The 72,089-nt window shown below is 26.4% G+C and overlaps 4 protein-coding genes across 10 annotated transcripts; 2 read left to right on the forward strand and 2 right to left on the reverse strand.

Annotated features, from left to right (window-relative positions):
- Positions 1 to 864: 864 nt before the first annotated feature.
- Positions 865 to 8,657, forward strand: LOC132917018 (uncharacterized). 4 transcript variants are annotated; one of them, XM_060977524.1, is made up of 4 exons: positions 865 to 999; positions 1,065 to 1,169; positions 7,092 to 7,230; positions 7,319 to 8,657. In XM_060977524.1, the coding sequence occupies exons 3-4, from the start codon at positions 7,171 to 7,173 to the stop codon at positions 7,556 to 7,558; spliced, it is 300 nt and encodes a 99-aa protein (XP_060833507.1). In that variant the 5' UTR covers positions 865 to 999; positions 1,065 to 1,169; positions 7,092 to 7,170; the 3' UTR covers positions 7,559 to 8,657. The 4 variants fall into 4 exon arrangements, with proteins under 4 accessions (XP_060833507.1, XP_060833508.1, XP_060833505.1 ...); XM_060977525.1 differs by having other exon boundaries at positions 884 to 999; positions 1,068 to 1,169; XM_060977522.1 differs by having other exon boundaries at positions 894 to 1,169.
- Positions 8,658 to 11,730: 3,073 nt separating this feature from the next.
- LOC132917017 (transcription initiation factor TFIID subunit 9-like) lies at positions 11,731 to 16,500 on the reverse strand. The gene is made up of 6 exons (XM_060977521.1): positions 16,363 to 16,500; positions 16,074 to 16,301; positions 15,867 to 16,003; positions 15,532 to 15,660; positions 14,128 to 14,230; positions 11,731 to 12,457 (listed from the first exon to the last, which is right to left on the reverse strand). The coding sequence occupies exons 2-6, from the start codon at positions 16,195 to 16,197 to the stop codon at positions 12,270 to 12,272; spliced, it is 681 nt and encodes a 226-aa protein (XP_060833504.1). The 5' UTR covers positions 16,198 to 16,301; positions 16,363 to 16,500; the 3' UTR covers positions 11,731 to 12,269.
- Positions 16,501 to 16,777: 277 nt separating this feature from the next.
- On the forward strand, positions 16,778 to 23,223 carry LOC132930997 (U6 small nuclear RNA (adenine-(43)-N(6))-methyltransferase). Of its 4 annotated transcripts, none has more exons than XR_009662315.1 (8): positions 16,778 to 17,255; positions 17,342 to 17,558; positions 19,570 to 19,710; positions 19,773 to 19,998; positions 21,203 to 21,497; positions 21,561 to 21,909; positions 22,339 to 22,471; positions 22,804 to 23,223. XR_009662315.1 is itself a non-coding variant. In XM_060997163.1 (7 exons), exons 1-6 carry the CDS (start codon positions 17,151 to 17,153, stop codon positions 21,906 to 21,908), a joined length of 1,332 nt encoding a protein of 443 aa, XP_060853146.1. In that variant the 5' UTR covers positions 16,778 to 17,150; the 3' UTR covers position 21,909; positions 22,339 to 22,676. The 4 variants fall into 4 exon arrangements, 1 of the variants encoding a protein (XP_060853146.1); XR_009662317.1 differs by having other exon boundaries at positions 22,942 to 23,223; XR_009662314.1 differs by having other exon boundaries at positions 22,963 to 23,223.
- Positions 21,900 to 34,049, reverse strand: LOC132930990 (TNF receptor-associated factor 4). Its single transcript, XM_060997150.1, has 7 exons — positions 33,596 to 34,049; positions 24,079 to 24,180; positions 23,692 to 23,946; positions 23,402 to 23,629; positions 23,190 to 23,334; positions 22,844 to 23,118; positions 21,900 to 22,455 (listed from the first exon to the last, which is right to left on the reverse strand). Exons 1-7 carry the CDS (start codon positions 33,767 to 33,769, stop codon positions 22,255 to 22,257), a joined length of 1,380 nt encoding a protein of 459 aa, XP_060853133.1. The 5' UTR covers positions 33,770 to 34,049; the 3' UTR covers positions 21,900 to 22,254.
- Between the last annotated feature and the right edge of the window lie 38,040 nt (positions 34,050 to 72,089).

The following is a 72,089-nucleotide window of genomic DNA, read 5'->3' on the forward strand; positions in this document are numbered from 1 at the left end:
TATATTTTTATGCTATATATACCTAACCTAACCTATGCATTGGCTAAAAACTTATTTTTTACTTTTTATTTATTTAAGACATTTAAATCTATTTACACAAAATTTATAATACACATTAAGTATTTAAGTTAACAATTAACGTATTATAGATGATTTTGCATAATGTTAGGAAATTCATCGAATTAACTAGGTACCAATAAACTAGTAAAAACTTTTTATATCTGCTATTAATTTTTTATTATTAATATTTTATAGTTAAAACGGTTTTACTTTTTTTATAAGTACCTATTAATAGAAACTTCTAAATTATATTTTAATTAAAATTATTGTACCTGCGTATCGTCAATTATTTGAAAAAAATGGTATCAGTAAATTAATACAGATTGTATTATTATAGGTATATTATTATTGTTATTATTGTATATAATATATATATATATATATTTGCAAATCGAAATTAATTGTTCGCATGGGACACGGATTCAAAGTTTTTAGGTTATAAAATTGTTTTGCACGGTCAGATTCTATAATCTTAGAAGCGATATACAAGTTCCGACGGTATAACTTCAAATTTGATCGTAATATATTATATATATTATATTGACAGGCGAGAGCGTCGCCACCGTCGGATGTAGACTGCAGTATAGACACGCGCGCGAGCGTGGCGAATAATAATATTAATTGTCCGACGTCCGTCTTAAGACCCGACAAATATATATATATCATAATTGTTATTGACTACCGCAATGTCTAGGTGTTTACAACTGTGTGTAGATATTTTTTAGTTAGTCCGATACGTGCGCCAAGCAGTATAAGAGAGAGGGAATACAGTTAGTGGAGACGATATACAACGAATGGACTGCTAGAAACTGCAGATACCTGTTGTAGGTATACGTAGGTAACTAAGTAAGTAGGTATAGCTGGCGCATGTGACTGCGTCTAGAAACGGATCAAGAAATGTGTTCGCGTTTAGTCGTGATCGAGCTTAACTATTAAGAAGTACTAATCGTTACCTATATTACTACATGCCTAATGATACTCATTATTTTTTTTTATCTTCTCAGCAGAATCTCGTATCCGAGTTAACACGAATAATATTTAATTTCACAGTGCGGTCGTATTTCTGTATATTTTTGTCTATAATAAGCGTATAAGTACATAGTTACCAGGTGAGTGATAAACACATGTTTTTATTAAAATGTAATTGTTGTAATTTAAATTTCTATGTACCTATCTTTAGTTTAACGCATTTTAAATATTCGTATTAAAATGATCAATTATTTATTTTATTATTTAACGAATTTTAATTTCTTTTAATTAGATTATTTTAACAAGCACAATTATTATTAATGTTGTTGAATAACGGAAATGTATAATATTCATTGTATACGACATTTTTAAAGTCAACATATGATAAGTGAATGTATAAATTTGTTTAAAAGTTGTAAAATTCAAGATATAAACACAGAATATAATAATATAAATAAGACAAGATTAGGAATATAAACTTGTTTTTAATATCTGTAGCATGTAATTAGATCAATCAGTATTCAGAATGAAAATACACATAGATCTTTTTATCATACAAAACAGTCCGTTTGAAATCCCTTCAAATGTTAATTTTTGTCCTAAATCCTAATACCACACAGATGGAAAATGTCTTAATCTTATAGCAATAGGTCGAGTGATAATTTATTGAATACCACAGGCTTGTATTTTTTTTTTATTTAAACTGAAAACTTCACACTTTCGCAGATCACCTCTAAAACGTGACTCGGGCTTAACACATAGTTTAACTAGTTTAAGCTCCTTGAATATACCCGGGGATATTTTAAATATTCAATATAGCATATTATAGAGTTAATTATTATTATTATTATTGTAATAAAAATTGATTTTATTATATACATTTAATATTTTAATTTATAATTTATTATTATAAGTAGGTACTTATAGTTATAACATAAAACAACATTAATAGTATTACTGCTTTAATTTTTTTTTAATTTAAAATATGTTATTAATTATTATCTTATCAGTACACTATAGTTTCTCCCCTATTATTGTTTCAACAGCCTATACATCTATAGTAATTCATGCCTGATTGACTGTTAAGTCGTATAGTTCTGAGATTAAAGTGGGAGGTAAAAATAATATTTTTCAATAATTAATAATCAAAATTTATTTTGTCTTTGATTAAAAAATATATACATGCCATATAATCAATAAGAAGACCAACTAAAAAAAATATTTTGAAGGAGAAAAATCTTCCCACCAATCACTATTTATAGCTTTTGAACCTTTAATAATTATAGATAAATTAGTACCTACTACAAACATTATTTTACTATTTCTAATACAAATAATAAATATAGTTATATAGTAATTAATATATTAATAAGTTTTAACATGTACCTCGGTATTCGATATTATAATAAGATGTCTTCTAGTATGAATGGAGGTCGTGTAGGGTGAGCTACAGTATTTATATTAGAGAAGGATTGTTTTCACTGTGTTTTAAAAAGCTATTTTTGTTTTAGTCTGTTATTACTTGTTAAATCATTGATCAATCTGTACAATTGTACAATGTCTATGTATAATATAGTTATACTTCAACAAGACAACTACTTATATGGTATAATGAAGGCTATTGAAAATAATATTTATCAGTTTTTCGTGGTTTGTTTTTGTTTATAAAATATAACTGATATAAATCTATGAGTATTTAAACGGACAATTCACAATTGAAATAATCATTAAATTGTAGGCGTATTAATATTATCATGTTTATCGCTTGTAGCCTTGTAAAAAATTGATGCCCCAAATGGTCTAAATTATTAAAATATAAATTATTTTATAAACGTATTTTATTTAATTAAAAAAATGTCTTAATTTCTATAGTATATCTAGTACTCAGTATTAATTCGAAAATTTAATCGTTGCAACAAATACGTGTAATCTATACATTCATAAAGTTATTTAATAATTTTAGTAAAAATACTTAAAGAAAGTGACTTTTACTTTTAATTAATGATTTTAACTTAAAATATGAAATAATACTATTAGAATTAGAATTCCGTTGACTTCAAAGTTCAGAGAAAAAACTTGAACTCCTGCGAGATTTTAAGTTATATAAAAGTTATTTGGTAAGTACTAAATAGGAAAATCATACCTACTCTAATTAATATCTGACAAATGCAAAATATAAATTTCTCTGCAAAAGATATAAAATATTAAATTTGAACGCATAATAGGTGCAATACTGTAATGGAACCTATAAATGTAAAAAGCTTTATTTGTAATTCTTTCAATATGACTGATATAACATAATTATAGAAACAAAAGTAATTTCTAAGTCTTTACATGATTTCACTTACCATTGAAACATTGTTAAGCTTACAATCATAACAAATACTAGCAAGAACGAGAAGAAATCCTCTCCTCTACTCACCTTCAAGGCTTCAAATAATCCTCAGCACAACTCACCGCTACAATCGAACTATTAAAAGTTATCAAAACAGTCCATATATACTAAGAAATAAAAATCAATAATTATTTATCTACTATTTTAATTTTAAGAATATTTCTATACATTTCCTATGATCTCCAATAGACTTGACTATCAAGGATGCATATTTATTTAAAAAAAAAAAATACCATATTAAATTTTAAAATTTTGTATTTTCTGATATTAAGACAACCCATTTAAATAGCTCCAATCATCAAACTTATTTACATTTTCCTGTAAAATAATACTAATATAATCACAAAATTACTATATTTTTTTTATTAATTAAAAACTACCTGCTTAAAATTAAATATGCTATCTGCAATCCGCATCAGTATAATATAGTATATACAATCACAATGTACTAAACTTACCTACTTAGTACTTATATAGATAGTAGATACGCGGACATTCGGTGACATACCTATTACCTACTACATATTATATTATAATATATGGATAGATAGATCGATAAACAATACAAATAAAAATAAAATATAATATATATATATATTATTACTTATTAGTTATTGATTCTGAATGCGATAAATGTAATTTTTCGTGTAAGTATTTTGTATTATATTAACATTTCTTAATTATCACCTAAACTGAATAATATTACAGCATTCGTAAAATACTGACAATTTCGTCGTTTTCAAATACAATCATCACCGTTGTATTGTTTTGAGGGAAATCGATTTGTCAATATTACATTGTTTTCGAAAAATTAATCGTTATTGAAAAAAAAGCGTGTTATAATATGTATTATTTACGATTTGAATCGATGTTTATAGGATCCGGTATGACGCGCCCATCGGCTATTAGTTATTATAGCGGGCTGCATCGAAGTATCGTACGATACAGAAACAGAACGTCATTTCATCGTTATCCGAACATCCTATTGCTATTATTGTGGTGAGAAAACTCTGTATAGGTACTCCGAAAAGAAACTCTGTCTAACACTTATATACATAGACAATTACTATGATCATCAATAATACACGATAGTTTGTGTACAATATACTATAATGGGCATAGGCGCTTTCAGAGGTCCCCAATAATTTATTGGCTGTAAACATATACATCATGTACGCCTTGCTCATCGGCATTGCACGAATGTCGACTGCAGCGATGACCATTGTTCGTCGTGGTGTTTGATTAATGAATGACTGTCGCCGCGCGATGTACAATATTATTATAATACTACATTGTTCTGTAGATAATAGATCATCGATGAGACGGCGGCGAACGCATCATTTAAATAAACCGAAACCTGTAAAAGATCGTTGGACTATGGGGGTGCCAAGAAAATCATATTACTACTTAATATTTATAATATAATATGATGTGATGCAGTTGCATTGTATATTGTCTTGAAAATATAATAAATTATTGTACACGGAGCGTATCTATATTAAATAATATTGGACATCTACTGCTTCATAAATTATAATAATATATACAGAGTGATTCGCCGAGTATGCTCGCCCCCTTTTTTCATCAATTATGTTGTTACTCAACATTATTTAACCATATTTCCTAATGGAATTTTTATATAAGCTTAAAGACCCTATTTTCAAATTCTTGTGAGTTTTTGTATTACTTAAAACCATTTGTGGAAATACAAATAAATATTTTTCAAACGAGAACCTCCACTTCCTACTGTAAATTATTTAGCGAATTTTCCTACAAAAATACAAAAAAATTACAAAATTCAAATTGAAACAGTTTTTAAGTTATTCAACTTTGTGTTTTGTATACTCGCACTAAGGATAATATTATAGGCCCATGATAAAAGGTTTGGAAGATATGGGGGCTATGATTTGTACATTTTTATAATTAATATTAATCTATTAACATTTATAATTTATAAAAATTGTCCAACTGTCTAAGTATAATAAATTCTAGAAACAATATTACGTACATAAGTTAATATAATTGTAAGGACTACATTTTGTCATTATACTATAAATATAAACATTTTAGTTTCCAAGAAACTACGCATTCAAATTTTCTAAATTTTTAATAGGAACATCAAAATAAATCTTACCACTAAATAATTTACAGTAAGAAAGTTGAAACTCATACGAAAATAATAATCTGTATCTATCATCACAAGACTTTCTTTAAGTAATTCAAAAATATCTTCAAAATTTGAAAAAACAATTTTTAAATATATTTAAAAATTCAAAAAAATCGAAATTTGAAGACATTTAATATTAAAAGAAAAAATGGGGGCGAGCAAGTTTGGTGAATCACTCTGTATAATATATTGTATTTATATACACACATGGTATATGTACCTAATATAATAAAATGTCGTTAGAAAGTCAAGGACGCGGCGTTTGTAGAATCTGGACTATCGGAGACCAGTTTTAGGCGGTTCCGTTACTTTATTTTCCACTTTCTTACGTCCATCGTCTGGGTACCGAATAATACCTACCGACAAACGATAGTTAATACCTATAATATATTAAACACAATACAATTAATACTTAAAAAATAATTACAAACATGTTTTCTATTAAACAAATAATAATAACAATATCTATCGTTGTATGCGTTATGTTTATGAAAAAATATAATGATTTCTCAAGATTTTACAATCGAATTTAAGACGATGAACTGATCATTGTTGTCCCTATACCTACATAAAGTCTAAAATCGCTATGTGTAGTTCTCGATCTATAGTTATGCGTTAATAACAGGGAAATAATAATTCTAAAATATATTCGGTTTCATCTACAGATCCGCACACAAAATACGACCATAATGCTGTGTAACGTCTGGGACGATACAGCTGTAATATACCTAAATATAGGTAGGTGCTATACTATACTAACTACAGTAAATATAGGTACTATAAAATAAGTTTTAAAAATGTTGAAAATGTAATTATCGTTTAGACTTTACAGCAAATTGCCGCTTCATGCATGGTTGCAACCCCATTATAAATACTTACCTACTCTCTTTATATGAAGGTATATAAGAAATAAAATAAACCCCTCCCTCCTTACATAAATAATTATTAAATTACTAGAGTAGACTGAAAATAATCTACTTAAAAATGTTAACAATCTAGATTAACATATCTTGACTATAATCATACATTCATTATTCATACATCATACATAATACTATGATAAATACAAAAAGGTAATAATAGTCAATATATATATAGGTCTACACACATGTAGTACTTAAGTTTAGGTATTGGATATAGGTATAGTGACTATGTATTAACTACCTACTTTCTAATTTATCCATATGATTAACATAGGCACCTATTTTTAAAATTCGAAAATTCAGCTTTTAGTGCATTTGTGATGTTGATAATATATATATGAATATAAATATACGCAGATGCTTTCCCCTTTCGTAATTCATACGTAGGCGAAATTTGAGTTTTAAATTTGGGGGGGGGCTATTATAATTTGTATATATTTACTGTGTGTATGCTCCCTGAGATATATAAAGGTGGAAAGGGATATATACAAACTATTTTGGGGGACTATGATTGATTTTGAGGGGGCTTAGCCCCCCCTCAAATTGCGCTTATGAATTCATATATAGTATCGTATAGTTTTCAGGCGTGAAGTGATGTGAAATACCAAGAGATATTATTACTGTCAAATCAATACCTATTCCGCCGGAGCGTAATAATGACACTGCGACGTCACTTGACGTTAGCCCTATGTCTAGCTCTATTTTGTATGATAGAAGTGAGTATACCTGTTGTTGGCATAGTAAATAACGGAATAAATAGATCAATTGCCTACTGTGAACTTTTGTTTGTGTGCAATTTTTTAGTGGACGAGTGGATCAAAGTTGAGGAAACAGCGTGAGACAACAATTATGAAGTTTGTCAAGTTACTATTCTATAGGCTGATTTACGGTTTCGCCAATATGATCGGTATGGGAGAAGTTGCTGAAGAATTCGGCGACGGAGTGCTAGCTCCCCCGGACAGCGATTATCGACAAGAAGACGCAGAGGACGATTATTACAACGACAATAAGAACGACGATTATTACAATTATGAAGAATATTGATATCAAGACCGAACGAACCCTGCTTAGAATATTTATAAATTATTAATTAGTGTAATTAATATTAATATTACTACCTATACTATATTCAAGTTGAGTTTACTCACTTTTGCGCATTCCTAATGAGTCTACAACGATACAAATTATGTGATGAAGGATATTACACTTCATTATACTTTGTAGCGTGTTGCTTACAGCGTTAACTTGAATAGAGTACCACAGCTAGTCGCTATACCTAAAAATTTATTCTGTTTCACTATAATGTAAAGTGATAAATGTTTATTTGTATATTTTTACTATGTCTTATTAATTTTACATATTCACGAGGTAAACATTTTTAGAGTGAACGTTAAATTTGCAATTTTATAATACATGCGAGTATGGTATCTTCTTAGTGCTTTGCAATTTTTGTTCAGAAAATTTCTTACCAATAATTATTTGTATTGTTGTAAATTGTAATACATATAGGGTTAGGTAATATTATTATTAACTATAAATTATTATAATATATTTATTTTATAAAATATATTTATATGTATAATTATTTGTATATGTGTGTGTATCAGTATACCTAGTACTTTCTTTATATTTCATAATTTATATTTATATACATGATACAATATACGACTTCATAATATCTTGGCAAGTTATCTATAGTTTTAGTACCTTCAGCATTTTAGATTTAATTGTTTAGAATTTTCAGATGATTATTATATAGTGAAATAGACATAATATATTTATTATTTTGTCAATTCTTTCTACTTTCAACAGATACACTAGCAACTGCAGCATTTAAAAGTCAGGCGTATAAAAATAAATTTAACGATGAATGCATCTAGTTTCATATTAAATAAATCTCAATTTTTAATTTAACATTTATTGACTGCAGTGATTCTATATTTGTATGCGTCCGTCCTATGTTTATTTTATAATAAGCCTTTCAAAGAAATGTGACTGAGTATAATGAAAATAATGTATTTACAAATTTATAGTAGATACCTATTGACTGATTTATATTTACTACTTTGAGTCCTAAAACATAACGTGATACACTATTATGTATTATCTATATTAAATAATATAATTTATTATACTATACCTATCTATATATGTAATTTATTTTTATAACAACACAATTTAAATTAAAAAAAAAAAATAAACTGTATTCAGACATTGACTGAACGATCCTCGATTAAGTATAGAAACCTTCCATGCATGGTCTCCCGGAGGGGGGCAAAACGGGGCATTCCCCCCCCTAGAATTCAAATAGAATGTTGAACATTTTAACTTTTATTTTGATTTATAAACATTTCATCGATATTTTTACTTTAGTTTGTGGGGTTGGTATTTATTTTGATTTCATATAATTCTAACACATTTTGTACTTTACAAGGAATAAACTTTTTTTAATGTATTTTTTGGTGTTTGATTTCATTATGAGTCTCCTCTTTGTAATTTTTAAATTATTATTTTAATCTTCTGGTCTTTGACTTTAAATCAATAATCAATTATGTTGTTATTTTTATTCTATTGTATTTCTGTTTATTTTATAAAATGTTTTTCACTGTCTAAATTTTTTTTAATTACTCTCTATCTCTAACTCAAGCATTGCTTATAAGAGATGGATAATCATTTTAATTCTGTATGTAAAAATGTAAACTTGTACTTATATTATGATTCAATAAAAAAAAAATATGCCCCTCCCTGATAAATTTCCAGCGGGTGCCCAATGCTTCCATGTATAGAGAAGCTAAATAGGTATAGCTAAATATAGCCAAATAGGTATTATATACAAAGATAGGTTCCTACTATATTCTGTACAAAATAAACTGGACCAGTGACGAAATATGCATCATCTATTCCGATCACCTTCGACTGCCCACAATAGTGATCTCAGTATGAAAAAGCGTCCATTCCTGAACAGCCGGCTGCAGTCATCAGACAAAGTTTCCGACTTCCTGTTTGGCCCCTTGGGATGGAAGAAAAAACACCTGAGATACATGAATCCTTCATCAGAGCCAAGACCAAATTCACCGCCTTGGTGGATGAGATCCTGACGCTGAAGGAAGAGAACAAAAAGGTGAGGCAGAACATAGATAGCAATAATTGAGGACGAGGAACGTGGTAGTAGGCAACTGTCATCGTAACCCCATCGGAGATACTTTATATTATATCACTCATAGGGAGGGTAGACAGTCACAGCATCGAAAAGGCATTTAAAAATTCAGGACGGCGATCTTCAGTCGGCCCGTCAACCAAAATGTCTGTAAATCAAACATTGTGAGAGCGTAAAGCAGGGCATGCCCGATGTAACCCATTTGGCTATTGTATAATTAACTAGGTATCAGAAATCGTTGTTTATCAATAAACAATGGTGACGTTGCAATAGTAATGCAAAAGCACTTCCCTCGGCGTCGTCGGTTACAAAACTAAAAAAAATAAAAAAATGTTTCTTTACTATATATTAAATTATTAACTACCCATCTTAAATCATCTTCTGAATTTTCTTTCGCTATATAATTTTTAATCATAAACATATAAATAATATCCTTTGAACTACATATCAGGCTATGTACTTATTTATAAATATATCATATAGGTATGTATATATTATATATATACTTACTATTTAGAGATACATATTCGCCTCTCGTTTTTATTTGACTCAACACCGATCAATTATAAAAAATTTTGGTTTATTTAATAATAATTTTTAAATCTGAAATTACCCATTTTGTGAACATATTATACCTACATATTTTATACAGCGATTTTTGGTTATTTAGTTATTTATCAAAATTTTACTTATTTATAACTCATAAAATAAACTTGTCCGACATTTTTTGGCTGGGATATCAGCAATAAAATTAAGAATATTATACACATTTTTGGGGGACTATTATTAATTATCTAATTTATTCAAACACTAAAAAATTATTTCATACACCCTCCTCAAGAAAATCCTATATACGTCCCTGGTTGACACCGGCAATGAGTTCCCGTTTTCAGTAGTTTATAATAATTTATTTTTTATTTTAAAATAATTTTTAATAATACATTTATATAACCATAAGTTATAAATCTGAATTGAATCATAAGAAAATTATGATACTTTTAAAATATTTAAAACAAAAAAAAATCAAAACATATTTTTTACTTTGAAATTATACATTTTGTATAATAATAACACTGTTTATATAGAATAAGAACAAAACTTTAAAAATGTTTTAAAAACAAAAATAATTTATAAATAATAAGTTTTTTTTTTTAACATTATTTAAAAACTGTAAAATAATTTATAATAAGCATATGAGCGCAACAAGGTAGATATTCAAGCAAATGCTTGAGGCGAGTAGTTACTCAGCAGTGGCATGTAAATAATAAGTAATAACCAATTTTTAATTGTGACAATAATTTCTCATTCCCAGTACACAATATTTTGAGAAAGTATTTAAAATAAAGGAATTTTTTTTTTCATCAATAATGGTTAAACGGCAACAACCGGGTACTTGCCCATTGGGTTGCTTTTCAAATCAGATAGGGATCCGCTGTACTCACCCTCAAATGATGTAATTTACGACAGCCTATAATGTAGACCAAAAGCTACTTTAAAATCAAGAATTGAGCAAATACATACTTCTAGTGACCTAGCCTCCACCAATGATGCTTGATAGTATACTTACTTTGTTAATAATAAATAAGTTTAAATTAATAAATATTTTTCCCAATTTAGGTAATAAATAATTAATATTAAAAGTTATTATTTTTTATGATGTTAAAATGTGCATGTTAATAATAATGTAGCTGGAATAAATTTGATTGGCCCTCTCTACACGACCTCTAAAAGCATTTAGACATAATGCATTTCCATTTGTTTTAACACATATGCAGTATAATAACAATTGAACTATCGTAGAGGTGAGGAACTCAAAATAAGATTAATATGCACAGGTGACTGATGCAGACTGAGTGTAATGAGACTCATCTCAGTTTTTAAAATGATATCCCAGTGTTCGATAAAGTGTGTCAGGACGGCTAGTTGTCCTGAGATCTAACTTTAATAAGTTGTATTAACATTATGTCTTTTAATTAACATTTAAAGTAAAAAAAAAAATATTGTTTTAATAAAATAATCAAGTTGAGTTGATTGATGGAATCATAAAATAATAAACCAATTCTTAATCTTATAATGTCCTATATATTTAATATTTATAAATCTTCAAATGCACTTATATACCAAATAAAGAATACAACAAAACTTATTTAGTATAGTATTCTTGTTTATAGCTTATAAAAACAGTAATAACTGTAAAGTAAAAAATTCTTCAACTAAGTGTTTACATATTTAACTAAACTTCTAAATATTATTAATCATGTGATAATTTTTTCAAGTAAAATAAATACATAAGAACTAAAAAAAACTTAATAGTATCTAAATACTATAATTTAATTATACTTATACTTTAATTTTAAATTGGTAAAAGTATAAAAAAAAATAACTAATAAGTATATTATAATCAATTAAATTTAAATTAAATTAATTTATTGCCAAATTATAAATTTATAAGACATAACTTATAATTGATTAATTTATTGTTAATTTTAATAGGCTTTTAATAGTAGACTATGCCTTATAGTAAAATGTAAAATATAATGTTGAATAAAAGAGAATGATATTATTTTGAATTTTTATAATATTTTAAGTCATAATAAATTACATATCACTGAGTTGTTTTTCAACAGCATCATCAAGTGCAATATCAGAATATGAACGGTTTTGATATGCCTGAGCATCCATAAGTTCATCTTTATCATTTTCTCCAATGCTTTCTTGACTACTCTGACGGTTTTCCATCATTTCTTGCAAATCAAACTCCATTGAATTGTTCATCATTTGACTGGCTATTGAAAAATATGCAAATTATTATTAATTAAAATTGATATTAATACATTTATGGTTACAATTAAGAATTACTTGCTATGTTAAAAATCAATCTATCTAAATTGCACGTGACTATATATTATTAAGTAAACATTTTGATATTTGTGAAGTTTAAGCTGGTATTTATTTGTTATTTTATAAATACAATGAAATCTCTAACAGACTCGTAAAGAATTATGAGAACATTTAAAAAATAAATTGGTGTTAAATTTAATTTAAATTTTAGATAATAATTTAACCTATAGATAGTATTTTAATACTAACATTAGAATTAGTATATATCGTGTATTAATAATTAAAATTATCCATGAACAAGTAAATAATATATAATAGTCCATATTATATCTGATTTATATTTTTTCCTTTGAGGGTTTAAATAGCTTTTGATATTTTTGCAGATATGATCTGATAAAATACTCAAACCCAAAGTCATCAGTCATTACTGTTTTGATAAAATATATAAAGTTCATTAATGGTCATTAATCAATTTAAAACTGATTTTTTGACAGATAATTCAATAATTGTAAATCTTGTTTTATGTTCTTTATGTCTTTCATTTTATTGATCAAGCCTTAATTTATTTGTTGTGATAGCTGTAATGTCTGTAATAAGGGTTGTTCACTTACAGAGATTTCACCATATATATTCACTATTCACATGTCTAACAGTAACTTTTATCATACTATGAAGCTATACATCTTTTTAAAGAATATACTAAAGAAAAGAATTTAAATTAATTATTATTGGTGGTTTAAAGTTCCATTTTTTTATTGAAAACATATGTCAAGTAGAATATTGAGATAATTCACTTTTATAGTATTTTATTATCATTTAAGTTTAATATTAAATAAAACAATGAATGTGAAATTAATTTTTATTACATAAATCAGATGGATTATTAATATAAAACCAAAATGGCAACAAAAAAATAACAATTTTAAGTTAAATTAAATCAATAAGATCTGGATTGTAAACCCAAGATTCATCAAAAAGAAAATAGTGATATAAACTTGTAGATCAGATAAAATGATAAGTTCAACTTGCTCCTTCCTGAATAAAATGATGACCAATTAAACACCCTTTTCCTGTTTTTTTTTGCGGTGTGAACTATTATATTTTTATTTTGAAGCATGTATATTAAATAGCTAATAGAAGTATTTACATTTTGTCTATTATAATATACTGCTAATATTTATAGGCATAGTTAATCATTACATCAGTGTTAAACAATTTCAGTAAAATTTAATTAAAATGAATTTAGAAAAATAAACAAATTATATAGTTACTTTTTTGATATAATCAAATTAAAATATTCAAACAAACAAATAATCTTGCTAAATGTTATAAATGTATATTTTATTCTATTCACAGTACCAAAACTTTTAATTTTACTGGACAGATTAATTTACTATTAATAGATAAAACATTTTATTTTTTAGATATATAATAGATATTTACTAAGATGCTATTTTAAATTCATCAATGAAGATCAATAATTAAAAAGGTAAAAGCTATTATTATAACTTTTCAACTAATTTAGTTGTACCATTTATATAATGTGACATATATCTTTAATATATGACATGCAATTTAGAAGCATCAATAAATATAATTAGATAAATTTAATTACATGATGGATAGGCATTGTCTTCAATTTCTATTTTTCTAGATGCCTCCAACATTTCTGCAGCTGTTGTTTTAGTGTCTGCTTTACGCATATTTCCTCCAGAGTACTAAACATAAAAATATTAAAAATATTCATTAAAAAAAATATAATATTGAATTTGTAAATTCTGGACTCATAGTAGAATTAAAATTAATAAATAACTGCTCTATAATTATGTAGTATGTAGTATTTTCTTCAGAAACTGAATAATAGAATGAATTAGGTATATGATGCTAAATATCAATGAATCAGCAATGATGCAAACATATTATCTTTAGCAATCATTTTCAAATAAATATAATACAAAAATATTACAAATTTTTAATTAAAAAAAATAAAGAAAAATTCTAAATTAGAGTCAATTTATATGTTTAAGGTAACATAAACAGGGAATCATCTCATTGTAATCATCACAAATTCACAAAAGATAAAACTGTAAGATAAATTATAAAATAGATATAGAGAATATAAAATGTATACAGATCAAAGTAATAAAACAGAGAAAATGTTATTATACTAGAACAATTCTATTTCCCTAAAAAAGTTAATAATTATGAAAAAATCTAGTACAAAACACAATAAAATTAAGGTTAAATCAGGATAATAATATTAAGATAAATACTGGATTAATACAGAGGTTATCTTATTCTGGTGATATAATCAAAGACTAAAGTAAATAATAATATTTTATCGTACTAAAAATAGGAAAAAATGTTAATATAGTATTATTATAGTAGACTATAAATACTAATATAGTTGCCTATAAAGATAACTGTCAGAGGGACAATCAAAGGGGCCAGGGTTATCCCCTTCCATTTAAATATTACTATAAATAATAAATTGTATTCGGTATTTATACAAGTTCTATTAACATTTATCAATAATATATAGGTATAAAATTCAAATATATATTTTGTACCCAATAAGAAAATTCTATTATCACTACTAGTTTCTGAAGTCAAACATATAAATAGTATACAAGATAACACATTAAATATTAATTAATTATCACCGCCAACCGGTACTACAATATTATAGTGCAGAACTACAGAACCAAATAACACACGAGAAGCCTAATTTATTTCTGAATACTCCTAATTTCCTAAAAGATAGTCCAATAGTACTACAAAATACAAATGTATACTATTATCTTACAACCTAAAAATATTAACTGATATCCTAATGAAAACAATTTGTTAAGACTGAGAAATCATTAAGTCGAAACCACAACACTTTTTACTAGTCAACTAAGATATGTGATGTAAAGTAAATTATAACTTAATAAATAAAATATACCACTAACAACTTACTAATATAAGAAATTGACAAAAATAATATAAATAAAGTTTTTTTAAGATAAACTATTACCAAATCATTCCTAAGCCTGTAGTTTGTTTGCAAGAAATTTGAACGATCATGAGGAATTCGCAGTCCACTGGCAGGCTTCACTGGAGGTAATGGTATTTTGTTTACTTCACGACTTGCAGTCATTAATACCTAAAAAATAAAACAGTATATAGTAATAAAACTCTTACTTCTTAGTCCTATATGTAGTTGTAATTCAAATTAACACATTTATTACATTACATAAAGTCCATTAATTCGTGATTAGCAAAAATATTTTATTAAATGTTTAAATCTAATAAATTAACACATGATTTTAAAAAATGGCAAAAGGTTGATTTATTTCAAAAAGATCTTACATCACGCGGAGGAGGTCGACAAAATATTCCGTCTTGAGCCAATTGTATTGCAACTTTTACATCGTCAGCATCAACATTCTTTTTTTTTGCAAAGTTTGAAAATGTCTTAGCATCGTCCAGAAGTAGTGTTGTATATCCTAACAATAAAAATAAAAATAATTCATTACAGTGAAAAATGATAACTTTTAATTTCACTGTATTAATTACTGTAATTAAACTCCAAAAGATGATTTAAAACTTGTTGATCATAATCAGTTATTCCCAAATCTTTCATAATCGACACAATAATTTGTGTGTCTTTGGGCATATGTTTTCCTTGAGAAGACGCCATTTTATGAAGTCAAATTATTATAATAACAGTATGAAAATGTTAATTCGATGTTATGTGTATGAACTAAGGACTTAGCTTAGATTTTAGTACGGAGCTGTATCAAACTAAAAAAAAAAAAACATATAATAAGTACAGTCTACACTTTAATTATTCAGATGAACAAACCAATAAACTTTGTATATAGAATGATACTACTATGCCGCTAAATATTCTGTAATGTACTAATGTATGAAATCTATAATCATGGGCGGCTCTCCGATCTTGGGTTATAGTTACTTGCCCCATAGACCATAAATACCAATATTGGTAACACAGAAACGATTATCTCTACAACACGTGTATAACAGATACATTGATTTAATTAATAATAATATACTATAATAAAAATTTAATAATAGATTGAAAAAAATGTAAATATTTAACCATACATTATAACAATATAATATTATTAAATAATTTTCAAAATTTAATTTATATAATAGTCAGTGAGGTTGTTTTTGAAAATTTTATTCCGACTTGTAATGCCTTTGGAATCGTACAATTTTACTTTATAACACATAAACGTAAATATTTATTATTTAGTATTAGTATTTACTTTTTTTATTTACACACCAGCCCGCGCGAGCGAATTTATGATTTTTACTTTTTAGTATCATATATTTAGATTTTGGGCGTCTAGTGTATAACTAATGAGTGATGATTGATGTCTAGTGTTAACGTTAAATTTTAATATCGGATTTGACCGTTTTGAGACAACCCGTGATTTTGTATTTTTTAATTATTATCATATGTAGATAGTGGAAAGTAAAAGTAATTATTATTTATTATTTAATATCTATCGTGACCACATTGTGAAAAGACGTTCGTTGATCGATAATAATATTTTGTAAATTGGCTTAAAATTAATCCGAACTTCGCGTTCCCTCTTAAACCCGTTTTATCGTGTATCGACAATGCCGAATAACCAGTTCATGCACCCGAGAAATATATACCGTACACCTCCCGCTTTCAAAGAGTTGTCGGTTAAATATCCAGAGTTCAATAAATATGCGTCAACTGTACGTACCCAGTTGTTTTTTTTTAATAAATTCTAATGATTTTTGTTTCCTTAATATTTGGTATTGTCTAACAATTAATTTTACAGGGTTTAAATGGAAAAATTGTTTTCGATTTTAAAAATCAGGAAGGTCTTAGATTATTGACTACTATACTATTGAAGAAAGACTTTGATTTAGATGTTGATTTGCCAGTAGGTAGATTAATACCTACCATTCCATTACGACTAAACTATTTATTGTGGATTGAAGATCTGTTTAACTTGAACTACGACAATACAAAAAAAATCAAAGGAATAGATATAGGTAATAAACTAAACTAAGTCTATTTTACTTAATAATGTAATAATAGTTAATACTATAGTAAGCGCTTATGGATTAATAAATAAATACAAAACAAATATAAATGTCTGTTTATATTATTAAATTTAATTTTAAATTTTGGTAAATTAGGATTTATCAATTAATTATTAATCATTAATTTAAAACCCCCCAAGTCTAAGAAAATAGGTAGATATTCACCAAGACCAATGTTGTAATAAAATACTTTTGTATTCATATTTTACATTTACGTTAAAAAAAAAATTAAAAATACAGTACACATTCTTCATATTTCAAATAATATACTAAAATTAAAATATTAAAAAATATTTCCTAGTTTCTTATTGCTTATTGCCATTTACGTTGTTAATTGGATATATGGATATATGGCCGATAGAATAGATTATAGAACGGGTTTGAGATCCTGTATCGCCTACCGTAGTGTTTTTGTTATTATAACTACATTTAGTTATATTATAATTAAAATTATCGTATATTATCATTAATAATTGTTTTGTATGATCACGACGGCTATAATATAAGCTCATAAATCACATTAACAAATCAATAAAAAAAAGTTAAGCCACCACTATTTTAAGAAATTTAAATTGAACTTTTACATGAAAATATTTTAAATATGAAAAAAAATATATCTTTTGTCTATAAGACTTAAATCATTATTTATAGCATTATCATCATTATTCTCTAAAACTAAATAATTAAAAAAATCATCTTCAGAATTCTATTTATACATGGTCTAATTCAATTAAGTTTTCATTGAGTGTTTTACATTCTACAGGCCCGGCGCAAGGCTAAATGACGCCCCAGGTCAAAATGCCAACTAGCGCCTTTTTCATATCATAATCAGGGCTCGAGACTTAAAGCATTTGCTTATTTTTATGAATTGATTTAAAATGTAGCAGAGTGCTACATATTTTTGCTTAATTTTAAGTTTTTTAAATGCTTATTTTGAATGCTTATAATGATATTTTAAGCACTTTTTTATTGATCTTAAGTGCTATAAGTCTCGAGCCCTGATCACAATACTCTGAAAAAAATATTGTTCATGGACAGAAATACGGAAAAATGAAATATTATGCTTAACTTGTACATAATTTGTTATATCGTTTAATTAGAAAAAAAATAACATATTATGACGAAATATAATGTTTGTATAATATTATATTATACAGTTAATTCCCGTTATAATGAATATCATAGAAGTCCCCTGCCGAAAACCAGGGCTTATAAAAAGCTTATTCGAATTTTCGTTACAACAAAATTTCCGTTATAACGAAAAAAAAGTCAGTCCGCTGGAGTTTGTTGTTACGGGATTTTACTGTATTTATAGAGCAACATATACAATAAATATTCTACATTAGTACGCTTATGCTCTCATATTATTTTAATATATGGCTAAACAAAATAACCATAATAATAATTATCAATATTTTAGTACAAAGTTTTAGGTAGATATTTTATATTTAAAAAAAAATATTACTGACAAAAGTCTGAAAATTATAAAAAGCAATTTCGACACCCCCCTGAAAATAGTGCCCTAGACGATTGCATGAGTCGCCCTACCCTCACGCTGGCCCTGACATTCTACAACAGTTATAATTGTATCTTAAATACTTTATTGAGAAAAACTTTATTTCATATCTAAGATACAGATATAGATTAATTAAAACAGATATAAAATACAAAAAAGTAATCTAGATTCTAGATACATTACAATACAGGGCAAGACAAAATGGTCTCCCATATTCTCGTGTAGAAACTCATCTTGTATTTTAGTATTATTATTGTTGTTTAACAATTTTTATTTTGTTTTAATTTTCTTGTTGATTATAATGACGCATAATATGTAAACTGTTAATATAAAATAAAAACTTAGGTACTTAATTTTTCGTATTAGATAGCTTTGTATATTTTTTAGCTTTTGTGTTATTGATTATTAATATCTAACAGTTTGAAAATTATTTAATTTTTTTAGGTACAGGCTCATCATGCATTTATCCATTATTAGCAGCTAAACAATTTCAGTGGTCCATGGTTGGTACTGATATCAATAAAGAAGCTGTTAAAAATGCTATTAAAAATGTGGAAAAAAATAATTTACAAAATTTAATTCAAGGTAATTACTTAACAAGAATGTAGTACAATGAAGTTTTTTAATTATATTTTTCTATTTTTCAGTTCTTGAAGTATCAGAATGGGAAAGATTATTGCCAGTAGCAGTAGATGAACATTATGACTTCTGTATGTGTAACCCACCTTTTCATAGTTATTCAAATTTAAATTCAGATGATGATGAAGCCGATAGTTCAGTAGGAATTACTTCTGAAATGTATACAATAGGAGGAGAAGTTGATTTTGTAAAAAAAATGATCAAGGAAAGTGAAATATTACAAAATTCAATAAGGTAACAATAACTTAGTATTGTTTACGATTATTTATATATAATTAAATCAGTTTTATTTGGAAATCTGTTTGATGTAAAAATATTCTTACTAACTATTAATTACTATCACAAATATCCGTGTATTTGTTTAATTTTATCCAAGAATAGAACATATTTTGATATAATTCTAGTTTAATGCAAAAGCAAATAATACATTTCATGTAGTATTTGATGAAAAAAATTGTGGCATGTACATTCAATGTCCGTCGTTGTACTCAGTTTCTTTACAAAGTATACATATTTGTTGGTACCGTTTTAAATACATTTTATTTCCTACTCTTAATTAATGTAATTTCTGGTGCGCTTGGTTTAATAAATTGAAATTCATTGTTTATAAATTTAATTAGGTTTGATTCAGTAATTTTTTTTATTTTATTACCTGCTTGAATTGGTGTTACCTAACAAGTTGAGGGATATTTTCCATTAAAATGTCTTGAATGATTGATTCATATCAGTCCTTAGGTGTGCTAAAAATGTATTCTGTTACTCAATGCTGCATTGTGTGAATATGGCATTAACACAATCAGATAAATATGATGTGTTTAGTGTTCATAATATTAAAATTTATATTATTTTTCAATAAAAATACATTGTTTCCTTTGTTTTTGAAATAATTTATATTTTGAGAAATAATATTATTGAGATATTTTAAACATGGTTTAAACCTATATAGGTATGTTTATCTTGTTTTTAAATTCCTCTAAAAATAGCAATAAAACATATATTTTGGAGAAACTTTTACTAAGTTTGCAAACTAAACTAGATGATAAACAGGAATGTCAGCTAAATTTTAATTTTTGTTTTGTCATTCAAAAATATAAATTGAATAATGTATAATGTGTACTAATTAAACTGCTCAATATCTCTTTTTTATTCTAAGTCTAGAGAACATCTCATAATATGTAATATGATGTGGTTAATATGCCTACCTATTTGTTAAGTTATGGTGATATAGTATATTCTAATTATACAAATATACACAATTAATATTATGTATTATAGAAACTATTTGTATTACATAAAAATATATAAGATATTTTTCTTTTGATAAAAACATTTTGTTATCTAGTGTAATATTGATATAAAAATATTTTATCCTCAACAATTTCCATAGTTTAAAAAAAATATATTACATTTATATTATAACTTTATTTATTTTTATTAGTATTTATACAACAATGGTTGGTTATAAAGCATCATTAGACCCTCTAAAAAATGAACTGAAAGCTATTGGAGCATGTACAGTTGCAGAAGCTGGTTTCTATCAAGGTCGGAATGCTCGTTGGGGAATTGCTTGGACATTTCAGTCTGATATAAAATTAAAGGATTTTTTGCCTAATAAAGAGTTTCAAAAGGAAAAGTTAAAACAACTTAGACCTCCCGTGTCTTTTAAAATTCCAGAAACATATGACTCTACAACTGCTCTAACCAAACTATCAGAACTTCTAGCTAGTCTTAAGGTAATTCATTATTAATAATATTTATAATTTTAATTTCATACATACTATTTTATTTCTATTTAGTTATCCATAGCGACATTAAAATCAAAAAGTGATGAAAATGTCTTATACCAAGCTGACATTCAAGCATATAAAAATACATGGACTCATCAAAGACGAAAGAGACGTATGGAAAAAAGATTAGCTGATATTAAACGTCAAAAAACAAATGATAATTGCTTACACATTGAATTGGATGATGAAAAAGCTGATCAGCATTTAGAGACTACAGTAAATGCAAAGCCATTATTTTCAGCTACTGTAGTTCTAAGAAAAACAGACAATTCAATTTGTATAGATATGTTGCACATGTATGGCAATAGAGACAATTCATATCAAGTTTTTCAGTTCTTTAAGAATAGATTTATATAATGTAAGTTTTTTATAATTTATTTAAAAACACTTAATTACAAAATACTTAAAATTAAATAGGTTTAATGTGAATAACAAAATAGTATAGTGTATAATATAATAATTATGAAATAATTATATAAAATTAATTTGGTATAGCATTCCTTTAATAAAAGAAAAAAAAATAAGAAATAAAGTTAATCAGTTGATTTAACTGATGTAAGAATTAACACAAACAAGTCATATTTTATACATTATCAATTGTGATAAAATACTACCAAAAAAAAAAAAAAATTAAATTAAATATGAACACTTATTTTTTATATACATTTTACGAGATCATACTAAATATAAACTAAAAATACTTTTAAACTGCTACTATTTTGCTAGGATCTACTTTGATGCGTAGAAATATTGTATCATCTTTAATGAATTGTCTTTTTTTTAATAGGGTTTCGTGTGACACAAATTTAGGAAAACCAAATCCAAGGCTATCTGGCTGCGTGCTTGGTCGTTGAAAATTCTCCCAAGATGGATCAGGCACAAAACTTTCAACTATGTTACATGGCTATAAAATGACAAAGGTAGTTGAAATATTAGTAATTTATATATATTTTACATTTGTACATAACCACTAGAATAATATATTTGCACATTACAATGCAAATACAAGTTGCTTATCAATGTTTTTTTTTTTTAATTTATATTATATAGTATTTTAAAAGTTATTGTTTATATTGACTGAAAATTATATTTATATTAATTATAGAAAAGTGTTATCAAAATTGATATTGGGTGTATTTTGATTATATTTGATGTTCTATTTTTAACTATTATTTTAGTTATCTCTATTATATTTATGCTATTTGTCCTTAGTACATCCAACTCTAATGTGCAAATATATATTTCATGGCAGGTTAGTTTCATAAATGTATACAATATTTTTCAATACACACCTTCTCACTTTGGTCAAATAATGTGAAAGACACAGAATGTGAAAATGACCATTTCAGTAAAGCATCAAATTCACCTGGCAGTATTTTTATATAAACAGATACATGTGTGTTTTCACCAGATCCGTTGCCATTCAAAAACACCGATGCTTGCAACTTATACCCAAATTGGCTGGTATAGAACGGCGAACTAATGAGTTCTAGACCATCACCACATAATTTGTGCCGACCCTCTTCAAGTTTTTCCAGTACATCGCTGATTTTCCAAATTAGCGTACCTTTAAGTAATAAAATATTTATAAGCAATTGATATTTAAATTTAATGTATTGTTTAAAAAATGTTATGTACCAGACTGATTAACAGCTAAGTTATTTATCACTTTTTTCATGGATACAATTTGTTGTTGTTGTTTAGTGACCATTGAACACATTAATGTTAAATGTTGTTGGCTTGCTTCTTCCATGTGAGTGTCCATTTGCTTACCTCTTAAACTCTAGTTCAAAATATGAAAGTTAGTTAAAACTTTAAAAGGTACTCAAATTATATCTTTAACATTTTACCTTGAATCGACAACCGACATCTTTGAAGCTACAAGATGTTAACATCGAATGACATGCATGTTTAATGTGATGTTCTAAATCTTCACGTGCTACAGTGACAATTTCACATCGATTGGGACAAGTTAAAGGGAAACGTGGGCATGATGTTGTATGTGAGTTAATAGTGTCAGCTACAAATTGCCGTCCACAATGACGGCAGGGTACTAATCTTTTTGAACATTCGGTGACCTGAGTAAAATTTTGTATTTATAATTAACCATTTAAAATGTTGTAATTCTAAAATTGTATACCTTATGTTTGGCTAACATTCGTCTTGGAATTTTAACACCACATTTAGCTTCACAATGAATTGGCTCTACTGGACATGTTCTACTATGTTCTTCGCCAGCTGCTTCTCCTTTCATTTCACCATTACAGTATTCACACTTGATAACACGTTCAATACATGTGTATCTCACATGGTCATCCATTAGAATTCTGGCAATTTGAGCTCCACAGTGGTTTGTGCAAGGTAACGCATCATATTTACATGTTTGCAAATGTCCCTGTTAACATAATGTTAATATTTTGATTAATTAAAATAATATTTTTACAAAGAAATTCAATATTTTTTTATTAATTTAATTTTTCTAATTATTATACCTCAGTAATAACAATATATTATATTGAATACTTACTTTTAGACGCCTTAGTTGATCACTCCATTTACAACCTTCTTTATGGTGAATGCAATAGACAACAGATCCCATTATATCCTTGTCTTTTTCACAATCTGATACCTGAAATATAAAATGTATTATTTTTAATTTTGCGATTTGTTTAAAAAAAAAAAAAATTCTATATATTGTAGAAATCCTATTAAAATTAAATCTGAAAATGTGCAAATACTGTTAATAAATAAAATTAACAAGTTATCAAAATGGTTTAATATTTTTTTATAAAGCTTAAAAACATACACAAAATAGAAATTAACATTGTAGTAATGTAAGGATGACTTAATTTTATATTTTAAATTCTTAAAGTAAAAATCTAAAAGTAAAATATTAAAATTTAAAATTGTACAGTTGAGATCAACAATATATAATTATAGTTTATGATAATAATATGCATATAAAGCTTATTATTTAAACTATTATATAATTTAAGGTGTGATAATTGATAAGTTACTTCATCTGCAATCTGAAATTAGTTCCAATAGTATAACAATTCTTAAAATATTGTATTTAATGATTGAAACCATAAATAAAAAAGGTTATGCTTCCTACACAAATTCAATGGATTTATTAAATTATATGTCCGCTCACTAGTCATTATTTTTAAATTTGTAAGAAGTGCATTTTAAAAAAATAATTTAACCTAAACTTTGCAAGTCTTATATAATATAATATGTACACTTATTAGATTGTTCGATAATAAAAGATTAAAGTATTGTACTTTTTAATTTAAAAAATTGTTATATATTAATATATTATCTATCTTTATAAAATTTAAAAAAATATGCCGAAATATTTAATAAAACGTATTTAAGAGGATGCCGTATCCTCATATGTCGTTTCCGTCTTACTAACGCATACCATATTAAAATATACGTTCAGCAGTTCCAATTTTGTGAGTTTAACTTAAATATTAGAGTGAAATGACCTATTATCTAATTTAAAGGTAAGAACATTATCCGTGTTTTCGTCGATTTTAATTTTAAATGAATTATGAGTTTTTTTTAATACATAGTAAAAATACACACACTCATAATTTGCTTAACAATTAAAATACAGTAAAAAATTGACAAAAGAACTCAGATAATGTAATGTTTTTACTCTAAAGTTTGATAATAGGTCATTTCACTCTAATATTTAAGCTAAACACAAAATTTGAACTGTTAAACGTAAATTTTAGTATGGTTGCGTTAGTAAGACAGAACCAACACATGTGGGTTTTAGAATATTTTATACGTTTATATAGGTTTTACAATAGGCTGAAATTATATCTTTCCTCAATGTGTTGTGTAGTGTACCTATTGTGTGTAATATCTCAAATAATAGAGATCATCCAACGTTTTTCCTTTCACACTTGGGTTTAAAAATTACGTACCTAAATGAAACATATGTTTATCACATATATTATTAATTTATAGAACCTATAAACAATATTTTTTTCATATAAGATTTAAGTACGGACCTGAAGAAACAATCTATTTAAAAAAATATATCTAGTGGAAAAATATTGTATATGTACAATACCTAATATAGTCGAAATGTCGAGTGTAAGCAGATACCTAATTATAAAACTTCGTTTATGGTCGAGTGACGACCATAGGGAAAGAAACCACAGAAATCGATTAAACTATTTAACAGTGGATTTGATAGGTACATTTCGAGTTAGTACCGATTCTCATGGTATAGTAATTTATATACTACGCCTCTAATAGTATACTCTTGATATACCTACTAGTAAATATCGGGCAGCTTCTGGTAATGTATCCCGATTCCTTTATATTGCAGGTAAATGATTTTTTTCTTTATACTTTCCATCGTAATATTACAATACACAATATTATATTAGGTAAAATACCTACGGTACACTGTAGTTGTTTAACATGTCGTCACTCATAATCGTATAAAATATCGAACCTATTATTGTTTTTGGTTTAAGTGGTTTAATCACAATTTGTCTAAGTTTTTTTCAGAACTTGCGTACCTATCTTCCTGTTTTAAAATGCATTACGAGTATAAATTCAAAATTGTATAGTCGTACAAGGCAGAGGTCAACCTATTCTACTCAATTAATGTAAAATTCAACCAGACTATTAATATGTGTATGATGTATAAAATCGATATTATATAGTAGATAGTAATAACTTAATGTTATTTTTTAACGTCGTGTCAAGGAAGACTGAGCACTAAGATAAACTAAACCAGGTGTGATTCCTATTGTGCGCATATATACCTACTGCCACAAAAATAATATAATAATGAAAGGCGTTTCGAGGCAAAGGATATACGCTTGGTGAAGTTTAAGGGAGGCCCGTAGTTCTGGTCAAATTATTATAACATACAACTAATATACGAGAAGTTACGGTTGCTGAAACACGCACCTGTTCGTCCACATGGACCTCCTGCAGGCCCGAAGTCTAAAACTGATCGGTAGATTAAGTACCTATATAATATGATTACATTATTTTTGGAGAACTGTCCATGTACAAGCAATATTAAAACCTTTTTTAAATCAACCACTACAAAAATTATTCTTGCAAAACACGGGGTATTTTGTACAACCAAAGTATAAGTATTTTCGCTTTGTAATTTAAAAGATAGGTACTTACATAATATTATGAATTATAATATATTAAGTATTTCAGTCTTGTTATGGTTTTTTTTAAATTTAAATTTAAAAATCATTTTAAAACTAGTACTTAAGTGTAATGTTGAAAACATTTACATGATAGGATATTATTCTTGATGTTGAGCGTTATTTATGCTATTATACGAGTACAATTCAAGAAGATCATTAGTTACTCGGCAATAGAACAGAGTTATTTTGACAGCCCTAAACATTCCTATGACAATCGTATCGAATTTTCCTTTAAGAATATTATTGCATAACGCACATAAATTATATTTATGAAAAAAATGCTTCACAAATTATCTGACCTCCCGATAACATTTAAGTCACACGTACTCACACAAATACATTTATGAATTATTTAGTTCAGAATAAATATATTTGAACAGATGTCCATTAAGGAATGTCTATGTACCCACCCAGCCGAATAGGGTCATATTATTTTTCCCCATACACATATGTTGGATCTGTGACAGATGATTTCGAATTGTGATTAAATGAATCCTCCCTTAGTTAGGGTCACGTTCAGCTTGTTCCATTTTCCTGCCGGTTTCGGATTACAAGAAAAATAAAAGACTATACAATATTCTTCATATGTAAAATAACTCATTCATCAAATAATAATGTTAACAAATAACAATGTCAATGACGTAAGAGAGTCAGACAATAATATTTTCTCATTTTTATGAATACGTTTGAAAAAATATCAAATGATATGATCTAAGAATCTTACTTATGTTTATGTATTATTATTTATTACAAATAATATTTTAAGTAGATGCCTATACTAGAATAGTACATTTTTTTATACCTTTAAAAACATTATTATTAATAATTTTAATTTTATGACATAAAATATATATTATTATTACCTAATATAGGTAGTATTGGTATTAGTAATTATATAGTACCTATAATATGATATGCTCCTATTTTACATAGATAAATAAATACACAAATATACCTAATCTTATTATAACACTTAATAAGATATTTGTTAGTAAATTAATATAGTTAAGTACTATGTGTCTAGTAAAATAAACATTATTTATTAAAGATACTATGCCAACTATATTTGTTTTGTATCTATCACTTTAATTCGCCATAATTTAAAATTTGGATAAATAGGTGTCTATATTATAATGTACCTACTACATACTATTTTAGAGTACAGTTATCACAACTCAGTAATTATGATACGAGTAACCTAATAGGTAGGTACCTACCTACCTAGGTACCTAATAAAATAAATACCATATTCAATAAATTAATTAATGTAAACTTTTCAAATAATATGCATAGACGCACAGCCGTACATGAATTATTGATTATTCTTAAATATTCCAAGACTAGGTACCTACCTAATATTAAGAATATTGATGAATGAGATATATTTGTAATAAGAACTTATTACATATTATACGTAGGTACACAGTAAATAAGTATCCAGTAATAAATAGTATATCTAATTAACTATTAAATAAGTATCTACCCAAAATAAAAAACAAATATAATAAAAATAATTGTGCGATCTGCCTAAAGAATTTTATATATTTTTTTACCAATAAAATAAACAAACTAAGTATTATTTTGTTTTCAAATTCATTTACTTAATTATTATTATAGTTATTAGTTATGTTAGGAACATACTAATACAAGTAATACAACAGTATCTGCAAATACTAAATTTTACGTAACCAATACGATTTGGCATGTCAATAATATAAAATGTTATAATTTAATTATATTTACTAAAATAATGCACCAACTAATCTTTAGAATTGCACAAATCTTGAATCTAAGTATAGATATGAGTTCTAACCGAACAATAGTTACCAAAACTATTGCCAAATAAAGTTATTTAATTACTTTTTTAATTCATCGTTGTTGGTAAGCAGTTTCTTTTCGGACCTCTGTAAATAGTTAATGCAATTAAGAATGGTGTATATGAATCTTATGATCATTAGTCAGTGTATATAACTAGAGATGTTTTTCACAATAATATTATATATTATTACCTAGGTCCTCGCAAATTAACCTACATCTCAAACGATGCGTTGTGTTGAATTTTCGTTATTTCAATCAAAACCTTCGTTCCATATAAAGATTATGTAGGTGCTACTACCGATTCCTAACATCGAGTATACCAACTCGTGTATAATAATAATGTGCAATATGGTACTTACGTATTGCATGCATTTAATTATTATATTATTGTACCCTAAATATACAAAACAAAAAGAAATATATCACCCACACCGCAAACGGATGGCGGGGCAAACACACTGCACGCGTGTAATTACTTTCGAATTAATAGGTCGCCATTAAAATTGCATAAGGATTTTTATGATTTACACAGGAGAAATGGAACGTACACGAAGATGAATATAATAATAACATTGTGACGGGATAGCGGCAACCGGTTGGTTATGTGTGCGCGCGAGTTTACAATAATACATAATAGCCGGTAATATATATTATATATAATATATATTTATATGTACAATGATTTATACTATCTCTTGTTTTCAACGAGGTACAAAATGCCAAAATACCCGTTAGCTATAGGACTATATACTTCGCAGTCCGAGAGATGGTTATACAATGGCGCTTAATGAGTTTTATTATAACTACTATAAATCTATTTCGATGTTTATTTTATATTAGAACGATGCCGCAGTCGTTATAATATTATGATAAAGACGCGATAAAAACTAGTGAGGGCGAAGGGTGAAACTCATTACCGGATATCCTGTAGAATAAAAAATGAGCATTCGACCCCTTAATGGAATTTTTTATACTTATATGCATATACTCTATAATATACACTATTTCACTATACACTCGACCTATTCGGCGGTATTTAATATCGACACCGGCAATTTGATATATTATTATAACATTATAAGTTATAAAATATTTTATTTTTCAACCGCGCATACGCGCCAAAGCCATATAGTTATAGGTCGGGTCGCCGGGACATCGCATTTACGACGGTTCCTCTATTCGTGACTCTCCAGACGGAAACTAATAGTTTACACCTGTTGTGGCCGTGGTGACTGGTGCTGCGCGCGTGTCTTGCATAGGCAATTTATACATATACGATTATTATAATGTGAGGCGAGAATTTAATATGAATACTGAATAGTATATATAATAATATACGCGTAGCGCTTTACGCATACAAAAACAAGGAGACAGTGTACGAAATTCGGTCGGAAGTCATCTGATGAGTGGGTGTATTTTCAATGCGTACCTATTTATATGATATTAAGACGTAATAGTATAGGTAAATAACATTTGAGAAACGCTGTATGTCTATTGCACTTGACTGTCCCAACAAATCCAACACATTCAAACATCTTTATGTATGTTTACATATTTTAAAGGTAGGACATAGGTATTTCTTGCTTTTACACATATCTCAATTCTCAATACCTATACATTAATGAGGCCTGGATTAAGAGGGACACGTACGCGAGACACGCATATATGAACTATGAAGGGCACATTAAGTTTTGTCAACTTATTAAAAGCTTATTAAGTGATAATTTATACTTTTTGTACTAGAACTATTAAACGATAAAAATATTATTGAAGATCTCAGGATAAAAAGTACAGGAATACAATGAATGATAAAAACAATTGTCCAAGTAAAAAATTCAAAAAAGTTTATACAGAATATTAAAAAAAAAAAAATTAAAACTATATTTAATATTAGTAATATTAGTTATATATTTTGATTTATTATCCTAACACAATATAGATATATCATATAATACTAATATTACAATATCTCCCTTAGTTTTATGAAATTTATCAATTATTTCCAATTTTTATCAATTAATTTCCCTTGTATCTTTTTTTCCAGATATTTTCACTCTAAGGTAAAAAAAACATATCAATACATTTATGCACAATATAGGTACTAGGCAATATCTGTAGATACATACCATTATCATACCAATATTTGTAAATAAGTACCTATTATATATTTATACCTATCTTTAAAATATATACTTGACCGGGAAATATAACACTTATAATGCTAGTTCTTTGTTAGGTACTCATTAGTTTTAGTTATTTTAAAATTAAAGAATATATTTTTATTAATTCAGTTTTTTTTATTGAGTAAATAAGGCTTCAATATTTGAGGTATTAGCCAGAATTTTATACATATTAATGATTAATCTTAATTCTATTTGGGAGTATTGGGAGTACATCGTGTTGAAAATTTAAGAGGAAGTTGTAGCTTTAAAAGGCCTATGCCCGTAAACAACATGAAGATATTTCCCTAGTTTTCTTTCTCTAAGTGTTATTTAGTTAATGAATAAAAATAAATGTACAAATTGAATATTGTTAATTTATATTTATGCAAAATGTAACATTTTAAATTATATTATTTTATTGAAAATAATAATTTTATGTAGATGTGATATAGATAATATTATATACAAATACGAGTACCTATATATTTTGTTTAAGTGTTTGCATCTTTATTATACTAAGTGATGTATAACGTAATTGTTAAAATAATAGGTAAGTGTCAATAAACTATATTAAGTAAAAAAAAAAGGTAACATTTTAGTATTTCATTTAAAATAAGAACAGGAATGCAGTTTTTATATTTCCATTGATGGGGGCCCGTAACCTGCAAGTTTTAACCCCTGCCCCGTGTGTCCCTATATAAGTTTTAATCTGACATCAACATAAATACAAATGAGATAACATAATTGTAAATATAGTTTCACAGGTTATTATGGTTATGGTTCTTAACTTATTGGGTCGGCGGCAGTGGGAACCCAATAACGTGTTTCGCAGACAACGATCGAAAAAGTGTTTACGAACAACTTTATACATACTTGCATTACACCCGAATGTAAACAATTATTATGTAAAGGCGAACGGTCAACTGGTGTAGTAGGTAGTCTCTAGCTATTATATAATATGATAATAATCCAACGATTATTTTTTTAAATAATATTTTTCATTTCTGATGATGGGTAGCTCTATTTGCCCGCAATACCTCTGTGTATAATAATGAAATAATAGTTTCAAAATGACACGGTCGACAATTGTATGGTAATATCTACAATGGACAATATAATTATTATCATACCATAGCCGTTGACTTGTAGCCTGTAGGCTGTAGTATAATTATAAATTATAATATATACACATATACTGCCATATATGTATATTATATAACTTAAGCGTGCGCACTACAATATTAAATTGTTAATTGTTATTATTTACTATATGGATTTTGGTATGTTTTCATCTTTACATAAACCCGTATTTGTCCAAAACCGTATACAGAATAGTATAACTTCTATTGTACTGATACGGTTTTACGCAAATATTATGATTAAATGTATAAGATATCCGAAACAACTAACTTACAATTATTATTACGCTACCTATATAATATTTGTGTCAGTTGTAACCCGAAATCACCCCTTATGGTATTTACTTGCATATATTAAGTACCTATTTAAAGGTTAAATTTAACGTAGTACTGATATATTATTATTAATTTATTATATATGATAGTGATTGTTGTGCAGGTTAGTAACCAGTTCTCAGATGAAATATTGTTAAATTTTTTTGAAAACATTACGTCCTGATGGCCAGATATTAGATATTAGATTTTGTCTGAAACAGTCTATTAAAAATATTACATAATCATAATTTTATACGAACAACGACGATAATTTGTAAGTATGACAAAATGGATTTCTATGTACTTATTCGGTTCATATTCTTTAAATTATTTATTTTATAAACGCCTACGATTTTTATGCATATTCACTACATTTACTCTGCCTAAATTTTACATATAGGTATACAGACTATACACAGAATTAACAACATACAATATTAAAATATTCTAAATAGACCTTCGAAAAATGATTACCAAACCTCTGCAGTCTGCAGTCTGCACCTCTCGTATTACAAACATTTAAAAAAAAAATTATCATACAATATAATAAAATGTACCTATCTATTTTATTTTTATACTTTTCTGGGTTAATTAATTTTGATAACAATATTAATATACCTAGGAAATTACGATTATAGATCACAATATACTAGTACAAGACTTAATTAGGTTTAGGCCTTAATCTCGGATCGAACACGCGTGAATTCTTTATCAAATATAATTACATTAAAAAAACCACTTCACACCTTATAAAGTCCCTGGATGGATTCTTCAATCAAATCAACAGTCTACTATTCTCCATACATAACGTATACTTATTGCAAATATATATATTTACCGATTGTATAAAAACAAATAAAAATTTAAAAAATAAAATTACATTATATACCATACACGTAGACACTACACTACTATTAATAGATATAATTCTTAAATAGTTAAATGTTACAAAAAAAATTGATACGTAGATCGTAGAACCCATGTTAGATCCCCAAATTGGTAAAAAATTACAAAATGTATTGTTAACCACTATTAACCATTTTTTCTTTTATTTCTCAGCGAATTACGGAATTATGTAATATTTTACAATGGACAATATTAGTAGATGATATTACCATTAGTATACAAGAATACGGAAATTAATTATCCATTTCTTTATAATTTCATATAATAATATAAAAAAGTAATATATTTTGTGGACTACGGTTTTGTCGTAGATTTCAGTCGAAAAACAAATAAAAAAATTTATATAAATGTACATACAATAAAACGAATAAACAATAATCAGTGCCATTTCTTATTAAATAATTAAATAGTAGAAGGGAAGTAATATAAATTTAATATCGAATGAAATTTTTAACGATATTTAGATAAAGCATAAATATAAAAATTTGTGATGTGGGTAAACTTACATCTGGTGTAGACGCGGGAGTGTGGCTATCTTTGGTGGGCGTTGTGGCCGGCGCGAAAATGGTGCATGACGACGTGTTAATGGACGTGGTAATGCTGTGCTTGGATGACTTGTTGGGCGAGTTTCGGGATGGAAAGCTCAGAGTCTTCGTCCACAGTGCAAGGCTTCGGCCCATGTCGGAAAACGTGTGGATAATGTCCACGTATTAAACGAAACGACGAGTGACGACCGATGTCGCGGGTAGACAGGTTTTCGGCAGCGATACGCGTAATACAACAGTGAGATGGCGAGCGAGAGAGCGGACGAACAGTACGTGTAATGCGTGCGGCTAACGTGACGCGACTGAATGGTAAAGACCAAACGTAAAAACTGAACGGCGATTGTGGCGATTGCCGTGCTCTACGGGCCGGTGTTTGTCAGTGGTGGTGTTGTGAGCGGTACTCCCGCAGACAACAGCTGTGCACCGCGATGGCAGCGGTCCCCCGCCGAGGCCGCGGACGTGCACTGACTTGCAGTGTCGTGTTCCAGAATGTTTGTTATTGTATTTTGCTGCGCAGATCTGGTATCGAGAATCAAGATTGGTTTAAATCTATGCTAAAATTAAATTCAACTCGAATGAGCTTTATTTTAACGATTTAATGGTTCCTTGTGATACGACAGATAATTTCCGCCAGGAAATGATGTTTTTCGATTTTTCAATTCTGAGTAAGATGAATTGGTTTCATTATAAAATCGTTTTTTAATTTTCCAAATTATTTTGTTGTTAAAATGTATATGATTTTCAATTTTAATAGTTCTAACTCAAAAATGTACTACTATGTTCATCATAAGTTCATGGTTATAATTCTTTTTTTTGAAAATAAGTTATTCCTTACTTGCGTTATACATAATATCATTAATATCTAGAGATTTATTTATTTATTCGTATGGCTTAACCAATCAACGTTACAGCAAATATATATAAATAAAATAAAAAAAAAATAAACAAATAAATAAATATTAAATATAAAACATAAACAAAAATTAAGATAAATTGAGATTGAAAGGTTACAAGGATGTATAACATATATGATATAATTGAGTATAATATAATATAGTGAAGCGTGAATAGTTTACAGTTGAACGTCCAGTTCCCTTATCCACTTAATTGCTTCTGGTGTTATAGCGTGGATTTCTTTGATACCCTGGTTGAATTTCCTTAATTTACATTCTTTTATTATCTAGAGATAATAAATAAATATACATGTTTTGGCTTACTAAGTTCCATAAGCAAAATAAAAATAATTAATTTTTGTTTTTATGTTTTACCTAATTCAAGAATATTTATCGTGTTGTGCGATTTTGAAACTTTTCGTTATTACGTATGTTATTATAAACTTTACACAATTCAAAAAAATTCATAAAAATTAAAGGTTAACCTTTTAACTTATAGAAAAATTAATTAATAGTTAATATAATAAGTAATAGGTATTTTAACTACCTACCTAAATAAATAATACGTAAAGAATTCGTAGAAATAAGGGCTGATATCACCTCAGCTCAGAATTGTTTATCGTATGCATTGATTTATCATTGAATTCAAATTAATACATTACAGGATTACAGTGACCTACTCGTTGACAAGGCGTACTCGAAACCGCTTCTATACAGTAGAATGAGGGGCGACTATTCCGTTTTTTCCATTGAAGTTTTCGTGCAAATAATTTTAACATCAACATTTTTGACATTTTTTTTAACATTACAAAATTGAATTAGTTTTTTTTAAAATAGCTTTTGATGTATAGGTCAAAAAACTATTTGTTAACTCTAAAAACACCGACCAATCGTTATAACTTATAATATGCACGATTAATTTGCATTAACCATTGGCTGCTAATAATAGTTAATAGCAATATTATAATGTATATAATAATTAATAAGTAATGTCGATTATTATGTGCTTAAAAAGTATGATGAAATGAATTGGTTATTATGTTTAGTCTATCTACGCAGCCGATTTTGTATTTTATCTTATTTGTACATTTTATTCAAGGGTGTTTTCATTATATTAATTAATTAATTATTTTAGATGTTGAAATTTATAAGATTAAATAATCAATGACCGTCAGTTTTCTTTAGTTATAATATAATACAAAAATGTAACTATGTAAGTATAATCAATAAACCTATTAGTTAAAAACATCAATATAATAATATTACAATACCTATATGCCTATATGGCTTTATTTTCCACACCCGATAAAACGGCAAAAATTTTAATAATAGTATTTTCACGATTAGGAAAATTTAATCATGTTTGACATGGTTATTTGCTATTTATTTTTTTTTTACTGTACATAGATTAATTTTTTAGCGATACTCAATTGGCTTATTATAATGTAATAATGTATGATGAATATATATATATATATGATGTATAATGTATATTATAAAATAAAGATATATCAAGGCTAGAAATACTTTGTAGTGTATTGAGTACTTAATTATTAATATTATTTTTGTTTGAACCCGACGATATCGTAGGTTTGGTATTCCATACTTCAATAAATAATATTTATGCCAAGTTCTATCTCTATGTAGGTACGTTACGTATACAAACGAATCAATGGAATCTGACGAAAATCGTTACGAGAGAGTGGAACATTATACGTATAAAAAACACGCGCGCGTTAAATTGCAACTTTGCGACGTCGTCGTCGCACTTTCTCTAAGCGAACATTTACTCCGTTAACGCGACGCGACGCGTTTTGCCGCGTTTTAGGTGTATCGAATTCGATCGAATTACCAGTTTTTTAGAAACGTGCAGCGTCGGTGTACGCGACAATCAAATAATTAGGTCGGGCATTTTCGCGAACAACGTGTTTTTTTATCATAGATAATCATATATTGGTAAAAATAAGTATGTTTTGAAATACAGAGATATCCATTTAAATTGTAATTTGCAAACCTATTGGTATATTAAGTTATTTATTAAAAATGTATTATACAAAAAATAGTAGTGTTAAAAATGACCGGTTAAAATGGAAGATTGCTCGTTACAGTTTTTACTAAGCAATATAACAATGTATACCTACAAATTAAAATTACTAAAAAAACTGATAATTTCTATTAAGTTCGATGTTCTTTTTTGCTTTTTCCAATTAAAATATACAGAAATTACATTACATTCATAATTTTTATTTCTTTAGATTAATATATTTACCATTGATATTTGAACAACAAAACTATTATACGATCACAAACATATACCTATTAAAATATTTGTCTGTGTATATATCATTATTTTTGTAATGTAGATAATATAGTAGGTATACATATTAATATTATCTTATAATATTCTTCTTTCATATCAAATAATTAAAATATAATTAAACTTTAGTCAAAACACAATTAATATAGGTATGAGATAAAACTTAAAACGTTTCTAAGTATTATTTTATAGTTACAATTTAAAAGTATATTTTTACAGTTATTAATGGCATTAACTATCAAGTAATTAAGTAATAATTAGCTGATAGGTATATATTTTGACATTTGACTTTTTAAATAAACAATGCTAAGAGTTTTTTATTGTTGCTAAAATTTAAATTGTTAAAAGAAAAACACACTCATCATTTTATACAACAGTCAACAGAAAAGGTTTTAAATTATAATTTTTAAATCACATTAACATTTTTTATTATTGAAGAAACATGTGATTGATTGTTTATTTTTATAATTTATTCTAGAACAATTTTAATTCTTTTCTCAATACATAAAAATCTTAATATTTACATTAATATTTTTTGATATAAAAGTGGATTGTATTATAAAAATAATAACCTATATTATTTGACATACATAATAATTAATAACTATGTTTACTGTTTTTATACCTAATTTATAAATGAATCTAATAATTCGACATAATTAATTGACATAAATTATACAATACAACATGTAGAATAATAAAAATGTAACCATGAAAGAAAATTACCTAACACATAAGTAAAATATAATATATATAATATATATACCCCTAGCATGTGTATAATCTAATCATGTTTGATGTTTAATGCGCGGTTTTGAATATAGAATGTACCCTAATGTATATACTTAGCCCATAAAAAGAATTCAACTAATACGAGTTTTAACATATTTTAATTTACATTTTTTTCATTCTCAATGAACTATTGACATTATTACCGGAAAACATTAAAAAAAAATCCCTAATATAAGTTATGTATTAGCTGAATTATTATTAGGGGGACATAGATATATTTTGTGTTTTGGACAAAATATAAAGGGCATTCAAGGTCAAAAACATGGCAACTGCTGTTTTCCATTGCATGCTATAAGATAATAGACTACTATATATTATGAATATATTATAAAGGATTAAAGAAGAGAAGCGACATAAAATAATATCTTCTATTCCAACTGCAGTATGGTCAGTATGGCTGTACATAAAATAATTATAATTGTTTATAGTTATACATAGTTTACCTAACCTATAGTTATACATACATTTTTGAGTGTTAGACTATAATATCAATATTTAATACATTATGTTTTCTGTTAAACAGAAAACCAATGTATAATAATCGAAATTAAATATCGTAAATAAATATAATTACCTATATACCTATATGGCTATAAATAATATTAACTATTTAACATTTTAAATTATTATTGTTGTATAAATAATCAATAAAATGTAAGTCATAATTTATAGGCATTAATAGATTATGTATAAATATAATAAAATAATAGTATAAAATGTACCTAAATGATGTATTTTATCGTGAAGTAGTGAATATCTATGTATATATATGTTTTATAGTATATTTTATAAATATACACGAGAGAGAAACAATCACGAAAATAAGAATTTTCAATATCATATTTTTAACTAAATAGTAAATACAGCGTTGTTGTAAGTCGTTAGACGATTAATGACCCCAACATTTTCCTAAACTTACCTATTCAATATAGGAACCGTAGTGGTTTTAAGATACGTCATGCATTTTTATAATAACTGCGTTATAATTAATTAAAAAAAAATCATATCATGGTTAAACGTATTACTGGGTGATTGTATATTTTAAATTTAAATAAATGAATATGACAAACAATAATAAAATAAATTAATAATTTTAGTTGTATCTAAAAGCAATACTATTTTTCGAATTGTTTGATATTGACTAAAAAAATTATATAATAAATACGGAATTCCATAATTATAATTGTAATTTTTAAATTTTATTATTTAACTATATAACAAAGTAAACTATTGTCACAAAAATACTTTGTATTAACCGTATGAGTGTACAACGTAATATTATACAAAATATTCTTCTAATTTATAAAAAATAAACCATAAAAATTAATATTTAAATTTGTAAAATAATGAAAATTATGAAATACTTTAGTTACATCTTAATCTTAGGTTGTATATTAAAATAAACTAATATTGGTAATACAGTATATATGTAAATATCACGATTAATATTTAAAATGTTGTCAGAATTACATTATAAAATATAACATAATATAATGCAATAATGGTATAATTACTATGGTCACAAATAATTATTAATAAATCGTAAATATGTAAATTCTAAATTTGTAGGTGTTACATTGATTGTATCTGTATTGTTTGTAATTCATAGAAAAAATCAGAGTGTTTAATAACGCACACTTCAAATTATACTTTTAATTTTTAATTGCTTATCGAAATTGATTTTATTTTTTATTTGCTCAATTAAACATTTTAATTAGCTATTAAAGGTTATAAAAATATGCATTTTATAAATTGTATTTATTTTATTTTGTTTGCACTGCTTATTACAATAATAAATGCGCCTTTATAATAAACATTTTTTTTGATGACATTGCACTATTTTTTCATCAAAGATCTATTTTAATTTTATTAACCTATATACATACTATATGTCTAAAATATATGCAACTAGTAACTATAATAAATTATAAATAACGGTCGTAGAAGTTTCCTAGACTCCTATATAATATCTACAATATATACCTCGTCAATAAGAAACCTGTAAATAATATTATATAGCTACGTGTTCCCCATCTTGAAAGTGATGATGACGATGAGGCTTGCAAATTTACGTATACTCGTTTTTCCAGAATATCGACACATTGCACTAGTGATGTTGTTTAAGCGCCCGTAAACATCATCGCAAAAATGGTATAATTGAGAATCGTATATACAACATTAAGGGAAAACGTTCGGTCAATAGCTGATTAGCCGTAGTTTTCCTTTAAAACTGAAAAACAGAATATATGTGCTATGTGGTTATTAGCTCACGAGTAACAAAAACTTTGTGGTTTCTCGACTGTGGTATACATTTTGCAACCAGGGTCGTAGTATAAAGTTATTCACTTAGACCGCGGTAAACAGAATCTGCCAGCCTAACCACATCCTTATTATTACAGTAAATTTACAAAAAGGTAACTGCAATATTATCCGTCGTCAATTAGTCATTTTTTTTCCGTGATTTTTGTTTTTGCGTCTGTATTTTCGATTAAACCATTTTTACTCGTCCAATATTACCAAGTTATATGTAGCGGGATGAAATTCTAGTGGACTACTGAGTAGATATTTTTGAAGCTCACTATTTCTATACTATACTACACTATTCCTGATTCGACGTCATCCATACAATGGCTAATGTTATCGTGTCCAGGTAAAACGCACATAATGATTTTTATTTTATTTACACGTTCCTTGAAATTTGTAAATGATTAAAATAATATAATAACTTTAATATTTATAAATAATATTAATCTAACTAGTAGGGCCATTAATGGCGTAGGGCCATCAATGGCTTCTTATAATCAAAAGAGCCAATATATATTTAACTACCTAAACACATTGCTTATTGTTTTTTATCTGAACAAACAGTAAATATTTTATAGAAATAAATAAATAATAATTTTAAAATAAAACAGTGGACGTAGACAAGTAGTGTCCGTGGATGCTCCCTTCTCTCATGTTTTTCAATTCTTGTACCTACAAACGTTAATTAATTTACTCATTGTATTAATAATTGTGTTAACAGATTGTAAATATCGTTTATAAATAATAAAAATAATAAAAAAATAGGTGAGATTCAGATGCGATTCAAACGTTTTTCTAACCGTTATTTTGGCATTGTTTAGAATATGAAAATATAATCAATATTGTAATTTAATATCATTCGATTTTTGGAATTAAATATACCAGGTATAAAGGTAATATAAATATAAACTATATGAAACAATACTTGTAGATTTTCTCCACTTTGTTGTGTTTATACTGCAGTATAGTTATACATATACTATATGTATATAATACTCGTATACTCTAATGTATACTGTATGTCTGTATATTTAGGTTAGATATATACACAGATTTGTAAAATTCAACAAGTAAACCTTAGTAAAATAGTCACGTTGAGCATTCATATGCCGTTCATTGAATTTTAATGGTTAGGTATATCATATGAAATAAAAATTGATAATTCCATAAAAAATAAAAATTACGCTGATAATTTATAGTTAAATTTGTTCAGTTGACCATAAAATAGAGGTAAGTGTTCTTTAAAAATCATCTCGTACGTACATAAAAATACATTATTGTTATTGAGATCATATTATTGTTAAACTTACCATAAAAACTATATTAGTTAGTAGTTACCGATACACTAACATGAAGTTTGGCATACTTAAATTATATAGGTGAAATCAATGAATTATTGCTATAGATTTTGATGTATATAATATTCATACAAAACGTAGTTTATTGTATAGTTACAAGTTACAAGTTCCTAAAATATTTATAACCGTATCGATATTCGCAGTCGATTCGCATGTAGTCATATTATTATTACATTGAATTAATTCAGCACCGATGGCATCGTGGCAAAGAGGTAAAATGCATAAAAAAATAGGTATGTTAATAATATTAACGGTTAAACTTATGCATTTAAGCATACAAGAATGTCAGGGGATTTAAAAAATCACCAAATGCGTGTATATAAAAATGTTTTATTGTTATTGAGACCATATTATTATTGCTACCCACCATAAAAATCATATGATTTACCTAGTATATACTAGTTACCGATACATTGACATGTATTGTTGAACATACTTAAATTATTTTAGTGAAATTTATGAATTATTATTAAGTATATTTTGTTACATTTTCATACATTCAAAAACCATACAAAACGTACATAGTATAATGTTGAATATTGTATAGCTACGACTGTCTATAATATTTATAACAGCATTGATAGTTCATACGCAGTCTCATATTATTATTATATTGCGTTAATTCTACGCTGGTGGTGAAGAGGTGAAATGTCACACACATTCGACCGTACATATACGTGTATATATTTAAATTTATTATTATTAGAAACAGGTTTAGCGCCTCCGCCTGTCTCGCGTGTCCTTAACGACAACATCCGCGTCCTTGCCACCGGCGCTACCACCGCCGCCTATCGCATTACGATGGGGAGGGAGAAAAAACTCCGTTTAATACGTGCGCTATTTCGTCGCGACTCACCTGCCCAGGGGAATGGCATTTCAAATAGTTCCGGTCAGTTTCACACAAGCTCGATGCGCGACGCACGGATGAACTATTACTCGATATATTATATAACGTAATAAATAATAATAATAATACGTGATCCATAAACTGCTGCGAAAATACGAATGAAAATCGTAAGACAATTAAACGTTATTTTTTTTTACTGTTTATATAAACGGTATAAACGATAAACGGCATGTTTCAGTAGAGCGGCGAATAGAGCATATTGAAAGACTGAAAGAGGTTAACAAGAGAAAGGGAATGGTTTAAGTGTGTACATAATAATAATAGTCCGAGAAAATCAATATTGGTTACAGGTAAATGCGACCGCTTATACTTGTGTATCTTATACTACATGTTTTGGTTTATTTTCTATAAAAACGATCTATAGGCATAGTAGTTACTATTTATTATCATCTTTCAACACACATGTAATCGGGGTGCCCGCCCTCTTACTCACAGGTATTAAATATATTTACGGAATATACACTGCTACATACGCGCTACCGTCGACGTGGTATATAATATATTATTACGCATTTACAATTATACATATGGTACGGAGAAAGGAAAAAAAATTAACGAAACCATTATAATATATTACACGAGAGCAATATAGTTATTTTACCATATTCAATATTCATACCTAAATGACAAAAATATATCTATTATTATTAAGTATATGCATTATAAAATCGCTATTGTATTCCCCTATCAATATTTTAGTTAGTTAATCATTTAAACAAACTGATTCCCTTGAGATCAAGAAAGACCTACAATAAAAGTGGGGGAAATACGTTTGAGCGCATTTGCCCAAAACATAACACTTTAGAGTTTAGGCAGTAAATCCATACAACGTTTGGGCGTAATATTTCCCTTCATAATAGCATGTTTGGGCACATATACTTTGTTGCATATATTAGTATATTATACTAAAACTGAGCCTATTAGCTTTATCTAGAAGACACCACGAGGAGGATAGCTCAATAGTCCTCCAAAAATATAAACATTTTTTTTTTTAAATATCCTAATTTACTAGTTTATTATTTATTAATATTATTGTATATTATGATCTTTTCTATTAGTTAATTAATTTTTTTTTCCGCAAAACGTAGTCCTAATTTTTTATGTCATTTAATATATTTTTTTTAAACTTCATAAGTTTCCCAACATTTTTTTAACAAACTTTTGTTTTTCTTTAATATTGTGCCCAAAGGTGTTTTTATAAACGTGTTAACAGTTTTCAGGCAATTTTTTTAAATTACGCCTAAACGGGTTATACCCAATAGAAGTAACTTATAGATATTGTGGTGGTTGATGGGTATAAAAGCCAATTAAAAGGTACCGTGCGTTATTATTATTTCTAAAAAATATTAAAAAACTACGTACCTAAATAATATCAATACAATATTATAAGTATTACATATAAAAGTATTCATTTAAATTCCTCAGAATTTTTACGCCATATTCCATTAAATTAATATTATAGCAACAGCTTTACGATAAACAATTTATACTGACCACACTTACTTATCGTGTAGTCTACGACGAATGTGCGTTATTTCGATACAAAAATAGTTAATGTTTCAATTCAAATAGTTCAATCGTATTGTGTATAATATTAACACTTACTATTATACTGATTATCAAATATAGAATATATTATATAACTGCGCGGCTAATACAGTAGAGTAAAAACATTGAAGTAATGAAAATAGAGAAAACTTTACAAAAGAAATAATTTTATGATGCGTACAATTCTATCAATGTTGTAATACAAAGGCACCCATCATATTCAACTTATAAATTAATTTCAATTGAGTTAGCATTTTTACTACTTACATAAAATATATCATTATGTTATATAATCTGCTGTAGTATACCCTTTTTATTTTAAATTGATTAGGGTAAAATACTGAAGTGATATCACGGCATGTCGGTGTCTATTTATTATTATGTTATTGGTATTAAACGAAACGAAGGTCGCACAGCGGTTTCAGTGGTGGTTGTTGTTGTTTTTTTTTTACTATAGTTTTATTATTTCGGACAGGTGTAAGACAATGGCGAGGACGTTCGAGGACGTTAAAGCGGTAATACGGTGGGAAAAGCATCTTAGGAATTCGGTCTGACAGGAAATGTGTGAATTAGAAAATCCGTTTCGAAAACTCGGGTCATGCCTTTTTATATATATTCGTATATATATATATATACTCGCATCGTTTCCTGTGTGACTATGATACCTACTCGTGTACATATTTGTAAGAAAACAAACGCAAAAATAAATAGTTCTCCCAAAAACGGTTGCTTTTCTCGCAATTCAGTTTAATCTTTCAATCGTATACACAACATATTATTTTATAAATATACTTTCTTCACAGCGCATGTTCGCATATCGCGTAGATAGTAGAATATACCTGTTTGTATACAATAAATACACTATACGTTATGCATTTTACATATATAAAGACTTCGTGGCGTAATAAAATCTGTAACGGTAAGGTGAAAGACAGATGATTTGGAAAATTAAGTTAATTAAATTAAAAGTTAAATTAAGTTAAATTTTCACCATGTGTTTCTATTTGTGAACAATTAATGAGATTTATCGGCGTAAAACGTAATTATAACAATATTACATTAATAGATATTATAACGTCTAATACGTTCCCGCGTAAGCTAAAAAGTCTCAAATTTAAGAGTTGATAGGAAACATTGTCTTAAATTATATAAAACAATGAAAAAAAAATGGACACTTTTATTATTATGCAATTATTAAAGTGATATGATGACAAAAATAAAAATTTGTTCAGTTAAACAAGTAAAAACTAAATTTGTTTTAAATAAATAAAAAGAAGGATATAGGTAACCACTCTGCCTAAAATTTTAACTGTCCTCACATCTCAAAAATGTCACGTTTTAATTTATTCGATTAATAAATGATATAGTTATCGTATTATTGTAAATCCAACTTCCAAATGAAATTAATAAGCTACGGTATTTTTGTGATGAACGATTTATCATTTTCATTCAAAATCATTTTAATCATATTTTATTGTTTGCACACCATTTTCGCCACGTCCTTTGCACTTATTTACCCACTGTCAGTTGTCAGTGTATATTAAATAAATATATAAATGTTCACAATTTAAAATGTATACTTTAACCTTTTGATCGTTTACTCCATGTACTTTATTCTTTACATAAGCACATTACACATGACACGATGTGATATCAAAATATATGCAATAAATTAAGACCAATAATCAATGTATGATTGTAAATATTATTATGATATTAATCTGTTCGGCTTCAACTTAATCAAATGTAAATTTAATTTTAATTCAACTATATATTTTTACGAATTTTTCATTTTAATTCACTGCTGGTTAGTGATTATACTGTAGTTGTTTTATTACATTATAGGTAGTATACGAGTATTAAGTATATTAGTATATTACGTGAATTTAAAATCGAAACATTATTAATCCTATACAATTTTTAATATGCACCAATAATACAATGGGAATAATTTATGTAATACGTACTAATAAGTAGACTCTACTAACTGTAGTCACGATTCTACAGGTCAAAACCCAAACATTAAATTTAGAAAAATCATTTTTATACTCGTATTTTACTTTTAAATAGTTTATAAATAATTATAGCTAGAATACAAAACATACATTTAGATATTCAATAAATTACAATTTCCTATAATATCTACTATTACTATTTTTGAACTGTCGTGATCTGTGGCTGTCTAAATATTCGGATAATATAATTAACCTAAATGAATATTAACCAATTTTATTGAATCTTTGAATTAATAAATTACTCTATTACACACATCATATTACATTATATATACATTATCGTTAGCTGAGCTTATATTATGGTTATTTACTTAAAAATTAAAAGTCTATATATATATACTGATATAACATTATTAGAGCAAAACATTAGTTTTTGGTTTGGATATTTTGACTGTGATATTTATCATATTATATAGTATATACTCATTATAATAACAATAAGTCTATAAATTGTTAATTATTACCTATTATAATGTAAGATGCTTATTGTTTATAGTTCAAAATTGTCTATAATTGATATACGAACTGCAATATATAGGGTGTGAATAATTTTTTGCAAAATAGATAGGTCCTTTTTTCGTCTACTGCACCTTCCCGACAACGATGAAAACTTTCTATTATGCCGAATAATACCTATAGCAGTGTGCCAGTGTGCGTTTGCGAACATATTACATATGTTATAACTTATAATAATGTATAAATGTACTTTTAAGGGATTGACTAAAACAAAATTTGACTTGATGGCATTTTCCTGTGGGCGTGCAATGTGCATAAAGGTATGTCGAAATTACCAGACCGTGAATATATTATTCAAAATTACCGACTGGTAGCAAGTACCCGGCTGTCGGTGATATAGGTAATATACTCTTTCACGGATTGACGTCCGCTTTTGTACGACACTAATAATATACGCCTGGTATTAATCCTGTACCTAACTTCCTATACCTATATGGCTTGTACCTATATGCAATGGCCAATGATATATCTGTATTAACTTTATATACACTTATATTACTTTACGCAAATTGGATGGCATGTTTATATTAACTCGTAATATTGTATATATTCTGTGTTTATATATACAGGGCGATTCACTAGGTATGTATACATCCCCTTTTTTATTTAATATACAATTCTGATTTTTGAATTTTTATTTTTATTTTAAGACCATATTTTCAAGTTTTTAAGATTTTGTATACAACTCAAGGACTATTCTATAGGGATATAAACTTTTGTTTTTAAAATGAGGACCCTTTTATACTATAAATTATTTAGATTAAATTTTTTCTGGAACTTTGACATATCAAAATCAAAATTCAAACGAATATTTTTTGTTATTTATAATTTTGTATAATTTGGTGATTTGAACATTTTAACATTTATAATGTATAAAAATAGTCCAAGTTTAATAAATGCTTGGTCTTGTATTAGGTATATTAATATAAAAAAAAAATGATTCACTATAAGTATAATACAGCAAAAAAGGGGATTCTCATTAAAAAAAAACCAGAAGTTATTGTATCATTGCATAGAACACTCCTTTATTAGTACAAAGAATCTTAAGAATTTGAAATATGGCCATTTAAAAATTCTAATCATAATTTGAAAAAAATTCATTATTATAAATTAAAAAATGGAGCTGGCATACCTGTTAAAATTGCTGAATCAACCCATATACGCATATCGGGTATATTATATGCCAGGGGTGGCGAACTTTTTTTTGGGTCAAGTACTAAATTTTTTCAATCAATGTTTTAAACTTTTTTCACATGCCCAAAGGAAAATATATTTCTTAAGTTAATAAAATAAATAAAGTTACAGATATATTATATATCATTTTATTAAGTAGGCACACATTTTTTTGTAATTATAATTTTTAAAATGTATATAATTATTTCTTTAAATTTCCTATAACCAAAATTTTATAAATAGCATAATTTTTAATAATTTCAATTTTTTACGTGCCATTGAAATTTGACCATCGTATCACCTTTGTCACGCGTGCCGTAGGTTCACCACCCCTCTTATAAACTATAATAAATACTGCATAATGTAAAGTGCATATCTAATAATAAACAACCGATACTCTTACCCACTCTGTACTTACAAAATATTTTGTTTTGTACGGACCGTAACGGCAAACAAATAAGTACGTAAAAAATGTGTTTCACCGCACGACTAATTACGGATCTGTGCTCGAGTGTATAACGGCCACCGCTATACGAAATCCCAAATATGTTAAAATAATTTATGAATTAATATATAATACATAAAACATGTATATTACGCGTGATGTTTCTGTGTTTAATCCGGGCGGTGTTTTCTTTTTCTTAATTTATAATAATATAATATGGGCATGGGCTCGAAGCGAAGTGTGACGACGTCTGCATATTGCGTGTAAGGTATATTAATGTGTATATACGCGGTACACGTAATCAGGTAGATATGTATAATATATAGTAGGTATGTACTCTTATACTCACAGAATCAGATAACAAATAAACGACGTGGAGATCGGCTTGTCAGAAAAAATCTTTCCCGTTCTTTGTCACAAACGCGGTATGCGTCGTTCGGCAACCAGGCATTCTTCAAAATTTACCACCGAAACATGTATTTTTGTATAAGATATGCATACTTACATTACACAGGTATTATCGATTTGCGTATACTGTCGAACAACATATTTGACAGATCAATTATGAACACTTTTTACACAAAACATTGATTGTTATACCTTTTTACTCCATCTTGATATTTTCCATCTTGAAATATTATATTATATATGCATAGTAATTTTGGTAAAACTACGTATAATATACGTGTGCGATAATTCTATATAATAATATAAAATATATAAGTATTGATTATTATTAACAAATGACCATTCTCAGTTAAATGAAAATACATATCACTTTATAATGATAATACGCGTAATATCATAATTCATAATCGTAAATTTTATCAGTATTCACTTTAAATAATTATATTCAAGGGTTGATTTACACATAGGCAACATAGGTACGTGCCTAGGCAACATCTTCCGGGGCAACTGCAATTTTTCAATTTATTTCTACTATTTATATAATATAACAGTGTTGTAATGCCTTGGGGTGGAAAAATGGTAAGTCCATCCCTGATTATATTTGTTTTATATCTATAATCATTGTATGATAATTAATTGTTATAATTACTCTAAAAACAATTCCATTATTAACCACAATTACCTAACCATATTTAACGATATAGGTACTACATACGCCATAGGATTTATATTGTTATTTTATTTAGGATTATTTAACTTTTATAGTCATCCATGGACTATAAAAAATATTTTTTTAAAAACGATAATTTCAACATTTTTGTAATTGCTGATAATTTGTACAACGGATATAAGTATATAATGAGTGTCTCTAAATAGTAAATTATACACATATTATTATTTAAAAATAAATGTAATGTACTAATGTTATACATTTAAATTCAGATTTTATTTTTTTTAATGCAACTTTTTTAAATAATAATAATGTATAAATCAAGTAATGCATATAAATATGAATACTATTAAAAATTAAATTATATTTGGAATACATATCATACACATTTGACACAAATTTCTTAACGTAATAGTTATGTTATGACTTATGACGTATATTCAGCTGGTATTCCTAAGACCAATAAATCTAAATGTTTTTGAAAAATCAATGAAACTACTATCATTATATAGTAGGAAATTGAACAAGTCCATATTTTGGTTTAATAATTACTTAAGCAATTAGTAGACTATACTGACTATAATATGATAATTATTTTAAATATTTTACAAGTTTCTTGTTAGCGAGTTTCGTCCAGCCCACGTATTATAACTAGTTAATTAACATCCCACTTGAAAATTGTATGTTTTTTCTACTATATTTTTTAGTATTTGTTAAAAATGATAAAAAAATTGTATGGTTTGAAAAAACTTAACATTAATTACTAACATTTTATTATATTACAAAAATAGAAATTAAACCAATTTTATGTGTTTAATTACGGCTGTTTGAAAATATAATCTTGTATGCATAATTGAACACATAGCATATTGTATAATACCTATATAATATGGCTATATTAATTATTATATTATTACAGCCGAGTCACAATAACTCGAACCTCGATAACTCAAAAAACTTGACAACTCAATTTTTCTTTTTATTCCCCTAGAAATATAAATTATATATACCTAAATTAATATAAATTCGAGTTAAATATTTCGAAGCGAATTTTTATAAACTTGGCACGTGGTATACGAGGAAAAAAAGATTGGGAACCTCATATTCTATTCTATATCATAATATATTGATTCAATTTATGGAAAAATAATTTATCTGAATGATTAATAAAATAGTGTACTTTTTATTCTTCCAAATGTATATTTTAATAATGTAGAAAAATCCGTTCAAAAATTAAATTGTATGGATATATTAATGATATTACAAATAGAGTAAAATAATATTATTTTTAATAGTCGTAATGATAACTACTTGGACGGATCTATACTTTCCTCCAAAAATGAGATACTGATTTTATTTTAGTCATGAATTTGTGCTAAAACAAGAGATTTCTATGTAATTACAAAAATTAAAATAAATATTCATCTTTTCTTTATCCAGGTATTTGAGGTATTCATTTGTTACTGAAATAACCTATAATTATAATAATTATATTATTATAGGTCATATATCGACCATATCTTTACGGATTTTGATGAAAATAGAGATAAAATAGAGTCGCAAATATAATCTAACGATATAAAGTTTTCATGCGAAATTTTAAAGCAATGATAAACATGCTTCACTATTAACATATTTATATATTATTGATTTGTTACAAGAAAAATGCATTATTAAACTTTTTAAAATTATACTATTATTATAATTTGACTATATTAATAACTTTTCAAAACTAATTAATATAAAAAAGTTGATATTTGTGTAATAACTATTAATACGTATAAAAAAGTGATATTTTATGAGTCAATGTATTTGGACGCAATCGGGATATTACTTGATATTCCTGATTGTACCACGAGAGAGTAGGTAATATATTTGAACTTTAAATTGTGCAAATCGGTTTAGTATTTTTTTTTTGGTATAGGTATGGACATATTATAAGGGTATATAAGGGAATATATGCAATTGCATTTAATAGTATTATTGGACCATATAGGTATAAAGTATTTAAATCTAACGATTCTGTTTTTATGTTTGTTAATTTTTTTCCCATATCCCACAGCTGCTAGAAAACTGCAATTAATAATTATATTCATTTATCAACATAAAGAATTCTGATTTTACCGCTATAATACGTATACGCACGCGCGCATTATACTTATACTATTGCCGGAACCGTCTCCGGAAGTATCTTCATAGTAGCCGGTAGGTATAACAATAATAATAATAGCAATATTATTATACACGGAAAACAGCACACCACATAATATACAGGTAATGTATATAATAATAATAATGGTCAGTGATCAATAGTTTAGTCACGTCTGTCGGGAAAAGAAAAACTACCGATATAGACGATATATTGACAAAATTATATATACATTTAACGTGCAGACATATTACATTATAATTATACGTTATGCGTGCAACATTTATTTTTGATAGATTCTCAACTAAACGTTTTCAACTAAAAATCTGCGAGTTGTTAAAGACGCTTTTATAGTTTGTAGATGTATTTAGTTTTAAAAAAACTTGCGCGCAGCGTTATATTTATGAGCGGCGGCCGCGCTTTGTTATTATAATAATATTACTATTATGTTATTATTATTATAGTATCTACCGTACCGCCCGTACTTATATGTTATATTGTGCACATGCGCTTTTGTTTACCGGTCAAGTGCCTAGTGCTATACTGTTGTAACTCATAGTAAATAGTAATAATAGAACGTGGCGGTCACTATGATGATGAATCGCCAAGACGCATACACACATACACCGTATAATATACACGTTTATACTTTATATACCTATTTAATAATAATATGTTTTTTCTCGCTCTATCTTTTTTTCGGGCGTACAAAATAAATACGCGTGAGAAAATCTTGATCATGATCGTATTTTTTATACCTGACTATCTACAGCAGCAGCTAAAACGTGCGCACTCTTGTTTCGGAAAAAAATGTATAAATATTTTACATTTGTAGGTAAATTAATTTGTACATGCACTATATGCACGTTTCGCGGCTAGTGTAAACGATTGCGTTTTACGTTTTAAAAACTGATCGTGTTATTTTGCTTATATATTTTTTTTTATACATATTACCTATTATATATTAGTATATTAGCTACTTTTTCCACGGAAACCAGTTCCCGCAACACTGTCCTACGCCATTCTAGCCGATTATTAGTGTGTCGTATCGTTTCATATATAATATGTATAGGCATATATTATAATAATAGGTACCTATGTAAAAATATCGATGATGGGCGGACCAGTGTTGTAGTAAACGACCATCAATCCGTCGCTTATATTTATTAGAAGTTTTATAATTCGAAAAATATCTTATTATCATTTTTGTCCATCGGTAAAATACCAGTAGGACATGCACGCGCGAGTGTTTGTGGCCGCAGTATACCTATATATAGTAAAGATACGCATAGTCGTTTGTAGAATATTGAATAAGTGTATACTGTATACCCATAACCCATTCATCAATAAACAGCTGTCTACTAGTAAAGGGGGAAAATAACAATATTTTGCGTTCCAACCAGAATTTTATCCGTGTACTAATAAAAACTATATTTATTCATAAAATAATTTCACACGCTTCCAAAACTGTATTGGTGCATTGGATAAATATACATAAATATACAATTTTATATGCCTATAATCGATAAACTGCATTTTAAACCAAATTGTGTCTACTTAATACAATTTAAAAATATATCATATAAACTTGTCCGTTTTCGATTTAAAAATTCTCATTAGTTATAAATGTATAATATCTATAGTTGATATAATATGAAAGTACCTATATCTGAATATGAAGCTATATTTATATTTTATATAAAACAGTTTAGACTTGTGTTCTTATAATAACAATGGGATATACACATTAAAAATAACTGCAGGTGATGATACTAAAAATATTTTCCGAAAAATCCACGACAATTGGGAAATAAAAAATAAAATGAATTCAATTCCACGACATTATTCAAATTATGTGATACACACGAGTATTCAATCGTATTCAATATTCGTGTTTTGAAGACATTAACGTGTCCAGTCGAACACGGAAAATATCAAAGGATTTCATCTTAATTGCGTATCTTGTTTACAATTTTGTATATTAATTGGTTGTAAATAAAATATGTATTTTACAAATTGTAATTTATAATTTAGAATATAAAAATAATTGATAAATATATTTTCTTTACCAGTATTTAAAATTATAATCGTTGTATTTATCGATCAATATCAATGACAGCTATAGAATGATATACTATAATTAGTGTTTTACGTGCTTGGTTACTTTGGCTAACTGAAGACTTTATTGTTTCAAAACAATTTTTAAGTTTTTTTTTGTGTAGAACTGATTTTATTCTCAAATAAGTACCAACTATCACATCTCCATTTATCAAACTTTTTCCTTTCTAAGTTATATGATTAATAAAGTCAATTCTTGTATTTTTCAAATTTTGTACGCGATTAAAATAGCAAAAATTAATGAGCTCTACAATTTTAAAATAATTAACTCTAAAAACTTGGCGAATATAGCAGTATTTAACATTAACATCATTGTTAAAAACTAATTTTATAGCTTCTACTATACCTTTTTTTTTAAAAAAAAAGAATGCATATTTACTTTTGCAGCTATGGATAAATTTTTAGTGAGTTTAAATCAGGAAAATCGTCAATTTCGTATTTTTTACAGATCGATTATAATATTTTTTTGAGTTGTTACTGGTTTGATATGGATATGCGAATTATAATAGATTATACGTGCGTTACTATGAGGATAAATTTTATCTCTACGGACTGTTTCATAAATTACCATTTTTACATAGAACGATTCAAAAACAAGATTTTTAGAATTTTCGATTTTTATTTTCTCTCTTCAATAGTGAATAAAGTTGATTAAATAAAAATGGTTTTTATTAAAGAGACAATAAAAATCGAATATTCTAAAACCATTTTTATTTCATAAACTATATTCAATATTGAAGATTTTTAGTTTTTTTTAAATAAGTCAAACTCATAACAATCAAAACTCTTTATTTCTATTTTATCTGCGTGTTGTGGACATCTCATTACCTACTAAAAAAAAAATGATTTTTGTCTCATAAATGTTTCTATCCATTAACTTTTATTGGAGCACATAAACTTATCTAATTTATCACTGTTTCTAAGTTTTTGCCAAATTAAAGAAAAACATAAAGTTACTGTTGTGTGTGTGTGTTTTTGTCGTCTAAGTGTAAGCTCATAATGGTTTTTTTTTGCAGGATTATGACACCAAGAATTTTTTAAATATTAATTGTTTTTAAATTTAAAAAACTATTTTTTAATTAAACCTTAACAATATATTTTAAACATGTAAGCTTATACAAAAACACTATAAAGTTTAATACAATAGATTTAAATCATTTGAAATTTGCAAAAGATTTAAAACAGTGTTGAGTGTTATATTTTAAAATACATTTTAATTAATAATTTAGAGTACCTAGATATACAGTATACTGTATGTTCGTATTTCGTTGATTTAAGGATAAAGTTCCCTCTAACTTATCCTTATAAGTACCCATATCTTCTTGTATTTTTGATATTTAATATTTTTGAATAAATTCATATTTGTTAATAATAATTTGTATTCAATAGTATCTTCCTAATTTAGTTATGAATATTTGTTTAAAATAATACAATTACAATTACAATTTAAAATAGAAATGTGATACAAACTATTTGATTTTTAACTGTTTAATAAATCGAAAAAAAATGCATTTACTATTTTATTTTGAATTACATATTTCGTGAAGTTTTATCACTGAATGGAATCTTCCTTCAAGATTACGGTCATTACTATTTTTATAAATAGCTTATACTTATTGTAAAATAACATATTTATATACAGATTGTATAATAAATATTTAAATAGTATTGATTTTACAATTGTTAAGTTAAATACACTTTACGAAAGTTGCATTGAGCATGTATGATACTTCCGTAACGGGAATTTTAAATATTTAAATGTTCCTAAAAATATGTGTTTTGGTGCTACACGATACCTCCTGTAACTTGAATAATAAATTCTAATTTAATATAAAATGTATTTTGTGAGATATTGAATATTCCCTAAATTGATGCACACATGTGGCAAGTGTATTGTGTATGAACTATGAATTAAAATTGTATCAATTATGCGTAGAAGGTAGGTACTTACGTCACGAATATACACGAGATTAATATATGTCAATTAAATTAAAATTCACAGTTATAATATTATACTTATCCTATTGGCTATTGGTTAGTGGTTATGTAGTATTGCGTATTGTGATTCACAGTAGTTGCATCTTTATGTACTTGTATCGTGTTTCAGTGCTAGTGCTATTTATTGATATCACAATCACAATTTTATTTATTAAGGAGATTATCATAATTAGTATCAATTATGTTATACATTATATTAATTATTTATATTATTGTGTAGTAAATATTAAATAACACTCCATAATTAGTATCATCATTGCTTTATTATTTTATTTTTATATCTGTATTGTGTGAAAAATTTATTTACAATTTAGATTTTTTTTTTTATAGGACTAAGCACTTATATAATGTTTTATAGTTTATCTGAATTTCTAATTTCATACAATATATTTTATTGCCTATTGTAGTAGTATTATATTTTAATATATAACACTTAAAAAACGGCCGAAAACGTCGTATTGTTATTATTGTTTAGTAGACCTAAATTAAGTCTAATTAGCTAAGGTTCTAAATTAATCATGTTATACGTATTATTATAAATACTCGTATTATACAATAATATATCTCATACCCAAAATAGGGTTCTTTTTAGTTGTAATAGATTACAAGAGTATATAGTATATACCTACAAAATTACCTACTTACTACTTATATAGGTACAGAAGTACCTAGAGGGCTAAAGAATTTGTACACATACACGCACATATAATACACGATAAAATACACACTTCATCTACGTAGCTCAATATACAAAAGTTTATGAGTATATTCCCGGCAATTCCAATTATTACTAGGTACTGCTGTACATTTTTTCCGCAATAAATATGTACATTTTTTTTAATTCACACTGTACACGTATGATATAGAAAATGTATGGACGTTTTGTTAGGTCACTTGAGCAGACTTACTTTCATTTTTTCCTTGTAAACTAACATTTTTTTAAAATACGATTACGTAGTTTAATCTGTGATAGTCACATAATAATTCAGTTTAAATAAAATCGTAGATATTCATGATAACAGATAAATAAGAACCTAAAAATGTTTTTGTCAAAACTGATAATGATATTATAATTGATTCCTTCAACAAATTAAAATGTATACAGAAATATTCAAATATTGAATATAGATCAAACATCGAATCGTGGGATAACATTTCTTTTAAATAAAAACCTATAGGTAGTCTGGTTTTCGGGGCATATACAATATTAATATAAAATATAAAATTGTATACATATTATAACTAAATAAGACGAGTTAGTTATGTATTTGAAATTATACAATATGTACCTAAAGGCTAGAACATTACTATATTCTTACATGTACCTTTATCATATTAATCGTTAATAAGCAATATATCACCAAAGTTTTTTAAATTTTTAACTTTCTCCGAAAATAACCTATTGAAAATCATATCGTATTTTGTATTATTTGTATTAATATATAAATAGTATATATATATTATATAAGCTATATAGTTATATTTTAGATATATTATATTATACAAGATCGTGACATAAATAATATATTATTCTATTGTTACGCTGTAATACTTATTAACAAATCATTTTGTAATTGCGCCACTGTTTCTCCAGCATAAAAATAAAATAAATAAAATTCATCTCTAATACTTGTATACAGAGATTACGTTCATTAGTTTACTGATAACATCATTGCTTGAGATGATCTTAATATTGTATTATACCTACGCGCGACATGTCTTATTAGTTATTACATAGGTATCTATTGTATAAATAATATTTAATGACGATATACAGTAGTACTAGTAAATATATGTACCAGGCGTGTACACAGAAATCGATTTCTGGGTGGTGGTAATAAATAAAAAAATTTAAACTTTTTATTGTTTATCTTAAATTAATATTGTAAAATAAGTGATACATGTATAAATGTATTCAAACTGGTCGTTTATAGACATATTACAGTATATTAATATAAGTTTATCTTACATATCTATAAAAAAACAAAACATTATTTTTGGTTGGAATTGGAAGAGAGTTACTTCCTATAATACCCAGGGCCGGATTTACTTAAAAGGCGCCCCTAGGCTAATAAAAAAATAAACGCCCCTACTCCTTAGAACATTATTTATTCAATAAGAGCTGAGAGTCCCCCTCCTTATTAATGTACCAATTTTATGGTTATACAAAAATGTATAATGGATTAAATTAAAATTTTTCAGTCAACAATACAAATGAACAATAATTGATATTTTCGACTAACCAGTCGAGTTTTTGTACTGTAAACGACAATATATACTTCGTTAGTTTGTACATGTTTTAAAAATGGAATCCAAATTTTATGATCATTTGAACAAAGTTATCGAAACGAAAAAGACTAACAGACAACAGTACTTTTATTAGTAAATCTAAATATTATGAAATAATTAATTATTTAAAACAACTGAAGCGAGAGAAGAAAACCAATTCAAAATTATAGAAAAAATAGTTCCAAAGAAATAATTGGTTTAACCACCAATCCTTTTTTCACTGTATTTACTTTTCTCTCACATAATGAGTAATGACTCGCAAAAATTTAAATATGACATAATTGTTTCTCTAGTTATATTTTTAAATTTTATATTTATTTCATATTCCATACGATTTCCACCACCATGCCCAATAGATAAATGTATTTCATGTAAAATTTTAAATAACTTCATTATAAGCATATAATTTTACACAATTACCTTCTGCAGTTACCTACTGGCATAATTCATTTTTCGTCTCCTAGTACTGTTATTACGTCATATTTTTTCATTAATTTTGAATTGGTTTTCTTCTCTAGCTTCAGTTGTTTTAAATAATTAATTATTTCATAATATTTAGATTTACTAATAAAAGTACTGTTAGTCTTTTTCGTTTCGATAACTTTGTTCAAATGTTCGTAAAATTTGGATTCCATTTTTAAAACATGTACAAAGTAATGAAATATATAGTGTCGTTTATAAAAGTAAAATGATATACATACCTACTTGTTAATTTATTTTGTTATTCTGTCAAAATATTTGTAATATTATGATACAATAAAATTAATAATCATTGTTTTAAAAATAAATCAATACTATAAATAGGTAATAATTATAATTTATAATAATAATAAAAAATAATATTAGTTGGTTAAAAAAAAATTCGTGATTTACATTGCCCGGTATTCCACATTTCTCGTAACATAATAATATATATTATTTACAACAATATTATTTATTTCTAATTAATTGTACGCACGTCATCTAAAAAGTAAATTGTATAAATTCCATAGATTATTTTAATATCGAAGCGTCTTCTCGTGTAACGAGATTGATGATTATAATTTATAATAATATGTATATAGGACAAACAGATTTTTGCAATACATTATTATTCATACACATTTACATTATAGGTACAATTAAACTTATTATTTATTATATATATATGTATATAATATCTACCAAGAACAACCGGTAAAAGTATATAATAGTAGTTTGGTTATTTATTATGATAAAAACTTAATAGAAGTGTAGGTACCTATATTTAGTTAAGAGGATGCTAGATCTACATGTATGATCTCCGTTTTATAAACGTATAAAAAACAAATTTGCTTTCAGTAGAATCAATTTTATATTTTTATTAACTATAATATTAAAGCGAATTGATTTAATATCAAACTTAAAGATAAGAATATTATCTATTTTATGATATTTTAATTTTTAAATGAATAATGAGTATGTATAAAATGTTCATAACTTGCTTGAAAATTAATATATAGTAAAAACCGACGACAGTTAATACATAATTTTTTTATCTTTAAGTTTAATAATACATCAATTTGCTTTAATATTAAAACTAACAACACGAAATCTGTTCTATTGAAAGCAAATTCGCACTGTTTGTTGAATATTTGTAATATAAAGACCACACATGCAGATGTATCATTATCTTAAAAGAACAAGCCCATTTAAAAAATTCTAAAATGTTGTGCATAACATTACCGTAATACAACAAAAGTAAAATCAGGCTGTCAAAAGGGACTTAGAGGTAGGTACATTTTTTACATAGTACCTGAGCGACAGTAAATTGATATTGTTTATATCGAATAAAATACATACAATAACAAGTTATAACTAATATATTAATAACTAAAAGATATATAAAATTAAAATGCAAAACGTAGACAATACGCAATGGTATGACTCGATATTGGTATATTAACTGTATATTTATATGGCTACATAGAGATATATAGCTATATATATATACCTACGTTGTAACGGTGTAATTGTGTGTGTCACATTAAACTCTATTTTATACATTGTAATACTGCATATATACATTATAAAATATTATATGTAGTAATAAAATAGGTAGAGATCGATATTTTCTAGAATTACTTCAATAACCGAAGTGCTAAGGAAGATCAAACTTTTATTAATCAACTAATCGTTTGAGGAGAATGGTTAGGCGGAGAATGGCGCGTGTGCGTAACTGGTCTCTGTAGCCGTGTTCACGTAAAATCCATTTATAATTGAAAAAAAAACATTAATATAAAAAACAACTAAAAACAAAACAAAGAATGATGATGGTTCTCTTGATTTCGACATTATATTATTACTTATGTTATTATTATGTAGAACTCGTCGGACAAGCGCGCGCGAGTATAAAGCACGTGCGTGCAATAAAATATAATATACACAATACACAATATCATTAGAGAGTAAACGGCGATTGAACTCTAAGTGCAGTCGATAATAATATCGATTTATCAATGACGATGACGATGACGATGATGGTAATATAATAATTATTGTAATAACCAATCGATGTGCAGTATAGAAACGATTTATATATAACTATTAAATTTACTATATTACTATATTGTAAAGAAAACAGCGGTGGAACCCAAAAGCGCAAAGCATAAATTTGTTTTGCGTTTTATACCTTAGTAGTGGGATAAAAGCGGATAAATTATATACCTAAAGCAATATTGTATCCATTATATTATAAGTTTCAGTTTAAAATTTGATACTCATTATATTTATTTTTTATATACTTTATACATATAGTATTTTTATATTTCAAAACCAACAGTGGTTGGGTTCAATTAAAGTTTAATATTATAATTATCATTGCAATAAATTACGGTGACGGTTGATAATTATTTAAGATAACTTTACCGTATGTACTTTATAAACTTATATCAAATGATATTTGATATAACTCTAAGGTTAACTCCAATATAAAAACATGAAACTTGTAAATAGAAAAAAATTCTAGATTGGATTACTTAAAAACTGTGGGCTTCAGATTTAAGATACTTACTTAAATTATAATTTAAGTACCAGTATTTTTAGTTTATTTAAGTATACTTAAGTTATAATTATACTAATTAATACAAATAAATACTTTTAATTTTAAGTTTTTTAACTCATTTTAATATTTAATATCGCTGTAAAAGCCTAATGAATATGGTTTTTATAAAATACACTTTATTTTTGTAACATTTATTTCCGCTTATGGTTTGTTAAAAAGGTATTTTTGTTTTTGCGCTTTTGGGTTGCGTTGGGTCATATTTTGTGCTTATGAGCTATATCCAAAAACAGTCATATCCCGGCGAGTGATTATTTATCATAATGTGACATACTGATATGTGGCAATTTACAATAAATTAAGTTCGATGCAATGGGTGATCTACAAGGGTTGAGACTCAAGAATGCGATGTTGATAAATGATAATAAAATAATAATGAAAGTACCTGTATAAATTATAATTTCAAATTATGAGCTTTAATTTGTACTGTAGGGAATATAAATAACATGAATTGAACGAGCAAGGAAAAATTCACACATGTCGTTACAGTATAAACAAAATCGTAGTTCAGGTTGTACACTCCAACTTCCAATATTTACTGTGTTTAATTATTCGAAGCCTTTTTAGTGCGTATTTGATAAAATATCTGTTGGACGTAATTTTAATATTTACTAGTTTTTTTACGCTTATTTATCTATATTTTGATGTGCTTATTTCAAACGTTGCAAAAATGTATAATATTATTATAAAATAATATATACTATAGTTTGTACTTGTATAGTTACCTATATATCTAGGAGTGTAGTGTGTAGATATTTTGAAATCTTTGTTAACACTATTAATAATATCTAATACATTCTTTTATTTAATTTTAATCCATAAGTATTTGTTTATGTTTTAATATTGACAAATATTAGGTATATATGAAGATTTATGTGATCCTTGTAGCGTAAAATAATTTAGTATATGGTGCTTACTGTTTATATAGTTGTGATAAAAAGTAAAAACGATTAAATTTCGTCTAAATGATATAACAAATATTTTTTTTTAAATTAAGAAGAAATGTTTAAAGTAAGGAGGCAAAAAAAATATCATATTCTTGAGTTTAGTGGTTTAGTCACATTTTTTTCCTACTAATTTCATACATGTTTTTTAAAATGTATTGACAACTTTAAATTTAAAAATTCGGAAAACGGCCTTTGAGTTGGGGTATAGGTAATGTTTGAATTATACGCTGTAGACTGTATACCTAAGTGTAGAGTGTGGTGTGATATATTATAAAATGTTCCTAGTTAGGTTGAGCTCGTGTTATTCCGGTGAAGAAGTCGATTTATGTCGATAATACTACAGATACGTTGAAGTAGAGATCTGCACAGTCGTATCCGAAGTATATTAATATTTAATGTGTATCGTACGGCGCAGCGTACGCGTGCCCCGTACACGCCTCGCAGGCGACGACCGTCGTTTAATAAGTTGTTTATTATTATTTTATACTGGCACACACGTGATACGTGTTTTATAATGCGAAAAAAGACATTATCGTGTACCACGTCGTGGGAACAAAATTATTATTATATTGTCTGTGCGCGCTGGTTAACAATACGTATATATATATTATATATATGTGCGTCGCCATTTGTATCATGATTCATGACATATATATACATTATGTGTGTGTGGTTTTTATGTGCACCGAAACGGGTTGTGTGCTTTTCGCACGCAGTGGATCAAACGATGACGAAAAAAAGTCCTATCCTACTGATCATTGCGTTATATTGTATATTTATACACTACACCTAAATGAGCTTTAATCGTGTGCGGACTTTTCATGATCAGAATACATAAATATAATAATATTATACTCAACGCGTGATATCGATAAAATATACAGCGATCGGGTATTATTATAAAAAATTTAATCTTACTCTTAAATTTACCATGCGAGGTTCGATTTATGAGTGTTAATTCATGGACCAAGATATAAGCGTACAATATACATTATGTATTTATACGCATTGCATTATAATAAATTGTGTGCATATCTTTGAAGATTTCTGAAAGACTCATCAATTGACCACCAGATTATAATATATAGATTATATGACACACCATCGGAAATTTAAGCGTATGGTTGACAAATAGTCAAGTTATTATTGTACAAAGACTGCAGCAGACCTGCAGTAGAGAAAAGTATTATTGTAAAATATTACAATACAATTTTTATTATTTATTTTTTATTTTTTCTAAGTCTAGTTACCAATTTACTATAACAAAATATACGAGTATATATAAAGTAGAAATCATTTATAATGACATCTAGTAATAGTAACATATCGGATTTAATGACATAAAATGTAATCGGTTGTTATAACATTCTTATAATAACAATTTATTGTTTTTGATGAATTTAAAAATATTTCATCTGTAATGATCACGGGTCATATAATTTATAATATAATAATATAATAAATTTAATTCAATATACGGTGAATTATTAAAAATCAAGTTAAAAATTAAAATTGTAGATTTTTTTAATAAATATTAAAGTATATAAAAAATTAATTTTACTTTCTTATATTACATAATTATAGTAAAAATATTGCGATTAAATATAACTTAATGTACCTATACTGTTTTCTAATAACTTTTTTTAAATTTTAGTTGTTATGGCTATTTGTTTTGGTCTATTTAACGTTATAAATTTATGTATTACACTATTTCTTATATATATTATGTAATACACTATAATAGTAGTAAAGTCTGTGATTTTTCGACGCTGTAGACAGGTCAAAAGACATTGAAATCACTCCTCCTCTCCCTTAAATACATCGCTAATTATCATATATTCACATAGTAGGTACCTACATATTATTTGACTATGCATTTAATATAATGGGTTTTATATAATTGTTACAAAATCTGATAACAAATAAAACATTAGTGTAATTGTGTGAAAAATATATCTTTTTATAATTTTAGAAATTTCTGAATGACTAAATAAAATATAATGTGAACAAGAACAATAACTTACAATTTTACATATAATGATGATTAGAAATAACCTATTTAATCATAGAACATTTGAGTTTTAATATAAGTAATAAGTACCTATAGTCATTATGCCCATTATGGATAGTTAAAATAATGATTACAGTTCACAGCTAAGAATTAAAACAATTTATACAAAAATATTCAAATATTCAATCAGATCATTAAGCTTAATTAACATAATTTCCTGTTATGTTTATTTATGGAAAACCATTTTACACAAACTATCGAAGGTGTACCAATAATTTAGTTATCAAACAAAATTTAAAATTTTATTATTAAAAAGTAAAAATACATAAATATAATAATACGATATATACAAATATTATAATGCTGCTTTTGATATAAATACTTTTATACGGCTATACACAAGTTTAAATATTTTGAGCTATGAGTTATGACTGTATGAGTTTATGATCAATGATCATATCAATAATAGACTTAATACATAATGTAAAATGTAAATATGTACTATGTTATATAATGATAGATAATATTATTAATTAATATTATTATTTTTCAAATTTTTACCCATCTATAGAGCAAAACCAGTGGTATGCAATGTTACCATATAATTATTTATAGTAGTATACGTAACTAATAAAATTTTAAATATTATACTATAATAATATAATATAGGTACTGTCGTGTTCTGTATATTTGGCATATATATTATGTAGCAGTGTCCAGTTTGCAACTATTCAAGTGAAAAACGTTGTCGTTCCATAATAGTTTATTATTTAATTATATTCTGGTCGACCACTCACCGTCAACTTTGATGAAACGCCGAGGCGACGCCGCCCATGCTTCAGGGTTGTGCTAATTGATTACGCCCGTCGTTTGAAATTATTGCCCCGTAGGTTTATACCATTATTACAATTATTGCCTACACCTCAGAATTCAGCGACAACTCTTTTAGAAAATAATAACTCATACGTATATAAGCGCATGTACTTATTTACTATTTCAAGTGGTTGCAGGTAATTATTTAAAACGATAATATAGTCATATATTTATATAATATAATGTTTCAGTAATCATTATTAATAGAGGCTTTGATTATTAAAAACTGTCGTATTATATTTTTGCGTAAACCAAACATAGTACACTTCCTATATATACGAGTGTCCTAAATATTTAAATGAACTCTAGATGTAAAATGATCGGTTGTTTTTATTATTGTAGTACGTAGACGTGTAATTATAATATATATATCTATCAAGTCTAGTATTCGGCAACATTTTTTAACTTTGGGGCTGTATTTAAAAAATTAAAAAGTTTTGCGGGCTGTGTGGGATAAAAATTAAAAATGTTTAATTATTATGCAAACATATTACAATTCAACAGTTAAAAAATTAGATAATAATGAAATTATAACTGTTTGAGTACATGATGAATACACTTAATATGATTTTTTCCTGTTAAATATTGTCAACCATTATTTTCTATTTCCACATCAAATTTACTTATGTACGCTTTAAGTACATGGTGTAGAATCTACTGTGTAGATGATCATCTGTTAAATGTGATCGGTTTGGGTTTTTAGTTTTTTTCATATGAGAAAAGGCCTGTTTGCACATATATATATAGATTAAAAGTTAAAACATACAATTATATTTTACAGCTATATTTTTAAAAATTATAGAGTAAATTCAGCATAATAAAGTAAAGACGATTGTTTCAATGCGTTTTTAAGAACATATTGGGATTGTGGATCTAAGCTCAACAGGAACATCGCCAATATCAATATTAAATGAATTGTCGAATAATTGAAAATATTGTGAACATCGTTTAAAATATTGAAAGCGATTTTAAATTCGTATTGAAGTGTCGAAATAGATTCAACAAATTTATCTAATTAAAATGAACATTTTGACAATTTAAAAAAGATTTTACAAGCAGGAAAATATGTTACTTCATATTTTTCAAGATGAGATCGTAAATTCATTAAGTTTCAACTTCACTTCAAAAGATTTAATATAGGACCATATATCAAGAATAAGTTGTAGCTTTATATAAAGTTCATTCACATACTTCAACACACAATTATTAATAAAAAACGCCAATTCAAAAATCAAAACTTAATTTTTAAGCATAGAAGCGTGTTTTTTCCCTTTACTTCCAAAAATCGAAAATTATGTATCTTTTGACGTAATATACGACCGATACGCGATAAATAAAATATAATTCAATCATTAATAGATAAAAAAAAACATATAGATTTAAATCTAAAAATATAAAATATTCAATTTTAATGCCATTTTGGAGCAGGCTGACCATTGATCTAGTCTAGGTGCATACTAGACTGAATATCTAGGTGCATACTAGACTGAGTAGACACTTATAGTTGCCTCCGGAAGTAAAAAATGCCAGTTATTTTTATACAAATTGTCTCCCAACTATACACAAGTTGCCTAATGCCTTCCGACGTACCCTAAATTTAATCTTAAACGAAAAGGGCTTAGACGCCTAGTACTAATTACCTCCTAATGGACAGGTTATTAAAATAAGTTTGTAATTTCGAATTATAATAATTTTCTTTTATTATACATATTTAGTATTTTATACGGTTATACCTATACGACTAAATATTAAAATAATATACTCCTTTAACCAAACCTAACGGTTAATTAAAAATTAAATTTGTACATTTATAGTTATACGTTTCAAAAGTTCACTTAACCAAAAACATAAAAAGTAATAAAATAGTAGTTATGGTTATGGACATTAGGCAGTGGAGCAAAATATTAAAGAATACATTTTTAATTAAATCAGCTTGAGCACGGAACAAATGGAATAAAATTAATGAATCACACGTAAGGAGGATGTATTTAATAATAAGTTACAATAATATTGCTTAGAATAATTATTTTTATTCCGTATAGAACAGTTTCAGGAGTTATTTTATACGGTATCTTAGGTGTGTGCAACATAAATAACAGTAATAATTGTTACCAATCACAATAACTTAGAACTTATGAATTTGAATTAAATAATAATAATTACCTACATAGGTAGCGGGTATGATATACGCGCGTGCCTAAACAATTGTAAATATCTCTTTGTGTATATACATTTCCACGAATGGTATAATTATCGAGTTGGGAAAATAAAGAAATACGTTATGTGGTCATTGGTTTATGATTAGCACTTAGCGTGGTTCATTCCATATAGATATAATATACGCATACGCGTGTGTAGTTTGTACCTATATAGATTCAACTTGATCAATATATCGACAGACTATTCCTACGAGTATAACATGACAACGTGAAACAGTAGTATAATACTATAAATATAATATATGTTTTTGTATTAAATTCTTGAGATGAGTCTCCGATCCACGAACATATCTTATTAATTCTATTAACGTACTTTTTAATCATCTAATTAAAAACTTAATTCTACTTGTGACCCCGAACCAAACAGAAGAGGCATTTTCTTAACATGAAATGTAGTTTATGTGTTATTTTTTATTAATGGCAAAATTGTTTTTATTAACCTCGCGATAATACATATTGTATTAATATATTATTATTAAGTACACTACTTTTAAAAACGACGTCAATGGTTCAGTGGACTAAAAATTACGCTATTTGAACCATTTAAATTATGTTCGGCTATACGACTAAATACTTAACATACATTTTACACATTCAATGTCTAGCTATACATCAATATTTTTTTTTAATTGGATAAATATTATGTTCACTTTTTATTGTATTAAATCATCATAAATTATAACAATGTTGTCGTGTGTTTGAAATAAAACTAAAACAACGTCATGTGTTCAAAAAAATAAATGAAAACATTTATCTCAACAGTATAATAATAACATTTTACGCGTTTTTCATACAACTATAGTAGTAAAATAATATATTTTTTTTGAGGAGATAAAGGATAAGAAGATATTTAATTGTGTATTTGTGTAAAATATATTTAATTATTACAACACTAAAATATATTTTAACACTAAATACTTATTATTATTTCTTTACTTAAAATTTTTGATTCTTTGAATTTAATGTATACCATTTTTATTTTTTTAATTCAATGATTTGATTTTTTAAACAATAATAATTGAAATAAATGATTGATTACGAAAAAATGATTTGACACACTCACATGCAATCTAAGAAAAAATTATTCATATCATGAATATTTTAAAATTATATGTTATACAGCTAATTTTGAATTACTGTAATTCACTGTACATTATAAATACATAAATATTTTTTTAATTTAATTTTTTTTTGCTTTTATAAACTATTAAAAAAAAAAAAACAAAAAACAACAAGACAATTTCTCGTGTCCGATCTGAATTGTAATAACATTTTAACGTATAAATAATATAAACTTGAAGAAAATTGTAAGTAAGTCATTTATTTAAAAATAATTATTATATTATATTATGTCAAGGATACTTGTATTATTTAAATTAATTTTATTTCCTTGACTATAGTGAATACCTATGTTAGTTTCGGTATTTATTACTAATTACGTTTAAATAGATATAAAATATAAATATTATTATAATGAGAAATATTCCTTTGCATATTTAGTTGTATGCCACTTCGATATAATATGGTATAGATATATATAATATTTTTTCCCGTTAATTAATATAAATTTTTTGTGATAACATTAAAATAATAATTAGACATGACATTCCTGACTAATTAACATTTTTCGGAGTCCGAACTGAGCATATTAATAATTTAAAATTTAGTAGAGAAAACTAAAACATTCATCTTTATAATGGTATCTATACTAAGAGTATCTAAAGTAATTAAATGTTTATCATACAATAAGTAATAAATTTGAAAATTCAAAGGCATTGAATACTTATTATAATACCGTGTGAATCTTTAAAGTTTCTTAATTATATATATTTTAAGAAATTTGATTTTACGATTGTTTGAATATTTTTACTACTTTCCGATTTAAATAAACTGTTTTATTATCTTTGGATTCAAAACGTATATTTATATATTATATAATGATATGCGTTTATTTATGTGTATGACGTCATAAATCAATAATCTATATACAATTATATTATAGTGACAGTTAAAAGTAATATTTATTTCATAGTTTATTATTGAATAATACGTAATAGAATTACAAACAAAATATGTACATAATTTATACATTAATTGTATTAATTTGAATCTAAGATTTTATTGTATATGGTTTAACTTTAACCATTAAACAATATTTTACCAAGTATTTAATATTATAAAAACACTATTACAATTTTGTCTAAAATTTAGTTCGCTATATCATAATTTTTAAAAATTTGCGACAATTTATTACATTTCATATTTTTCTCTATCAGTAAAATGTAACTATTTAATAAATACCATATTACTTTTTCTATTTGAAATAAGGAGTTACTTAATCAAAAAATAAATTATAATAGAAAAAAGAAAATAATACACGAGCTAACTTATCTCATTTTACATTATCTATTTTTTAATTATAATTTGTTAATAAAAAATAATAATAATGATAATAGTAATAATTTAAAACACCTTGGATATTTTGTATTCCATCGTAATTAGTAAAAAAAATTATCGTACAAATGATTACGCAAATATTTTAAAGACGCGCACCATTAGGTCCCAAACTCTTGAAACATTTTAAGTTGACGTGTTCCATTTGAGTAACTCTTATAAATCTGCAGGTTCGATCTTACAATATTCATAAATCATGCTATTATGGTCGGCTGGTTTCATAATCTAAGTACATATTGTAATACATTAATTTATTTCTGCTTGTCAATAGCACAATACTGTAACTGTAACAAGGTTATTAACAAATAAGTAATATAAAATACCTTATAATTTTTAAATGTATTATTTAAATTATATAAAGTATATAAATTAACTAAATTACTTAACCAAGTCTATTTATCAGTTTATGGATTATAGAAGTATAATAAAACAGTAAAATAATAAATAAAATATGATTGATTCAATAAAAAAAACCCACTTTATTCTAAACACCAATTTTTATTAGTTTAAGAACTGCCATACTATTTTTATAATAAATTTCAAAACATGTACCTACCAAGTTGTAATGTTTAGTTTTATAATATAAATTGTATGTAGGAAATAATTTTTTAAACAATAATTCATTATTTTGTTAGTTGGATTTAAACAAGATTATATTTTTAAACTCAGGTATCATGTGGGATTTTTACTTTATAAACTTGTCTTATTATAACATAGAAAAAATGTTAACCGTTATAATGAATTATGTTTATATTGTTTCCTACTGTGTACTTAAGAATATTTAACGTCTATTGTTCGCAATTGTTTCTAGGAAAAATAGAAATTTAAAGTGATTAACTTGTAAAATAGTAACTTTCAACTAAATAATTTTGTAATTGTTATTGTATTCATATGTTTTAGAACAGTTATAAATTATTATATTTTCATATAACATTGATAATATTCTTGAAAAAACATTTATACGATTTATTAATATATAGGAGAGGATTTCCAAAATAATATAATATATTTATAATAAGATCGAGCAAAAAATGAACGAGGATGATATAAGAAAGAAAAATAAAATAATAATTTAAATATGTACCTTTAGTTTACAATACCTTAATAAAAATAATATTGCTAGTATTTGACGAATAGAAAAACGAAAGTCTGCAGGACTAATTTTAGCGTGTCTATTAAGATAGATAAATATTATGCAAAAATGCCTAATAAATTTTATATACTATGTAACTATTAAATTACAACTAATTTAGACAAGTGGAAAAATATTATTTGTGTTTACATTATATTTGGTTAATGGAACAACCATATGACATAACTGCCACAATTTAGTTAACTTTATTGTAACAACTAACAACTAACAATTATCGCCATGCGTCTTGTTCATATTGAAAAAATAATTATACATTTTGTGTATCACTTGACGAGTTTGGTTGGATTGTGTGAACACGATGTAGTATATACGATTATACATATTGTGACTCAATAAATTATATAGCATATGTTTGAAAAATAATACGTCTGTACAATATATATAAGCTTTTATCTTTTGACCAATACATTATAACAATATATAGTAGTCGATTGTTATACTAAACTGTCTGTCTGCGGCGTTTAATAATAATATAGTAGTTTGCTTGGGTAATCGCGGATATTGTTTACGATGTATGTATACAGATGAATCGTCGCCGAACAGGGACGTAACTGAAGACATGTGAGAGAAGCGATCGTGTATTCGTGTGTCTTATTGTCTTTATATATGGTCGTTAATTTCTACGAGTGTGTATGTAATCGTTTATACTGACGATACTTCAGTTATAGCCTATCGTGAGACTATACAATATTTAAACGTATAAAAGGGGAACTCTTCCATATGGATTGTACGTATATATTAGAGTAATCCGATGCCGGCCGGAACGTGAAATTAAATAGTCGCTTGTCATTTTCTTATTTTATGAAATAGGTACCAACTATGCATAGATATAATAAATATCTAACCTACACAGCTATATGTGCTTTAATGTGTATTCGTCATTAACTATAAAGCTTTGTAATCACTAATTATTGTAAAACTCGATTAACAGTCGAAGCAAAGTTATATTACCTATATAGACTATATGTATAACAGAGGTTGCGATAACTAGTATCCACGAGGATGGGTTGGTTAAAAAAAATATTTTATCTACCTAATTATCGGGATCCGTAAAAATAAGTCTACGGTCCGGCAGTTGCAAGTGACATTAACCTATAGGAAATATAACTAGCATATTAAATAGTATAATGGTATGGAAAATGAACTATAATCATGTAACCAATAAGGCAATTACTTAAGGATTAGGTAATGTATATATTATATGTAAATTGGTAATTCAAATTTAAAATTAATTTAAGTATTGAAATTATATATATACTCGTTAGTATAGAAGTGCATAATTAAATTTTTTACTATAAAAGTAGGTATACAATTTTAAATTTGTGCAATCTTGCAGATTCCTGAAAGTTTGTAAAAGCCAGCGAGTTTAGATATCTATCACCTACGATTGGACTTTTACGATAGCAAACGTATGTCGTATACACATATCACACAAAAATATATTCTTTGCGTGGCAATCTTTTATTCGCGTTTTCCATATTATATTATTTACACATGTTCTGAATGTAATGTTATAGTTTGGTTGATTTATGTATTTTCGATTTTCGATTTTCATTGAATTGAATTTCATAATAATAATATTCAATATTATATATATCACATAGTTTAATACGCGTGTAGGTACCTATATATTATACTTGGCCGCAGATAATATGATGTAGACACAGTGCAGGTGATTTGAGCGCGTGTCGACCACGTTCCTGTCGCACATAGCACACTTCATCTGCGGCCGCGGATATAATAATAATAATATACAACATATCACCTAGGCAGCGGGGTGGCCCTTCTGTACGACGTGCATATAACGTTATATTATAAA

The sequence above is a fragment of the Rhopalosiphum padi genome, chromosome 1 (genome assembly GCF_020882245.1).
Source record: "Rhopalosiphum padi isolate XX-2018 chromosome 1, ASM2088224v1, whole genome shotgun sequence".
NCBI lineage: Eukaryota > Metazoa > Arthropoda > Insecta > Hemiptera > Aphididae > Rhopalosiphum > Rhopalosiphum padi.

Coding starts and splice junctions, on each gene's coding strand:
- LOC132917018 (XM_060977524.1), top strand. CDS start 7,171: ATGACACTGCGACGTCACTTGACGTTAGCCCTATGTCTAGCTCTATTT. Junction 7,231..7,318: donor CTCTATTTTGTATGATAGAA/GTGAGTATACCT, acceptor GCAATTTTTTAG/TGGACGAGTGGATCAAAGTT.
- LOC132917017 (XM_060977521.1), bottom strand. CDS start 16,197: ATGGCGTCTTCTCAAGGAAAACATATGCCCAAAGACACACAAATTATT. Junction 16,004..16,073: donor TCTTTTGGAGTTTAATTACA/GTAATTAATACA, acceptor TTTTATTGTTAG/GATATACAACACTACTTCTG. Junction 12,458..14,127: donor AGACAATGCCTATCCATCAT/GTAATTAAATTT, acceptor ATTTTTCAATAG/CCAGTCAAATGATGAACAAT.
- LOC132930997 (XM_060997163.1), top strand. CDS start 17,151: ATGCCGAATAACCAGTTCATGCACCCGAGAAATATATACCGTACACCT. Junction 17,559..19,569: donor AATCAAAGGAATAGATATAG/GTAATAAACTAA, acceptor TAATTTTTTTAG/GTACAGGCTCATCATGCATT. Junction 21,498..21,560: donor AACTTCTAGCTAGTCTTAAG/GTAATTCATTAT, acceptor ATTTCTATTTAG/TTATCCATAGCGACATTAAA.
- LOC132930990 (XM_060997150.1), bottom strand. CDS start 33,769: ATGGGCCGAAGCCTTGCACTGTGGACGAAGACTCTGAGCTTTCCATCC. Junction 23,335..23,401: donor ATGTCGGTTGTCGATTCAAG/GTAAAATGTTAA, acceptor ATTTTGAACTAG/AGTTTAAGAGGTAAGCAAAT. Junction 23,119..23,189: donor CTTAGCTGTTAATCAGTCTG/GTACATAACATT, acceptor TATTACTTAAAG/GTACGCTAATTTGGAAAATC.